This window comes from Euleptes europaea, chromosome 20 (assembly GCF_029931775.1).
Source record: "Euleptes europaea isolate rEulEur1 chromosome 20, rEulEur1.hap1, whole genome shotgun sequence".
NCBI lineage: Eukaryota > Metazoa > Chordata > Lepidosauria > Squamata > Sphaerodactylidae > Euleptes > Euleptes europaea.
In genome coordinates, this window is record NC_079331.1 from 13,212,332 (window position 1) to 13,284,420 (window position 72,089).

Sequence of the window (72,089 nt, forward strand, 5' to 3'; positions counted from 1 at the left end):
CTTCCCTAGGTTGCTAATGAATGGCAGATGTCCGCCTGACTCAGCAACAGCCTTTGCCAGTGGTTCCTCCCCCCCCCACCCAGGAAAAACTATAAAGAAGTGGAGATGTGTGTCCTAGCTGCAGAAAAGGGCATGCTCCTCTCTTCAAAACTTCACAGTGGGGATGTGCACCTTGCGTGCAAGCAATGCACAGAGCACAAGGGCAGTGTAGACTTTTGCACAGAGTCCAAGCTCACTTCCTGAGCTGCATCCCAACTCCAACTGAGGAAGTAAGCTCTGGCTCACAAACGCTTTATGCTGGAATAAATGCTGTCGGTCTTTACAGTGCCGCTGGACTTCTAAGAATAGTTGGTTTTTATTATATGCCAACTTCCTCTACCTTTTAAGGAGAATCAAACCGGCTTACAATCGCCTTCCCTTCCCCTCCTCACAACAAACACCTTGTGAGGTAGGTGGGGCTGAGAGAGTTCGGAGAGAACTGTGACTGGCCCAAGGTCACTTAGCGGTAGGGTTGCCAGCTCCAGGTTGGGAAATACCTGGAGATTTTTGGGGCGGAGGCTGAGGAGGGTGGGGTTTAGGGAAGGGAGGAACTTCAATGCCATAAAGTCCAATTGCCGACAAAGCCATTTTCTCCAGGGGAACTGATTTCCATTGCCTGGAGATCAGTTGCAATATCGGAAGATCGCCAGCTATCCCCTAGAAGTTGGCAACCCTACCCAGCAGGCTGCATGTGGAAGACTGGGGAAACAACCCAGTTCACCAGATTAGAGTCCGCCGCTCATGTGGAGAAGTGGGGAATCAAACCCGGTTCACCAGATTAGAGTCCACCGCTCTTAACCACAACTGCTTTGTTTCACTACAATGGAGTAACACGGCTACACCTCTGGAATTGTTATGAAACCGAGCCTCTCAAGGGGTCTCCCCCCACCCCCATTTTTAAATTTAGTGCTGAACCTGTTACAGACTAGAGATCCTTGGATGCAGACAACTGTGAAGCTGAAGCTCAGTGGTAAGGCACAAACTTCGCATGAATAAGGTCTCAAATTCAATCCCCGGCAAACGGGCCTCTGGTGTTTTCAGGGCTGCCAAGTCTCCTTTGTGGCACCAAGAAATAAAAGGGCCGCACCAGTCACAGGAAAGAAAAACAAGGCCAAGGCTGATGGTGCAAAATCGGTAAAAATATTTTTTTATTATTATTATTCAGAATAAACATTCCCCACGCGTTGTGTCCAAGGGGCTTCTTCAGGGGAATCTGTAGTTTATTGAAGTAGTTGTGGCTACAGAATTTATGCTCATAAGGACTACTGCAATAACTACAGATTCCCCCGAAGAAGCCCCTTGGGTGAAACGCGTAGGGAATTTTTATTCTGAGTAATAAAAAAATCTTTTTACCAGCATGGTGTAGTGATTAAGAGCAGTGGTTTGGAGCGGTGGACTCTGATCTGGAGAACCGGGATTGATTCCCCACTCCTCCACATGAGCGGCGGAGGCTAATCTGGTGAACTGGATTTGTTTCCCTACTCCTACACATGAAGCCAGCTGGGTGACCGTGGGCTAGTCACAGCTCTCTCAGTCCCACCTGCCTCACAGGGTGTCTGTTGTGGGGAGGGGAAGGGAAGGTGATTGTAAGCCGGTTTGAGTCTTCCTTAAGTGGTAGAGAAAGTCGGCATATAAAAACCAACTCTTCTTCTGTTTTGCACCCTTGGCCTTATTTTTATTTTTGGCCAGAAAGATGGAACAAACTGGACCCTGAAAGCCAACACAAGCAAGCAAGGCACGCACAATTGCCTCCGAGTCCTGATTTTTAAAAATTTTATTTAATCAAAGTTAAAGACGTGGATGAACATAAATACAATACAGTTAAAACTTCGGATCATTCTTCATATTGGTGTACATAAAGACCCAATAACATAAACCCCAAGGAAACCTGCATTCAGCAATGAGGTGCAGAAGATCTTCCGAACACATACACACACGCGCAAACACACACACTCAGGAGGAGAAAAACCCCCTTAGAAGTTTACCTTTGAAAAGGAAAGAAACCCCATACAAACTCAAGAATCTCAGCATACTCGCGTGCACACATACACACACACTCTCATTACAATTGATTCATACATAAATAGGTTGTGGGTGCAAACAAGCTACTATGCTAACGTTATGTATAAACCTTTGTTAATGGAAAACAAAACAAAAAAACCCAAGCAGCCTTAATGATTAAAATACATTCAGTTACTGATTGCTAGTTTGTGCTGTATGAGGGAGTTATCAAAAAAAAAAGGGGGGGGGGAAACCGTGCTGCAGAGAAGAAGAAAAAAAGCTATATACAAAGGAAGTTAATGGCCAGGTAAAATGCATGCGTGCCCTGTACTGGGGTGGGGGATGGGGGGGGGGAGCCCTGACCCTTTGCCAATATAGCTCTGTGTCTGCATTGTAAAAGCCCTCTGCACTCAACTAAAGGGGAAAAAACGGTCTTTAAAAGGATAATACTTTTATAGCAACGGTGTTCGCTCAACAGCCCGTAACGGACACACGCAGTGAACAGCACAGGTGTCAACCTCTCCTTAAGTCCTCACCTGCTGGAAAATAAAACTGCAATAAAATAAGTGTTTGGTTCATGTTCTAAAAAGGAGAAAAAAATTATCTATGTATTTTGATGACATGCATGATTCAAGATACACATCCTTAAGTTCCTGATAACTAAGGGGAGCAGGGCGGGGGATGGGGAAAGAAGCTCAAGTCAATTTTGTCTGCAGGTGGTCAGAAATTTTAATATTCCAGCCAGAGTAGCAGTTCAAATCTTCTGAATCTTTTCACCGACAACTACAGGATTCTCTTTTCTGATTTTCTCAGCCGCGTCAGCTTTGTAATTATAAGAGCAACTGTGGACGTCTGAGTAGCGGTGTACGCCGCAGAACACGTTTCCGCACCTGCATTCGAACCCTGCGGAGAGATGGCAAGGTATTAAAGATACGCCATATTACGCAAAGACCAAGGTCATTAAAAAGAAGTTCTTGTACGTTTCCATTCCCACCCTTCTCGATGAATGCAAAACGCCTGCGGGAACGATTCCCCGCGCACGTTCCTAACGACAACATAAGTTGGCCTGATAGGTGAGTGCCGTCTCAAATACTTTGCTGCAAGACCAATCGAAGACAAAACCCTTCAACCCAAATTATTCAACAAAATTCGTCACCCAGTTAGAGAAATCTTAGCCAGGTAACTCTAGGAGTTTTAGTCCAACACCAGGAGGAATGCCTTTTCGAAGACGGCCCTGGCTATCGGCAGAATTTGTACATATCTTTACTTGCTTTTAAATATACCACAAATATAATTTTTTTGCATTCTGAACTTTTTTCACATCTGGAAATGTACTTTTGATATCTTATTAAAATTGATCCAAAGTACTTTAAGAAATGAAACAAACCCATCAAACGCATTTGACGCCTGCACTATATTCCAAACCTTTATGCTTTGAGACGCTGAAATTCTCTGAAGTAATAATCTATATATATAAAATATTTTTTAAAAAAAATCCTGACAATTGTAATCTTTCTCCCATTCAGGAGAGGCAGTAGCTTAGTGCATACTGACGTTCCTGAGTTTAATCCCTGTTTGTTATCTATGCATGAAGATAATCTTGGTAAACTTAGGCAACAGCAGGGTGTATTCCGTAGTTTTATTAGTACTTACAATCCATTCAGATCTTATTTCTACAGTACCAAAATGAGTGTATTTAAGAGGAATCTCAAATTCACATTATTCTTGTCCTAGCCAGTTCCTTTCATACCCACCGACGACCACAATACAATGGAACATGATGGCAAAGCATAATATATAGCAGAACTGGAGAGAAAACCCACCCTCCAGTCACTCAGCATTTTAGTAAAGTCTGTAGGGGCTTCTTGTTCCAAATAAATTTAGGTATTATTTTATTTGGCACAGTGCTAGAATTTTGGGTGCTTTTAAGAATAGGCACACTACAAAAAGAAGAGGTATAAGTTCACACACGCATCAATCCGCAGAGCATGTAAATGGACCCATTCCTGAGGGCCTTTTGATAAAAGGGAATTAAAAGTAAAGGTCCCCTGTACAAGCACCGGGTCATTCCTGACCCATGTGGTGACGTCACATCCCGACGTTTCCTAGGCAGACTTTGTTTACGGGGCGGTTTGCCAGTGCCTTCCCTTTACCCCCAGCAAGCTGGGGACACATTTTACTGACCTCGGAAGAATGGAAGGCTGAGTCAACCTTGAGCCAGCTACCTGAAACCGACTTCCGTTGGGATCGAACTCAGGTCGTGAGCAGAGCTTGGACTGCAGTACTGCAGCTTACCACTCTGCGCCACAGGGCTCTTAAAAGGGAATTAGGGTCAAAGTAAACATCCGTGAAATTTTAGGTCGCTGACTTTCAGTTTTGTAGCACTGTTATATATAAAGGAGAAATAAAAGTGCCGTACCAGTCACAGGAGATGAAAAATAAGGCCAAGGCCGATGGTGCAAAATAATGTAATATATTTTATTAGCTCAGTTAAAATCTCCCAAATTCCCTATGCGTTTCGCCATCAGTAGTACTGATCTTGTACTCGTCTTTGGAAAAACCTCTGCAAGACTAACAGATTCCCCCAAAGAAGCCTCTTGGAGAAATGCGGAGGGAATTTTAACTAATAAAATATATTTTAACCTTATTTTGCGCCATCAGCCTTGGCCTTATTCTGCATGGCGTTGTTATATATACCTTACTGTTTATAGTACCTACTGTACAGTTTCTGGTGCGCCATTCTCTTATTTTGGAACACAGTTTTAATGACTCACTCGTCAGTTGTATTTTATCCCATCGCATTGTTTTTAATTTGTGTCCTCCACCTTGGGTCTCAGTGAGAAAGATAACTATTGACGAGGCAAAATGAATAAATAAATACATAAAACGTACCCTAGGACTACATTCTTCTTTATGATGGCTGGTTTTCCCCCCAGCCAGAAAACATGGCCCCTAGCTGCTGATCTCACAGTCCAGATTCTTCTTGGAAGAAGCTACAGGTAGGCTCAGGGGATGGCTGACGCCGACCCCGCAAAATGCAGTTCTTTCACTGAATTGCAGTCACTGAGAAAACATAATCCACGTTCGAGGGTCTTTCCCCTCAGAAGGAGGGGGGGTCAGTGAAATCACACACGTGCACTTTGTAAAAAAGAAAATACAACCTTTAGGTGGGAAGAGACTTTTAAGCACCAAGCATTGCTTTTGAGCTAGCAGACGCTAACAGTTCCTGTTAGATCTGGCCTCAGTTTCCTTCATTCCGCGATTTTTTTTAGTTTTCATCCACTTACCAGTAAGACCAACCTTCTTCCGGCACATGAAGCAGCGAGATTTTTTCTGTTTTGGTTTGTCGAGTGACTTGTCTTGTTCTTCCGAGGAAGGCTCTGCACTATCTGAGGCGGAAGCTGGGGAGAGAAGAGGACATCCAAGCAAGTTTAAAAAACAAACACAAAAAACAGGCAGAGATCAATGCAGGCCAAGACAAAGCTGAAGTCCATTTTGCAATTTCAGATCCTGTTATGTTTGCAACCAAATTCTCCTTCATGCTCATGGGCTTGGGCCCCCATTTGGAACTTTGGTAAGATTTCTCTTTATCACACAGTGGCATTTTTTTTCTAGGGAAATCATGGTGCTTACTCTTTTTATGCCCCTTCTTACAACCATGAGAATTGTTTTTGAAAAAGTTGAATTGAGGTCCATTTTTTCAGTTCAGAGCCTAGGGTTCATACTGGATCCAGCAAGTTAACACAGATGCAATAAAACACTTTCTTCCAACTCTGTCTAGAAAACTCTGCTGATCTGGCTAACTGGAGCCATGCTGTGGTAACATGCACAGAGGGGCCGTGGCTCAGTGGTAGAGCCTCTGCTTGGCATGCAGAAGGTCCCAGGTTCAATCCCTGGCATCTCCAGTTAAAGGACCAGGCAGGTAGGTGATGTGAAAGACCCCTGCCTGAGACACTAGAGAGCCGCTGCCTGTCTGAATAGACAATACTGACTGATGGACCGAGGGTCTGGTTCAGTATAAGGCAGGTTCATGTGTTTAACATCAAGACTAGACTACTGTTTGCTAGGCAGTGGAACCAGAAAAAACCTCCCCTAAGATACATGATTGGTTGTCAAAAATAAAAGAGGTGTATATTTTAGTGAAGCTAACTGCTTACCCCAAAAATAATGATATTAATAGTGTAGACCTGTTATGGTCCAGAACCATTCAAAGAATGGAAATGTCCATTATATAAGATATGTTGTGGCTCAGTGGTAGAGCTCTTTTCTCCTCCAGGCAACAGAGATCCCTTCACCTGGAGAAAATGGCAGCTTTGGAAGGTGAACTCCATGGCGCCATACCCCATCAAAGTCCCTCCCCTCCCCAAACCCCGCCCTCTTCAGGCTCCACCCCCCATATTCCCCAACCCGGAGCTGGCAACCCAGCCGAGAGCGCTGGCTTCGCCCAGTTTGCCAGCCTTGAAGACTATAGCGGTGGTTATTTCTATAGCGCCATTGATTATGTTCCGTTTCACCAACTGACCTTAAAAAACAAACTGATAAACCAAAAAGGAAAAGACACAAAAGGCCAAGCAAGAGTGTACAATCTAAAGGCCAAGCCGGCCTCATCAAAAAGGGACTGGCACTTGCAGGAGTTAACTGTAATTATTGGGTAATATTAATTTTTGATTGCTCGTATTGCATTAGTCTCCCTTTTTTCTCCCCTCTCCAATTATATGGGCGGAAATCCCAAGGGAGCAAGAATGCACCTGCTCCTGAAAGCAGTCCCACTACAGATGGAAGGGCATGGATGAATCCCACCCTAGCACAAAGCACACCATCTAATGAACTCTGGCGAGAATGGCAAACATGTTCCTGCCATTTATAACACACATCAAGGACGCACTTCTTGGAGTACCCTCAACATATAATGAGGAAGGCTTGGCCAGAAATGGGGTGGAAGGGAAGCAGAGCGATTGTGTGTCCCCAGACAACCACAAAACAACTGACTTGCCCGCATAGCCTGCATTTGGAGAAATATACACTACAGTAATAATAGGTGAAGCATACTTAATGGTGCACAGTGATCTTTGCTAGCTCTGGCAATGCCGATCGGCAGACTGAGCCCGAGCGGCTGCCTTAGTGGTCATGCGCTTCTATCGGCAGGGCTACGGGTTAAGAGCTGGGACGTACCCCCTACAACCACTACCCTTGAAGACTTCACTTCTGGTGACTGGGGGTGGGGTGGTCAATCTGATAAGAATGGGAACTCCACTGCACGCATGCGCATCTGCAACAATTTCTTAGAAGCCCTCCCTCCCACCGATCTCCAAGAAACACAGCGATTTGCCAGCAACAAGGATTAGACAGGCAGGAATTGTCCCTGACAAAGAGGCACCTCAAGCTTGTGAATTCCACCAGCGAGCTTACCAAGAGAAGACAGAAGCCCTTGGGCAAACACCCAAATGGCATTTAGTGAGTTAATGACAGAGACTTGGAAGAGGGCTCACAGCTCCTCGTCCACTGTGCGGCGTTGGCTTATTAAACCAAAGGTTGGGCCCCAAGGGCTTCTGAGAGAACTGTGACTAGCCCAAGGTCACCTAGCAGGCTTCATGTGTGGGGGAAGGGAAATGAACCCGGCTCTCCAGATTAGAGTCCGCTGCTCATGTGGAGGACGTTCTTAACCACTACACTATGATGGATCTGTGATCATAAAATATTGATGCAATTTCTCCTGCAGACCCAAGTAGGGCTTGGACATCAGTTTTTCAAAGAAAAGCCCCCCTCCCGATATCACACTGAAAGCTGCTTATGAAATTGAGGGGTTTCAGAAAGGTTTTGAGATGCGGCAGTGAGATGAGCGTGTATCCTGTTTACTGAAAGAGGTGTCAACCAAACATACACTCCCTTGGAAGCACATAACATAGCTCTTCGAATCCGGGGGCCCAGTTCCCCAAAATGCACAGAAATTTCTCAATTTACTCCAAGGAAGGGAGCCGATGGCAACAGGAAAAAAGTGACAAACACACCTGGCCTGCAAAAAAAAAAGAAAAAGGCAAATACATTTGAAGAAAAGGAAAGTGTAGAGAGCCGGACGTGGAAATTAAATGGTTTACAAAACAACCCTGCGTTAATTTTGCCTGTGACACCTCACTCTTTACGGAACCAGCATGGAGAGAAAAGGAAAGCTTAAGAGAGCAGGACGTGGAAATTAAATGGTTTACAAAACAACCCTGTGTTAATTTTGCCTTTGACACCCTCGCTCTTTACAGAACCAGCATGGAGTTGGAAGATCTGAAGCTGCAAATGAAAGTATGAATAGAAAGATCTGAAGCTGCAAATGGAAGTATGAATAGAAAGACTATCAGCAGAAGAATCATAACAGGAGTTCAGTTAACACAGACATCTAGCAGCATGCAGGAAAGTTAACCGTTGGTCGGGTAACAGAACTACACAGTTACAATGCTAATAGAAATTTGAAAAGCGGCTAAAGGCAAAAGCCTTTTTGTCAATAAATACTGCATAATGCAAAAATAAAGGCAGTGACTGAAGCATGTTAGGAAACATCTGCTAACGGTGGACAACGACTGCACCAAGGACACGCAAAAAAAGGATGGAAGCAAAATGTGGGTTGACTTGCTGCCAAGAAACCACATCGCAAAAAAAAACAAACACAAACTCGTGCTGTAACTACAGGAAGGTAAGCAAACAATCACAGCACCTATGACCAAATGCAATTCTAAGGGACACACTTGAAAAATAATATTTGTATTTCATAGACTATCCTTGCAGATGTGCGTGAAAATGAAATAAAACGATTCCAGGAATCGTCGCCGTTGTGCTCTGTAATTTAATGTCGGCCAAATCTATTGCCGCCCTGACCTGGACGGCCCAGGCTTGCCTGATCTCGTCAGATCTCTGAAGCTAAGCAGGGTCATGCCTGGTTAGTGTTTGGATGGGAGATCACCAGGGAATACCAGGGTTGCTGTGCAGAGGAAGGCACTGGCAAACCACCTCTGTTAGTCTCTTGCCATGAAAACCCCAAAAGGGGTCGCCATAAGTCTGCTGTGACTTGAAGGCACTTTACACACACACACACACACACAATATATTGCCAAACTCCATTAACCTTAACGTCAACTAAAAGCCACAAATATTAAGCTGCCGTAACTTGAAAGAATAATAAACATATGGCGTCAAAGTCCATCTAAAAGGTGGATGTCCGAAGTTACTTCCTGTAAGTCAGTCGACAATAGGCAGGTAAGTGCACAATTTGGCACGGCGTGAACCCAAAGCTTGGACTAAAGACGAACTTATGCAAGGATAGTCTATGAAATACAAATATTATTTTTCAAGTTCCTGTGTTGGGCAGGATCCCATCAGTTTATCATTTTAGAAGCCCCGCTGATTCCAAGGAAAGGACTAAATGCCCACTCAAAACGTCTGCCTTTGCAATCAGTAGGACTGAAAGGAGAGCTACATTATCACCGTCCGTAGAGCGGCCGCCTTCAGGCGTCACGGCAGAGGTTTAGCTGCGATGGGTACGAACACAGCTTGTTGGTATGAACACAGCTTGTTGGTTTATAAGTTCTGGTTTGTGGGGAGGAAACCAAGTCCCAGGCATCGGCAATTTGGACATCGTGGCAAACTGGAGTCTGACTCAAGGCTTCCTGAACTTACAGCCCTCTATTATGCTCTAGGCATCGGGTGGCAGAGGGCACACAAGCGGTGTCCATGCCCGTCACGGACAAACCTTCCTTGTGCCTTCTTAGTGCAGCCACGATTGCAGTTGGATGATTCAGGTCGTTGTGGTGGCGTGGTGGAGAATGCCTTCAAGTCACAGCTGACTTATGGCAACCCTGTAGGGTTTCCAAGGCCAGAGACGTTGGGAGGTGGTTTGCCATCGCCTGACTCCCCGTGGGCTGAGAGAGTTCTGAGAGAACTGTGACTGGCCCAAGGTCGCCAAGCAGGCTTCAGGCGGAGGAGTGGGGTATCGAACCCAGTTCTCCAGGTTGGAGTCCGCCGCTCTTAACCGATACACCACGTCAGCTCTCACTTCAGGTCTTTACTGCCCCTAATGTAGGGCCAAGGGTTTCCCAAACTTTTGACATCTGGAGCACAATCTTTATTTCGCCTGGATTAAAATGGGTGGTATACTTCACTCTTCTTCGGGAAGAGACATTTTCTCAGTCATCTTCTATAGACCAACAGGGAAGGTACATTTGGTAAATGTAGGAAAACCCAGTAGAATATTGCCTCTGGGGCATTCCCTTTACTCGGATCACGCCTTTTTCAGCAACTGTGATTCTTCTGGGATTATTCCATACCAGGCTACAACAGGGAATACAGGATAGCCTTACTCGCTGCCCCAGGGGAGTGGACATGTCCATGGCTACTGGTCAAAACGAATACTAGTCATGATGCATACCTATTCTCCCTAGTATCAGAGGAGCATATCTATTATCTTAGGTGCTGTGGAACACAGGCAGGATGGTGCTGCAGTTGTCTTGTTTGAGGGCTTCCTAGAGGCACCTGGCTGGCCACTATGAGAACAGACCACTGGACTTGATGGGTCTTGGTCTGATCCAGCATGGCCTTTCTTATGGTTTTTATGAGCATGACTGTTATATTACGGTAGGTGCTGTGGAACATAGGCAGGACAATGCTACTGCAGTCGTCTTGCTTGTGGGCTTCCTAGAGGCACCTGGTCGGCCACTGTGTGAACAGACGGCTGGACTTGATGGGCCTTGGTCTGATCCAGCTGGGCTTTCCTTATGTTCTTATGTTCCCCTGCCCTTGAGATCACATCACAACCCATGGAAAGCAGTTAAGAGACCCAGGCCACACGAGGTCCTCCTTGGTGGAGCTGGTGTATCCAACACGGCAGCTCAGATTTTTGAAGTGTCTCTCACAGGACACAGGTGTGTACCAGCATACAATTTAGGAGTCACTGTTATAGCCTACGGTTAACAATGAAACTCACTTACCTACTGTGTTTAGTGTTAAATCCATGTCATGCCGCTTCGTTCTCACTCTCATGCTCTCGTCCGGGAAATCGGGGCCATCTATATTATTTTCTATGCTCGCGTCATAATCGCACTCTGTCTCTGAGCCCCTGGCAGTATCAGGTAAATCTGAGTTATCCATCGACAATTCCTCTCCGGTACTGTCTATTGAAATTGTCTCGGCAAGGTCCTCTGGTGTTGGTTCTATTTGTGTAATGGGACGTGTATTTGGGTATGTAAAAAAAAATAAAAAAATAAAACTTTATGCTGCGTACTCAAGTTTTCAAGGAGTCGTTTGCATTTCGTTACACAGTTTTGCCATTTATTTACATTTTGGCACTGCAACAATGCAGAAGTCTATCAACTCTTGCAAACATGCCCTGGGGGACGGCCGTGTCGCTAGAGAGGAATGAACGTGGAAAGATGTGATTTTTGACCTTTTTTTCTGTTATCGTTGGAAACAGAGGACAGGAAAAGTGTTAGGGGTAGGGAGGAAAGGAAGGGCGTTGTGCAAAGACCGGTGCAGTTTTCCCCGCTGCAGCTTGACAAAGGTTGGTCTCCGGCCCGTCCCCCACCTCTGTTAGATGAATGCTGTAAAACTCTGCCTTGCTAACATGCACAGGGACTTTAAGTGTGAAGATTTTCCCAGCGCAAAGAGAACTGTAAATTGAACAAGAAATGAGAAACGAGGAAAAGATATCAGTTCTTGTATGTTATCCGGGCTGTGTGACCGTGGTCTTGGTATTTTCTTTCCTGAAATACCAAGACCATGGTCACACAGCCCGGATAACCTACCTATTTTGGATAACACTTTTTATAGGATAGGGTAGGGGGGCGCTGGGGGTTGAGTTTGTGGAACCAAGGGGGCGGTGGTCCGAAAGAGTTTGGGAACCACCGAGGTAACACAAACCATTTCCTCTTCCCCCTTCAAAAGCAATCACGTCTAGCGGGGGTCTTCAACCATTTCGAGCCTGTGGGCACGTCTGGAACTCTAACACGGCACGGTGGGCGCAGCAACATAATGGCTGCCGTGGGAGGCGGAGCCAGCCACAAAACAACTGCCACGGCTTCACTTCACCATCACAGTGCAGGTCCTTGTGCGGCGGTGGCGGCAGCTGCTGCCGAAGCAACATTTTAAGAAATCTGCAAAGCCAATCAAATCTCCAATAGTCAACCATAAGCCTCCCTAGGCAAAAGTCCTACCTGGCCCCGCCTGCTTCCTAAAAACACTTGGCGGGCTCCGGAAAAGGTGTTGGTGGGAGCCATGGGCATCACGTTGGCTGCTGACACAGGCCTTTGGCCAAATGTGTGTGGTGCACAGCAAATGCAGTTCTTTCCGTGTTTCACCACCCTGGAAGCAGTATGCTATTTCATATTTAGAAGCACTTGCTGTTTGGGGTTGGGGGGGGAGAGAACTAGGGAGGTATAGTTTTGCCAGTACAATGGACACTGTCACCGAAGATCCATACTCAGGACCTATTAAAGGATTGAGTCACACAACGCAGCTAGAGTGTGAAGAACCAGTAGAGAACAAGCACCCCAAGCGCAGCAATATTGGGGGAGGGGGAAGGGAGGGTAGGGCATAATTCGCAGAATCAAAGAATAGAATTATAGAGTTGGAAGGGACCACCAGGGTCATGCAGCCCAACCCCCTGCACAAGGCAGGAAATTCACAACTACCTCTCTCCCCACACCCCCAGGGACCCCTACTCCAAGCCCAGAAGATGTCCAAGGTGCCTTCTCCCTTTCATAATCAGCTTAAGGTCATAGAATCAGCATTGCTGACAGATGGCCATCTAGCCTCTGCTTAAAAACCTTCAGGGAAGGAGCGCTTACCACCTCCCGAGGAAGCCTGTTCCACTGAGGAACCGCTCTGTTAGCAAATTCTTCCTAATGTCTAGATGGAAACTCTTTTGATTTAATTTCAACCCGCTGGTTCTGGTCCGACCTTCTTGGGACAACAGAAAACAACTCGGCTCCCTCCTCTATATGACAGCCCTTCAAGGACTTGAAGATGGCCAATTGTGCAAGGTCCCAAGATTGTCACCTCCGACTGGTTGCAAAACAGCGGCAGGTGGCTGTTGAGAGGTTGGACAGCCGCTGGTCCTCGCGGGAGACAGTGCCGCGCTACGAGACCAATGGTTAAGAGTCCAAAGCAAGGCGGTGCCTTCTATCGTAAAACCCAACCCCACATGTGTAATGCCATCAAAAGGGTTCAGCAGCGCAACAGGTAGCACTGCAAACTAGACAAGTCACATGTGCTGAATTTTGTGTCAATCCATGCTTGGTACTTTCATCAGTGCACAGGTATACCCAGCACCACATTCACTGGGTGTAAGTTTTAGCAGATGCGGATCCGGTTCGGATAAGAGCCATGTGACTGTTTTCTGCAGAAGCAAGAAGCTATTTTCACCTATTTTCAGACACTGACACTACCAAAGATCCACACTTTGAAAAAACGGTACAAGAAGGCAAACTCTGGGGGACAGGTTATTTAGGAAGTGGTCAAGCGCCGGGCAGTTAGAACAGATTCATTTTCAGTAACGCAAGATTCCAAATAACCTTCTTCAACGAGGACTGGAAGGAAAACTCCCAAGATGACAACCTTCACCCAAAACCTTTTACACAGAGGATTCCTTAACAACTTAAAAGAGCCGGGGGACTCTACGCGGCCGCGTTACATCACGCATGCTTTGAATAAGATCATGATGGGTAGCCATGTTCATCTGTCTGTAGCAGTAGAAAAGAGCAAGAGTCCAGTAGCACCTTAGAGGCTAACAAAATTTCTGGCAGGGTGTGAGCTTTCGTGAGCCACGGCTCACTTCTTCAGATACTGCTAGAATGTGAGTCCATCTATCCTTAAGTAGATTTCCGCTAAAGGATAGATGGACTCATAAGAACATAAGAAAGGCCATGCTGGATCAGACCAAGGTCCATCAAGTCAAGCAGTCTGTTCACACAGTGGCCATCCAGGTGCCTCTGGGAAGCCCACAAGCAAGACGACTGCAGCAGCATTGTCCTGCCTGTGTTCCACAGCACCTAATATAATAGGCATGCTTCTCTGATACTGGAGATAATAGGTATGCATCATGACTAGTATCCATTTTGACTAGCAGCCCTGGCTAGCCCTCTCCTGCATGAACATGTCCACTCCCCTCTTAAAGCCTTCCAAGCTGGCAGCCTTCACAGATTCACGTTCTAGCTGTATCTGAAGAAGCGAGTTGTGACTCACGAAAGTTCACACCCTGTCAGAAATTTTACTAGTCTTTAAGACACTGCTGGACTCTTGCTCTTTTATACTCTGAATAAGTCTGAATACGTTTGGCTAGTCTACCGAGTCTTCAAATACAGCCTGTTAAAAGACCAGGAGCGTGTCAGGCTTGTTGGGGCCCGAGTTGACATGCAAACAAAGAATGCTGCATTGATTCTATTCTTCTTAGGTTTTTCTCCTTTCACACTTCCTGCTGGAATTTATACCCCCACGAACCAAAGCAGCACTTATGACAGAGGCAGTGGTGCAAATCCACGTTCCAGACATGGATAATGTCCCCTTGTGAGCCACGAGATCAGGGCAAGTGTCCAAAAGCACATGGGGCTGGTTGTCGTGGTTCTGCTTCGCTTAGCAGGAAGGGGACCTCCTTAAAGCACCGCAGAGTCCTTCCCTGCCCTCAACAGCCCTTCAGTTAGACATGCGCTGTACCAAGCGCCCTGCGACAATCTTGGCCCTAGGGACAAACAGGAAGCCTTCCTGACCCCTATGCAGTAGGATCCAGTAGCCCTACTCTTTCTCAGGACCTGGGCGCAGAGGAAGCTTGCCCCCTTTTCACCTCCCAAAACTCCACAGCGTCCCTGGCACCCTATAAGCCGAACCTTTCAACAAGAGAATGGCAAAAACCACTGCATGTCATCCTTTCAGTGACTCCTCTTGGGGGGCAGGTCTTAGTCAGTGCGCCTAAAATTTCACACGCCACAGATATCCAACCGCTTCTAAAATGTTCCAAGATCCACAAGGGTTGCAGTTCCCAGTAGGGTAAAGGTAATCCCCTGTGCAAGCAACCAGGTTATTACCGACCCACGGGGCAACGTCACATCACAATGTTTACTAGGCAGTCTATGTTAATGGAGCGGTTATCCATCGCCTTCCCCAGTCGTCGACACTTTGCCCCCAGCAAGCCGGGCCCTCGTTTTACCGGCCTTGGAAGGACGGAAGGCCAAGTCGACCTCGAGCCAGCTACTTGAAACTGACTTCCGTCAGGATCGAACTCAGGTCGCGAGCAAAGCTTTTGACTGCAGGGTTGCAGCTTACCACTCTGCGCCAAGGGAATCTTCCCACAAGTCCAAGAATTAGAAGCTCACAAGTGCTGAGGGTCTCATGTTCACGGGTAATAAGCATAGCGTGTGCTAGCATAAGTGCATATAACTAAGGCTGCTCTCCCCTTCCTCCCACCCAAAGGAGCGCAAGGCTGCATTTCCTGCCACAGTCACTGTGGTAGCCCCCTCCCCAAAATGATTCTGCTTTGAACACGTGGCAATTTTTTTTTTACAAGTCCAGTTTGTAGATAGGACAGGACCGTGTTACCTAGCAAATCTACACAGAACAGACGTATCAGCGTTAGTACCAGTTTTATTTTTATTTTTAAGATGCCTACATGGGAACCAGTAGGAAAGAAACCTTGCTACAATTTACTGAGATGAGGTTAAGAAAACAAGGAAACTTTCACGCCTAGAACATGACGTATGGCGGCTTGGATACTACCTTCTTAAGGACCTGGTTGCTGAAAGCATAACCAAGTTCTAGCTTAATCTGAAAACCATCCCGAACGGTTCCCCTGTGGTGGAAACAAGATTGTGCAGATGGATATTCAACTAAAAAGCACGGGTTTACTCAGTGTGTATTAAGTTGTAACTGTGCATCTTCTGGTAACAAGATCTGTAGTTGTGGAATACCGGGAATCAATGCAGATCTCAAAAACGGAGACTATATTAACAGGATGCTCAAGAAGCCATTGTCCACACTGCCTTTGAAACGGAGCACGTCCCATTTGAAGAAGCTGGTTTTTGCCAGCACCTTTAGCCATTATAATCACGGGAAGCTCAGCTCTATGGCTGCGTTGTCACTGGGCAATGTTGAAAAAGAATTCCCTAGAACTTCAGGACAGTTTGAAAAAAATACACCACACTGGCATAATCCACTTTCTGCCAAGCTACACGAAACATGGAGAGGTTTGGTCCCCCCTGCAGAGAACGCGATGGTTCTGAAACCCGAGTTGATGGCACGAACCAGGGGATGGAAATGTTGAGTTATCACAGAGCAAGATTTTTTTAAAAGCACTCTGGACTTTTTAATCAGAAGCTGCAAGTCAGCAAATGACGGGATTTGCAAGTCTCTTTATTTAGCCTAGCTCTGCAGCTCGTTCGCGTTAAACGTCAGCGACACATAATTCAAATCCTTTCCCCCTCTCTTCCCCCCCCTCTCTCATCAGCAAGCCTAAAAAGCGGGACAAGAAAACAAGTCTTGATGCACTGGGGCTGCCTCCTCCAACAAAACTATAAAGCATTCAAGAGATTCTCTCTTGACTGATGAGAGCAAGATGATTTTCTTTCATTATTGGCAAAATAGAAGACCCCAAGGAACAAACCTTTCTTATAGCCGCAGCCAAGGAATTAGGATGACACCCTTAAATTGCCACCTTTCCCACCAGGTCTCTTTATTCAGCTAAGGTCGCTACAGCTTTTTTTCAAACCGATGGCATCATTCAGTTATTGAAAACCAGCAAAGAACCAAGTGATTTTCCTGCACCATCTCAACCTGTGCAAGCGCCCGTAAAGAAACAAGCTCGTATACTGACCTTGCCCGCCTTCTCTTTCTGGAACTGTTTTGTCCACTAGGCCTGTACTTTCCACTTTGGATGATGCTACTGATTCTGCTAAGAGCGAGGAAGGGCTTGACGCAGAGCTGGAAATGAAAACACCCGCACACATTTGAAGTTCAGAAAGCGGTTTTTGGTCTTAGCCGCAGCAAAACGGTTTAGAGCCCTTTATTAGAGCCAGAGGGAGCCAGCGTGGTGTGTAGTGGTTAAGGTGTCGGACTAGGTCCTGGGAAACCCAGGTTCAAATCCCCGCTCGGTCCATGGAAGCTTGCTGGGTGACCTTGGGCCAGTCACACACTCTCAGCCTCGACCCTGGCTAGTATTAAGAATATAAGAAAAAGCCTTGCTGGATCAGACCAAGGTCCGTCAAGTCCAGCAGTCTGCCCCGCAGTGTCCGACCAGGTGCCTCTAAGAATCCCACAAACAAGATGACTGTGCTTGAGTACTGTGTATTTGAGGACCTCCCCCATTATGCGTTGTATTGTTCTTTGTACCACGGACCCAGATCTAAATTTCTTGTCTCATTTTTATCCAAGGTTAGCTGTTTTAGTGACCAGGAGAAGCTTTCCTTTCTCCTGTCCAATACCGACTCTGCTGCTACTTACAATATGTCTCTTTTTGCCCTGGCAGGCAGGAAAATATGAGCCAGCATTGCCGTTAAACCGGACAATATTTGTATTTGATTTAAATTTATTTTTGTACTTGATTTTAACTGTTTTCTTGTTGAACCTGATTTTGTCTACTTGATCGTAATGGCCTTTGGCTATATACAATAAATCTGTATCTCTGTACCGCAGCTTAGAAGATTGGCAAGTAGTAAATGTTCGCCCTTGTGCTGGGAGCCTTGGCCATATAAACAATCTGTGGTGCAGTATTTCACATGTCTAACTGTACCCCAGCAGCGGAGAGCATATATGCTTGCTAGATTAAATGTATTACCATCTGCATTACTATGGAAGATTTAATAAAGTTCCATATCTGGATCGGGTCTGCCCATGTGGAGAAGGCGACATAGAAACAGTTTCACATATCCTCAAGTGTCCGCTCTACGATAGGGGCCGTTCCAATCTCATAGACCCACTATTTGCTGATAGGGAATAGTTACCTACCAATTCAAAGGTGTCCTACCTTACAACCACGCAGGACCCAACAATTATAGACTCGGTGGCAAGGTTTCTTTTGCTTGTAATCAGAAAACGTGATTGCTACTCTGCACCATATAATAGTTAACTCAGGATTAAATAACCAAGTAACTAACCTAGTGGGATTTGTATATTCCTATAAAAATGATTTTATAGTAAACCTTATCATATGATTCTTGCATATTTTGTAATGATTTTACTGTAAACCCCACTGTACGTTTCCTTTTTAATGCCAATAAAGGCTTTGGTATTCATATCTCTGTACCTCTGAGTACTGCATATATGTATGGAGCGTCCCTTAGTGAAGCTTGGCATCGTTACGGGCTTTTTACCTCTCTGATTCTAGCTTGAGGGTGCAGGGACATCCTTTGAGCGCCGTCTTCTAGTTTGCTTTGTAACCGAGCCTCCTTACTTTGGGGCTACACAGCATCCCATCCTGCCCTCACAAATTGTAAGCGTCTGGCACTGCATGCATGTTATCTCTTTGTTGGCTTTCTCAGCTGACCTCTGGACCCTGACGCAGCAGCCAAGAATGGCTGTCCCTCCCAGTCAAGTCCTGTAGGCTTGGTTACCTTACATACGTGAATATGTGTCGTCAAGTTGCAGCTGACTTTATGACGACCCCAGCAAGGAACTTTCACTTTACTTTAATGATACTGCTCATACAGCCAGTTCAGCTCTGAACAGTGTCATGCTAACATTAAGACTAAAAGAGAAGAATATATTTATATATTTAGAGGGGCTTTCAAAGCAAGTGAGTTATAGAGGTAATTTGCCTTTGTCTTCCTCTGCGGAGCCTTTGTGGATGGTCTCCCCTTCCAAGTACCAACACTTGCTTAGCTTCTGCGATTTGATGAGATCGGGCTACACCATGCAGACAGTGTGGCGTAGTGGTTAAGAACGTTGGTTCGGAGTGGTGGACTCTGATCTGGAGAACCGGGTTTGATTCCCCCACTCCTCCACATGAGAAGCAGAGGCTAATCTGGTGAACTAGATTTGTTTCTCCACTACTACACACAAAGCCAGCAAGGTGACCTTGAACTAGTTAGTCACAGCTCTCTTAGAGCTCTCTCAGTCTCACCTACCTCACAGGGTGTCTGTTGTGGGGAGGGGAAGGGAAGGTGATTGTAAGCCGGTTTGATTCTCCCTTAAGTGGAAGAGTAAGTCGACATATAAAAACTAACTCTTCTTCTTCTTTATATCTATTATCATCATTTGCTGCCCCCCTTCCCAAGTAACTCATCAGAGTTGTGGGTCCAGCGAGCTTACCTGCCTCCGTCTCTCTTGTGGTGATGCAGATTTAATGTAGAAATATTTAGCTTTCTGAATAGCTGTAGTGGAGCAGACACCCTGCCCTTTAATACGCCACTGAAATTACTGCCTCTTTTTTTTTGCCATCAAGTCACAGCTGACTTAAGGCGACCCTACAAGGTTTTCAAGGCAAGAGACCTCTGGAGGTAGTTTGCCATTGCCTGCCTCTGCGTCACACCCCTGGTATTTCTTGGAGGTCTCCCATCCAAATGTTCCAGGATCAGAGAAGCAGGCCTATTATATTAGGTGCTGTGGAATGCAGGCAGGAGAATGCTGCTGCAGTCGTCATGCTTGTGGGCTTCCTAAAGGCACCCGGTTGGCCACTGTGGGAACCGACTGCTGGACTTGATGGGCCTTGGTCTGACCCAGCAGGGCTTTCCTTATGTTCTTATGAGCATGCCTATTATCTTAGGTGCTGTGGAATACAGGCAGGACAATGCAGCTGCAGTCGTCTTGCTGGTGGGCTTCCTAGAGGCACCTGGTTGGCTGCTGTGTGAACAGATGGCTGGACTTGATGGGCCTTGGTCTGATCCAGCAAGGGCTTTTCTTATGTTTTTATTTATTTTATTAGATTTAGATATACTTTAACCATTGCACCACAGTGGCTCCAGCCCTCTAGCTGGTATCCCAGCCCTATACAAAACAGACATTCTGTCCCGTTCCCTCCCCGCTCCGTCACCAGCCCAAATTAATAAACCCACCAGCCAAGATTTCCTTGGAAAAACACCTTAGGAAGGATGGCAGGACTGGTATCTCCTGTTTTATCCAGACTTTACTCACGTTAACAACGCTGAGATCTTGCCGGCAGGATGCAAATAGCAACCCGAGAAGGCTCCCTGCAATTACCACCCTGCTTCAAAACGCAGAATCCCAAGGCCATGACAGAAAGTGAGAGGCGACAGTGGAATGTAGATTTTTTTAAAAAACCTCCGTGGAATCAGCAGCTTTTACCTTGGTTGCATAGGCGGTACGGGCGTAGAGTCTAGTGTTGACGGGGCTTCCTGGACATTGCCTTCAGTGCACTGAAGGGGTAAAGACTCAGGGAGACTATTAACAGAAGAGGCTGAAAAAGAAGAAACACCAGCATTAAGGCAGCATTTGGCTGTGCTAAAGAAGACACTCACAGTAGGCCTGATCCTGCGAAGATTGGAGACCTTCCTCAGGCTCCAAAAACAAACACATGACCCTAGCCCAGCATCGACAACCAATCGAGTCTGTGCTCTTGTGCTAGGAAAAAAGAGAACCTGGGATACGACCTTTTTAACTACCAAGGGGCCTCTTTGATGCAAGTTAAAGAAAAATACAAGAACAACAAAATGTATTTTTTCAAAAAGTATTTTACGTTTCTGTCTGGAGATACGACTCTCCTTCCCAATGTAGTTTGTGTGTGTGTGTAAAGTGCAGTCAAATCGCAGCCGACTTATGGCGACCCCTTTTTGGGGTTTTCATGGCGAGAGACTAACAGAGGTGGTTTGCCAGTGCCTTCCTCTGCACAGCAACCCTGGTATTCCTTGGTGGTCTCCCATCCAAATACTAACCAGGGCTGACCCTGCTTAGCTTGTGAGATCTGACGAGATTAGGCTAGCCTGGGCCATCCAGGTCAGGGCAATGTAGTTTAACTGTCTTTTATTGAAGCTTCTTCACATCTGAAACTTCTTCAAACAGCCTTTCCACATTCTTCCTTCAATGCCAGAAAAAAACAACATTTTATAATGAATGGTGACACAAGGTCACTGTTACAGTCTGGGGAAGATACACAAGGTTGTGGTGAAGGCCGCCAACTTGGAAGGCTTTAAGAGGGGAGTGGACATGTTCATGGAGAGCTATCCATGGCTACTAGTAAAAATGGATACTAGTTATGATGCCTGCCTATTCTCTCCAGGATCAGAGGAGCATGCCTATTACATTAGGTGCTGTAGAACACAGGCAAGATAATGCTGCTGCAATTGTCTTGTTTGTGGGCTTCCTAGAGGCACCTGGTTGGCCACTGTGGGAACAGACTGCTGGACTTGATGGGCCTGGGTCAGAACCAGCATGGCCTTTCTTATGTTCTTATAAGCATGCCGAATATATTAGGTGCTGTGGAACACAGGCAGGATGGTGCTGCTGCAGTCGTCTTCTTTGTGGGCTTCCTAGAGGCACCTGGTTGGCCACTGTGGGAACAGACTGCTAGACTTGATGGGCCTTGGTCTGATCCAGCATGGCTTTTCTTATATTCTTATGTTCATAACCTCACCTCTCCTACGAATTTGCAGGGGGGCATTAGGCACACTGCAAAACCAGCCCAAAGTGTTCCCTCTGCTGGTACAATATAGAAACACTGGGGTGGATCCTATCTCTGTCCTACCTCTTCCCTGACCAAAGTTTAGAAGGAGAAGAGTTGGTTTTTATACACCGCTTTTCTCTACCATAAGGAGTCTCAAAGCGGCTCACAAATCACCTTCCCTTCGTTGTGCAAGGGAGCACATGAACACATGAAGCTGCCTTACACTGAATCAGACCCTTGGTCCATGAAAGTCAGTATTGTCTAATCAGACCGGCAGCGGCTCTCTAGGGTCTCAGGCAGAGGTCTTTCACATCACCTGCTTGCCTGGTTCCATTAACTGGAGATGCCGGGGATTGAACCTGGGACCCTCCGCATGCCAAGCAGATGCTTTACAAACTGAGCCACAGCCCCTCCCCCCTGCAAGCTGCAGTTAGATCAAGCCCCTCAGTTAGATCAAGGTCTAATTCTGCTCGACATCTGAATGACAGCCGCATGGGCGGCGGGAGCTTTCGTCTATAATTGAAGTGACAAAGAGAGTGCACCCCACACCAAAACGGGTCTATGCGCCAAGTTTTATCGCCGCTGCTTGCGGCATCTGAAGACAGCCCTGTAATTTCTCGGGCTGAGGGTGTGTGTGGGGGGGGGGAGCGGCGTGCCCACTTATCACTTAGTTCTACCACACCTGTTTCCAGAGCATCTTTTGTGCCCCCCGCCCCCAATTTATACAGGCTTCCCTATTTCAGCCACTTGTTCAAGCCTCTGCCGACAAACAAATCTCGTATTTATTTTATTTTTTTACCACCAGGAGTGGACAAATACAGCTGATTATACTCGGCCAAAAATAAACACGAGCTGCAAAAATGACACTTGCTATAATTATCCTGATCAAAAAAAAATGTGTTAACACGGTTCTTTTTCTTTTTGCATAGTGTTCCGTTTACAGCTGAATCATAATTCATACGGTGATACTACGGGCCCCACACAATTAGTCATCCTTGCGGCCAAACAAGCACACACACACTCTTTTTCTTTCTTTCTCTCTCTCCAATTAGTAGCTGCGAGAGGAAGGAGGAAAGTCAATTCGCCTGGGACATCTTACACATCAATCAATCAATCAATCAATCAATCAATCAATCTTTATTTTACGGTCATTTGACCAAAAAAAAGAACAGATCTAATCAGGAGTAACATAAATTTGCAATAAAAACAGTGTCAGTCAGTCAAAGAATCCACAAAGTAAAATATATCAATAAAATCCCATATCTAAAGAGGCAAATACGCTAGCTTCTAAAATGTTTAGCTATCAAATTTTATCTATTTATAAACTGCATCCTTTCGGGCCTTATATATAGCAACACAAAATTTGGCCACACATCTCGAAGTCTGTGGGTTACTATCTTCCAGTAGTCGTTGGATGCAAATTTTATCAGATAGTCCTATATTATTTCTTAAAATTTCTTGGATAGTCTTAGCTCTTAACTCATGATGGAGAGACATCTTACACATGTAGAAGAAGAAAGAGGGGAATAGAACCCAACCTAGAAAACAGAAGTTGGGTACCCAAGATTGGGTGGGATGGGAAAAAATATAAATAATGGAAATATATATAATTTATTAGAAACACTATGTCAAGATTAAAATTATTTAAAAAAACATTAAAACCGCACAATGGCATGTCCTAAGGTTGACATCTGTCACCACATGCCAAATGCGTTTCGGCCTATATGGCCTTCCTGAACGGTCTATTTGAAACCCATGTAAAACATGCACACATATTACAAATATTACAAATATATTTACATATAAGGGCAATATAAAACAGACCAGGAATGTAGTAGGTTGTCTATATTACCAATTACACCAACATCAAGAGCCCCGGGGCGCAGAGTGGTAAGCTGCAGTACTGCAGTCCAAGCTCTGCTCACGACCTGAGTTCGATCCCGACCAAAGTTGGTTTCAGGTAGCCGGCTCAAGGTCGACTCAGCCTTCCATCCTTCCGTGGTCGGTCAAATGAGTACCCAGCTTTACACCAACATCTGGTGAGATTGTTTTCGTTTTTATGCTGGGCTGTATATGTCTCCCATATAAGCTGTGTGCAAGTATCAACCTAGTCAATCAATGTTTTATATTGCCCTTATATGTAAATATATTTGTAATATGTGTGCATGTTTTACATGGGTTTCAAATAGACCACTGAAGAAGGCCATATAGGCCAAAACACGTTTGGCATGTGGTGACAGATATCAACCTTAGGAAATGCCATTGTGCAGTTTTAACCTTTTTAAAAATAATTTTAATCTTGACATAGCACTTCTAATAAATTATATATTTCCATTATTTATATTTTTTTCATCCCACCCAACCTTGGGTACCCAACATCTTACGCATGAACATGGGTTGAGAAAAAAAAAATCACAAATGCCTCGGGCTGTCCAAAAAAGCCCTTTGCCGAAGCCAGGGCACCTGGAAAAAGGGAAGCTCTCCTTCCCTGGAGGTTTTTAAGAAGAGACTAGATGGCCATCTGTCAGCAATGCTGATTCCATGACCTTAGGCAGATCATGAGAGGGAGGACACCTTGGCCATCTTCTGGGCATGGAGTAGGGGTCACTGGGGGTGTGGGGGGTAGTCTGACAACCTTTAGGATTTACGCTTACCTGAGGGGCTAATTCTACCATTACTACCGTTCTGCCGTTGAAGATGTTCTTTGTAGCATACCGAACACATGCCGTTTGTACGGGGGTTGCCGTAAAATCCACATCCAGTGGAACAAAGCATAGGCACTTGGCTATGGTTGGTTTCTTGAGCCATTTTCCTTTTCTAGGGACCAGAAAAAGAGAGAAGACAGAGATTCAGTGAATTCAGACCAACTTGTACTCCAATTACTATGCCAATAAAGGTGTCTGAATCTAAACTTGTACTTCAATCACAGCCTATGTACAACCTTTCACCAGTTTCTGAGGGTGGAACTCTTCCCTGGTTTTATTATTTTTAGCAAAATGCATACAGAAAGGGCCTTACATCCCCCCTCCCATTAAGAAGGTTGGTTTTATATGCCGACTTTCTCTACCACTTAAGGGAGACTCAAACCATTTTACACTCACCTTCCCTTCCCCATCCCACAAAAGACACCCTGTGAGGTAGGTGGGGTTGAGAGAGCTCTAAGAGAGCTGTGACTAGCCCAAGGCCACCCAGCTGGCTTCATGGGGAGGAGTGGGGAAACCAACCCAGTTCACCAGATCAGCGCCAGCCGTTCACGTGGAGGAGTGGGGAATCAAACCCGGTTCCCCAGGTTAGAGTCAACCACTCCAAACTCCACCGCTCTTAACCACTAAACCACGCTGGACATAATCACTTGTGTCTTAATAAATAACCCCACCAAAGGACAGTAACTTGTGGCATAGTCTTCTTTTCATAAGCAAAAAGCATAAACCAGCAGTATGAGGCAACTCTTGAGTTTTGCAAAGAACCAATAAGCCGCCCCAATAAACCTACTGCTAAAAAAACTGCATGCCACCCGTCTAGGAAATGCACAGCATGCCCCAAGCAGATATCAGTTATGCAGCAGAAGTGTCGAAAGAGCACATGGGCCCAGATAAATGCGTGAACAACCATGCCTGTAACGGGAAGAACACACCCTGTGGCCTGGATACAAAGAAATGCTCAAATACACCCATTAACTCTTAAATATTCTGAGCAAGATATCCAGCCATCCAGCCGAGGGCACAGAGCACTGCAAATTGAACACTCCGGGTTTTAAGAAAGAGCAGTGAATTTCATCACAGTAGCAATACAGAGCACAATTCTATACATCATTTTCAGGAAGTCCCACTGCAATAACTGGAACTCGTTCCTGAGTAAGCATGGAAACTTCTGTATTTCTTGCTGTTGTCGCGGCAGGAAGGAGAAGAATGGACTAAATGCAGTGGTATTTCAAGGAACTCCATGTTCCTCAATGAACACATAGAATCACAGAGTTGGAAGGGACCACCAGGGTCATCTAGGCAACCCCTGCACAATGCAGGAAATTCCAAACTACCTCCCCTCCCCCCACACCCCCAGTGACCCCTACTCCATGCCCAGAAGATGGCCAAGGTGCCCTCCCTCTCTAGATCTGCCTACGGTCATAGAATCAGCATTGCTGGCAGATGGCCATCTAGCCTCTGCTTAAAAAACCTCCAGGGAAGGAGAGCCCACCACCTCCCGAGGAAGCCTGTTCCACCGAGGAACCGCTCTGTTAGAAAATTCTTCCTAATGTCTAGACCATTAATGGCAGACTAGCTCCCTTCATAGACAGCTTGCCAGTCACTGGTTAACCTTCCCCCGGCACAGTATGGTGTAGCAAAGACCACCGTTTAATGGTTTAACACACACACACACAAAAAAAGGCTACACAAATCCATGGAAGAAAGGGTAATCAATGGCCGATAGCCACAATGGGTAAATGGCGCTTTCACGAACGTCTTACGCTTGGCGGTCCCAGGAGGCTACAGCAGATCTAATGACCTTAAGTTACAAGTGGGAACATTTCATTTGCACATTAAGAGAAAATTCCCGGTGGTGATGTCAAGTGGGTAGCAGCGTTGCTGTGTAGCAGAAGAGCAAGATTCGAGTCTAGCAGCACTTGAAAGAACAAAATTTCCAGGGTATAAGCTTTCGAGAGTCAGAGCTCCCTTTGTCAGATGCCTTTGCAGATGGCTGGCAAAGGGAGTTGACTCTCAAAAGATTATACCCTGGAAGTTTATTTTGTCGCTCTTCAAGGCGCTACGGGATTCAGATCTAGCTTTCCTAATGGCAAGAGCAGTTCAGCAATGGGAACGAGTTACTTAGGGGGGAGGTGTAGGTCTTCAAGCAGAGGCTGGAGGGCCACCAGTTCAGAACACCCTACCGTTGATTTCCAGTACAGAGCAGGAGGTTGGACTAGTTTGCCTCTAAGGCCGTTTCCAATTCTACGATTCTGTAACAGAGGCAGAATACCTCTCAGTGCCACTGCTGGGTAGGGGTTACGGGAGAAAGTTGTTACCTTCGTGCCATGATTATGGGCTTCTCACCTGGCACCTGGTTAGCTTACTGTGGGGGAAAAGCATGCATGCTGGATCAAATAGACCGTCCGTCTAATCCAGCAGGGAAGTTCTTATCTTGCTAAAGGAACATTATGCATGTTCTTGAATGTTCATCCTGTTCACACAGGACAACAATGAAACGGACCAGCCATGACCAGTAAGCTACCCAAACAGAATGTACGTCCATAGCTGACCTAGAACATGTTCCAGAGTATTCTCCAAGGCAAAAGCTTCCACGGAACTCCCGCAAGGGACTTCCTACAGGTCTAGAACGTGTTCCAGAGTATTCTCCAAGGCAAAAGCTTCCACGGAACTCCCGTAAGGGCCTTCCTACAGGTCTAGAACGTGTTCCAGAGTATTATCCAAGGCAAAAGCTTCCACGGAACTCCCGTAAGGGCCTTCCTACAGGTTTAGAACGTGTTCCAGAGTATTCTCCAAGGCAAAAGCTTCCCTTGAACTCCCACAGGTGAGGGCACATGCAGGTGAAGGTAGCAATTGCAGTAACCACTGAGTCAAAGCAGAGCTCAATAGTGAATAATGCACCTTGAATGGATTTTGATCACAACAATGACATAATGGGGGGGGGGGAACAAGAACACAAAACAGGAAAAAAGAGCACAGGGTTGAAAAATACCGCACAAAGGGAAAACCAGAAAAACCGGACCGGGGACCAGCTCAGCTGGTTACCAGTTTCTCCTCGGAGAGAAAAACAGGACACAGCTAGGATACTGCTGAATATTCTGCGCACTTTCAGAAAAGGTGTTAGAGCGGGGTGTGTGTATGTCTTTTGAAAAAAATTAAGCTGTAATTAGAAGCTCATCAAGTAGCCAAATTAACTTCATTGTATCGCTCAGGCCAAAGTAAACGCCATGCCGCAGACTCAGGCAGAAGACACCAAAAGTTGGCTGGGGTTTTAAATGAAAAGCCGCTGCGGAGCAACAGGGTGGGAGCTGTACCCCACAACCTGCGAGTGTGGGAAAGCTCACAGAGTGTGAGAAAGCTCACCTTTTTGCCTCAGCACACTGGACCGTCTCCCAATTCCGTTCCTGGGGAAAAGGGGCCTCTCGCTCACCCTAACCCTTCAACCTCCCTTTATGACATTTGATTTAGAGGTATCATTCCAACCGCCAATCTTGCAGCTTTCCTAGACTGCAGAAGCCGCCAGCGATGCTTGCATTTAGGAGGATTAGTCCTAAATCTCAGGGTTTATAATATCGGCGGAGGGTGGGGGATCAGGCTCTCTGCATACAGACGGACCTAGAATCATAGAATATAATCACAGAGTTGGAAGGGACCACCAGGGTCATCTAGTCCAACCCCCTGCACAATGCAGGAAATTCACAACTACCTCCCCCCCACATACCCCCAGTGACCCCTAGTCCATGCCCAGAAGATGACCAAGATGCCCTCCCTCTCATAATCTGCCAAAGGTAATAGAATCAGTATTGCTAACAGATGGCCATCTAGCCTCTTCTTAATAACCTCCAGGGAAGGAGCACTTACCACCTCCCGAGGAAGCCTGTTCCACTGAGGAACCGCTCTGTTAGAAAATTCTTCCTAATGTCTAGATGGAAACTCTTTTGATTTAATTTCAATCCGTTGGTTCTGGTCCGGCCTTCTGGGGCAACAGAAAACAACTCAGCACCCTCCTCCATATGACAGCCCTTCAAGTACTTGAAGATGGTTCTCATATCACCTCTCAGTCTTTTCCTCTTCAGGCTAAACTTGCTTGTAGCAGTACCTTAGCACAGACATGCTGTACCACAACCCAGGAAGAACCATTTCCCATGTTGCTCATGTAGAGTGTGGAAAGACATGACAAAAGACAACTCAGGGCAGTATCAGGCTGTAGGTTTCTCTGCCCCTGCAGTCAACAGCCAGCAATCCAGGGCCATCAAACATATGGCGCGACGTCATCACCATGTCATGAAGAAAGCAGATTTTTGCTAGGAGAGAGGGGAGAGGCACCAGCTCTGCATTTCTTGCAATACCAAGCGACATCTAAAGACAGCTAGAGATCTGTTCCTGTAGATTGCAGCTGAATCTCACTACAATGCAGAAGAAGAAGAGTTGGTTTTTGTATGCAGACTTTCTCTACCCCTTAAGGAAGAATCAAACTGGCTTACAATCGCCTTCCCCTCCCCACAACAAACACCCTGTGAGGTAGATGGGGCTGAGAGAGCTGTGACTAGCTCAAGGTCACCCAGCTGGCTTCGTGTGTAGGAGCGGGGAAACAAACCCAGTTCAACAGATTAGCCTCCGCCGCTCATGTGGAAGAGTGGGGGAATCAAACCTGGTTCTCCAGATCAGAGTCCATCGCTCCAAACACCGCTCTTAACCACTATGCCACGCTGCAGAGAGAGTTACAAATATTTACCACCATGTTTGCAGGAACAGCAGTTTTTCCTTTTTGCCGTCAAGTCGCAGCTGACTTAGGGCGACCCCGTAGGGTTTTCAAGGCAAGAGACATTCGGAGGCGGTTTTGCAATTGCCGGCCTCCGCGTCACACCCCTGGTATTCCTTGGAGGTCTCCCATCCAAATACTAGTCAGGGTCGAGTCTGAGAGCGTGGGTCTGACCCAAGGCCACCCAGCAAGTTCCCATGGCAGGGTGGGGATTCGAACCCGGGTTTCCGAGATCCTAGTCCGACAACCTTAACCACTACACCACGCTGCCTCTCTGAGTAGCACTTTAGCTCACAGAAATTTTCTTTCAGACAGGTAGGTATTATTTGCATATTACATTTCTCTCTCTCTTTTTTTTTAAACTAGCGGAGAAATTCAATGGGAACATTTCCTAGCACCACATTACCTGGAAAAACCACAACTTGGCCAATCCTACGTGACTTACAAAAAAGGATGCTGGTCTCAAGTCTATAAGAGGAAGAAAAAAGAGGGGAATAAAACCCAACCTGAAAACAGAAGCTGGCTACCCAGCTCTACTGGGTTGATACCTGCACACATAGTATATGAGAGACATATACTAACCAGTATTACAACTAGAACCAATCTGACCAGATGTTTGAGTAACTGGTAATAGATTTTACAACCTATACACATGCCTGGTTGGGTTTGAACTGTTTGTATATGTATGTATTTATCTCTGTAAACGTGTGCAGGCTTAACATGGGTTTTAATTAACCACTGATGAAGGCCCAATAGGGCGAAAAGCGTTTGGTATGTGGTTACAGAGATCAACCTTTACTTAGCGCTTCTAATAAATTATATTTTTAGTATTTATATATATATATATATATATAAAATTTATATATAAATTCCCCCTTTCTACCCAACCTTGGGTACCCAGCTCAAGTCTATAAGAGCCAGCGTGGTGTAGAGGTTAAGAGCGGTGGTTTGGAGCGGTGGACTCTGATCTGGAGGACCGTGTTTGATTCCCCACTCCTCCATATGAGCGGCGGATGCTAATCTGGTGAACTGGGTTGGTTTCCCCACTCCTACACGAGGCCAGATGGGTGACCTTGGGCTAGTCACAGCTCTCTCAGCCCCACCCACCTTGCAGGGTGTCTGTTGTGGGGAGGGGAAGGTGATTGTAAGCCGGTTTGATTCTCCCTTAGGTGGTAGAGAAAGTCGGCATCTAAAAACCAACTCTTCTTCTTATTCTTCCTCGCGACATGGAATTCGAGGCATACCAAAGGTGACGATGCAACTCTGCATGAACAGGAAGTGGATTCTGAAAGGTGATAGTTACCCAAGGCAGAGCTGGAGACCTAAAAAGGCAATAGGATGGAAATGAGAGTAGCACCACCAACTTAAGTTCTCTTGACGGGGGGGGGGGCTCTGCTTTGCCTGCACTGAGGAGGCCAACTCAAAAGACATTCGGGATCCCTGGGTCTCCATCTAATTTTAGGAAGGTTTGTCTTCAGACTTCAGCGAACGCCCCCGAGGATAGTAGATCACGAACAACCCGGGTACGCTGAAGCGGTAATTAATGCTTGTGCTAAAGGTTGAGTGCCGCGGCAAATGCAGATTAGTGATACACCAGCTTGAGGATCAAAGATTATAATGACGGTGAAGCACAACATGCCAGTAAACCTCTGGTTAATCTCGGAGAGAAGAGACAAGCAGCAAAGGAAAACAGCTTTTTATATGAAACGTTCCCGACAAGCTGCGAGAGCCGGAGAAGTCGCTTCTCCACAAAGGAGTATTCACAACACCCTGCTGCGCACCAAGTGATATTATTAATAAATGAGACAATTCACGACTCTTAACGCATCACATCTAACACATTGCGAATGCCACCTTAAGAAGAATTTACAGGAAAAATGCATTCTGACATTGGCTGTTTTTTTTAAAGTACCCTTTCAACACATTTAAAGAGGAGCTGTGAACAAGATGCAAGCTAACTCAGGGCCCCCCAACATGGTGCCCATGGGTGACATGGCTCCCGCTGACACATTTTCCAGGACCTGTTAAGTGTCTTTAGGAAGTGGGTGGGGCCAGGTAGAGCTTTTGCCCAGCAAGGCTTCCAACTGGCTGTGCAATTTTATTTTGAACACATGAAGCTGCCTTATACGGAATCAGACCCTTGGCCCATCAAAGTCAGTATTGTGTACCGAGACTGGCAGCGGCTCTCTAGGGTCTCAGGCGGAGGTCTTTCCCATCACCTACCTGCCTAGTCCCTTTAACTGGAGATGCCGGGGACTGAACCTGGGACCTTCTGCATGCCAAGCAGATGCTCTACCACTGAGCCACGGCCCCCTCCCCATTAATGCACACATGAAACTGCCTTATGCTGAATCAGACCCTTGGTCCATCAAAGTCAGTACTGTCTACTCAGACCGGCAGTAGCTCTTCAGGGTCTCAGGTGGAGGTCTTTTGCATCACCTCCTTGCCTTGTCCCTTTAACTGGAGATGCCGGGGACTGAACTTGGGACCTTCTGCATGCCAAGCAGATGCTCTACCACTGAGCCACGGCCCCCTCCCCATTAATGCACACATGAAACTGCCTTATACTGAATCAGACCCTTGGTCCATCAAAGCCAGTACTGTCTACTCAGACTGGCAGCAGCTCTTCAGGGTCTCAGGTGGAGGTCTTTTGCATCACCTCCTTGCCTAGTCCCTTTAACTGGAGATGCCGGGGATTGAACCTGGGACCTTCTGCATGCCAAGCAGATCCTCTACCACTGAGCTTTGGCAGCAGCGGCCACCGCAACACAAGGATCTCCGCTGTGTTCCAGAAGTTAAGGGGTGGGAATCATTCTACAGCTGACTCCGCCTCCTGCAGCAGCCATTTTGTTGCTGCGCCCACTGTGCCGCGTCAGAATTCCCAACGAGCCCAAAGGCTCAAGAAGGTCGGGGAACCCTGATAACTGATTGTGCGCTGAAACAGTTTTATACAAGTCTCCGCTTCAGAAGCAAAAGCATTTCATGAGCAAACTGCTGACTGGTTTTTGAATTGTTCCAGGTATATTCCTTCACGCTGAATCCTTCGACATACCTGCCACAGTCCAGATGGCAAAATGTAACAGCCCTAATTAAACGTACAAGCATGCACACTATCTCTAAAAGAACCAGTCCACGTTGCAGTATTTGTTCAGATGAGCAGGGAAGCGGCAAATTTTCTGTTGAGAGCCAGTGTGGTGTAGTGGTTAAGAGCGGTGGTTTGGAGCGGTGGACTCTGATCTGGAGAACCAGGTTTGATTCCCCGCTCCTCCACATGAACGGAGGCCGCTAATCTGGTGAACTGGACTTGTTTCCCCACTCCTGCAAATGAAGCCAGCTGGGTGACCTTGGGCAAGTCACTCTCTCTCAGCCTCACCTACCTCCCAGGGTGTCTGTTGTGGGGAGGGGAAGGGAAGGTGATTGTAAGCCGGTTTGATCCTGCCTTAAGTGGTAGAGAAAGTCGGCATATAAAAACCAACTCTTCTTCTGTTGGGTTAGACCAATTAGCGGATCATTGAAAAGTTACACAAATCATGCAAGATATAAATTTACAGGGTAAAGTAAAATGGGATGAGTTACTGCATGGTTATGGCTTTTTTAATTCTTCTGATTATATCTGGAGCATAAAAAATGCCTTTGATCAGCTGCAAAAATTCCACTACATTCTCTGAACAAGGCACTTTTGAGAAAAATTAGTCGCAAATTATGCTTAAGTCACACTTTACACACCACATCAGTCGAGTGGAGAACATGCAGCTCCCCTGGCAAGTCAGCACATGAAGGTATGAAAAATATGCACAGGGTCAGATAATTTTGCTCACTGCCAGTATGGATGAATTGCCAAAGCAAACAGATTAAATATTTTGTACAACGGCCAGTTAACAGAAGTAGCTTCCACACCAAATTCCTATATTGCCTAGGAAATAGGCAGTCATCTAGCGTATATCACACACATCAACCGACCAATGTATATATAACAATAACTGAATTGTGTATAATATCAATTGGACCTAATGAAGCTACCTTATACGTCATCAGAGAATCCATCTATCGAAGCCAGTATTTTCTACCTAGACTCGCAGTTGCTCTCTGGGGTCTCAGGCAGAGACCTTTTCCATCACCTCTTAATGGATTCCTTTGACCAGAGATGCCGGGGATTGAACTTGGGACCTTCTGAATGCCACAGCCTTTATTCTGCATCACTTGGGAGTTGCCCATGTCACTGTTCATGCGCCTTGCATCTCCATGTGAATGTGCAGTCACCAGTGACATTTACATTCAGATCACCTTATTCTGTGCTTACTTTAATAAAATATTTATACCCTGCTTTTCCTCGTGGCACAAGGCAGCGGACACCAACAGAATCAAGCCCCCCCCCCCCACACACCCCAAAGATACCAGCAGTTTATATCCCATTAAAAGCCCTGGCGAATAAAATGCCTTTGCAGGACTCCATGGCAGAAACAGGAAAAGGAGAGCTTCGAACACAAGTCCAAAGGCCCTACACAAGGATCCAACTCCTGCCGGCAACCCATGATACAACTGGCGCATAACAGGCAGTAAACCAAAACAAGCAAAATCAGTGTTGTTCAAACTGTAACTACAGCCAAAAAATACAACACTAGGCTATTGTAATGTTATATACTATGTTCACTACGAATTTCTATCAGACATGACAGTAACGTATAGAAACTTAAGTATTCATACAGTGTTTTATAAGCAGTTGCACAGAGCCCGCAGAGTACGGCTACGCCAGGAGCGATGCAGTACAGTAGAAACGGACTCTTGAGGAGTAAGAAATAACACATTGTATATATTGTGACTTTTTGGATCAAGTAACTGAAGGAGATGGAAGCGCAAAGGGAGCCTACTTATTATCCGGAAAGCCCGTCTTCTTGATCTACTTCGAGCCGTGGGTCTCTGGAGATTCTTGGATTATTATACTGACCTGGCCCACTTGGCACCTAAGGAGGAAGATACTGTCACCCCAAATTAAGAAAAAATAAGGATTGTCTTATACATGGGGGCGTCTTGTAAGGCGAAAGAGTCCTGTCGCCCTGGCCGGCCAGCGTCCGGCTTTCAAACCGGTCACCGCCCACCCGGCTTCCGTGTATAAGATGACCCCCTAATTTTGGGGCTAAATTTTACAGAAAAAAGGGTCGGCTTATACATGGAAAAATACGGTATATCACTTGGTTCTTTAAAGATACAGACTTTTCGATTTACCTGTTGAAACTTGTTGACTTACCTGTTGAACTCTCAGGCATACCAGGCAGAGCGGTCCACCAAATGGACTCAGCTGCGCTTTAAGTTGGGACTCTGCCGTCCTCACTTTTTCTTTTTTAAAGTTCTGTACCCACAAGCTCAACAGGAGCCGCTGAGAACAGTCACAAAACCTGGGCAGAAAAACAAGGGTTCTCCCACAATGGCTTCTTCCCTGCCGCTTTTCTGCCAGAGGCAAGCAAAGACAATTGAGGAGCCGCCCACGCCGAGGCAGTGGTGCTAAGGGGAAGGGAGGAGAAGCCACACTGGATATCCTGCCCAAGGGTCCCCCCACCTCGAGATGGCTTTGGCCCAAATTAAAGCTCCCCCCGCCGTCCCATTCCTTGGAAAGATGTTTCACTTCTGAGTGACTGGATGGAGTTTTGAAAAAGAAACGGCATACGACCAGGAGCGAAGCTTTCCCTGGTATTTTAAAGAGCACTGATAAATGGGGTGTGTGTGTGTTTGACACTGTGTGCACAGGTATGTGTTCATTCTTCTCCGTGGCTCAGTGGCAGAGCATCTGCTTGGCATGCAGAAGGCCCCAGCTTCAATCCCCGGCGTCTCCAGTTAAAGGGACCAGGCAAGTAGGTATTGTGAAAGACCTTTGCCTGAGACCCTGGCGAACCATGGAGAAGGGCTGTGGCTCAGTGGTAGAGCCTCTGCTTGGCATGCAGAAGGTCCCAGGTTCAATCCCCGGCATCTCCAGTTAAAGGGACCAGGCAAGGAGGTGATGTGGAAGACCCCTGCCTGAGACCCTGGAGAGCCGCTGCTGGTCAGAGTAGACAATACTGACTTTCATGGACCAAGGGTCTGATTCAGTATAAAGCAGCTTCATGTGTTAAGCAGTGGCGGGGCAAACACTTGTCTGGGATGCTCTAGGCTGATCCTGCGTTGAGCAGGGGGTTGGACTAGATGGCCTGCATGGCCCCTTCCAATTCAATGGTTCTATGAACTCAAGGGCCTGTATCATGTGGTGCGGCTTGATTTCTTCATGAGACATAATGGATCTCAAATTTGTCTAGAAGTTACAGGCATTCCCTTTTCCATGGAAGACATTCCCATTTACCAGAATGGAACATGTACCAGGGTAAGGGGAGAAGAAAGGAAGAAGATATGCACTGAATTGTAACAGCGGCATGAACTGTCACTAGCTCCTGTCATGTTCATTATGCCAGATTCAAGTTACAAGCATACCTCAGAGTTACTGCGGGTTCCGTTCCAGACCACTGCAATAAAGCGAGCCACACAATTTTTTGGGGTTCCCCGTGCATATAAAGTTATGTTTACACTATACCGTAGTCTATTAAGTGTGCAATAACATCATGTCTAAAAAACAATACACAGTAATAACAACGAAAATATTTGAAATACTGTGAGAATTACCATAATGTGACATAGAGACATGAAGTGAGCACATGCTGTTGGGGAAATGGCGCGGATAGACTTGCTCGAAGATACAATATCTGTGAGGCGCAATAAAGCGAAGCGCAAGGAAACGCAGCGTGCCTGTATTGGGTGCACACAACTTGTTTTTGACATTTGCAGTCTAGAGTCAGAGCGCTAACCATCCAAGAATAATCCCTGGGTCCTTCAAGCAATGCCAGTGGATTCAACTTCAATGGAAGCTGCCTAATACAAGTGAGACCACAAATCCATCTGGAACAGGACATTCTACTTCAACTGGTAAAAACTCCCTGGAGTCCCAGCTTTCTACCCAAAACCCTTCAATCTGCTGGGACCCAAACTGAACTGAACTGAACCATGCGCATGCAAAGCACATATGCCTCTCTCCCTCCTCCCCAATATAAGGCTTTGTCTGAAGGTGAGATGGCACTCTTTCTGATTTTTAAACACACTGCATTGAGCCTTCAGAACTAAAAACTACATTTCTGCCTGGTGGACATTGGAAGTGTCCAACTTTGAGATCAGTGAATATTGCCACATTTGCTGAGGTTACCGTTTTCAAGAGGAACTTTACGATTTTCAGATTTCGTACAGAAGAATTTACATGCAGGAAGAGACGGAAACACCACCCGACACCCACTTACCATGTAATTAAGAAAAGATAAAATGATTTACCGGTACATGTAGTTTGGCAAATAGCCTGTTTCCTACTGTTGCTGTGTTTGCCACACAAGTCAAGCTTCGTGGATACAGACATGTTGGCAAAGAAGATGGATACCCCAACAATAAACCACCAAACACTATGGGTGCCTGCAACGATGATCCTATATAATAACCCTTGGGAAATATTGCAGCTGCTTCCCACTTGACCAAAACTGTCCTGGTCAGACTCTCTGAATTTAATCCAGACTCTATGAATAGGAAGGGAGAAAGAAGGGTACTATTTTTAGATGCAAAAGCTGGCTTTGAGACAAGAGGGAAAGGAAATTTGGTACATTTCCACACAACTCTTTATCTTGAAGAACGGAGACTTGGGTTCTGTTGAGACACGCTGGCCAGAAAAGAACGACCCTGCAACCAGTTCAGCATGGCCAACACAACTTTGGCTAAGCACTTCTAGACAGCAGCTCCCACTCCCCCCCACCAAAGAACAATATGACAAGTTGCTGCAGAAGCAGAAAGACAATTGCCAAAGCAATCTGCAGCATGGAAAAGAATTCTACCTGGCATGTCTCAAGGGGCCATCCCATCTAATGCTATGTGGATGATGGTTTTGCCAAGGAGTTTGTATTTCCTAACCCTGAACAGAGAAGGAACCTCACATTTGACGCTGGCTCCTAAGAGTTTGCAATTTATTTTTTCCAACCATGCCTTTTCTTGGGCTATTCCCATTGTCTGCTAACAGCGTACATTGTTAACAGGATTATATAGGCTGCAAAAACCCTCTTCAAATGCAATGAGGATCCTCTGGCGCCCTTTAAACATTGAAAGCATTACATAAATGCTGCACGCTGCCAATATTACTTGAAACAGTTTTCTGCAATTCATCTGTTTCAAGAAATAACACACTGCATTTCTATAGTGCTTTCAATGTTCCAAGGACTTCACGTTCATTATATTGTCAGTACCTTATGCCAGTATTGTTATCCCCATATTACAACAAATGGGGAGGGGGAAAAGGCTTGTCTAAATGGGGAGGGAAGAGCCCCGTGGCGCAGAGTGGTAAGCTGCAGTACTGCAGTCCAAGCTCTGCTCACAACCTGAGTTCGATCCCAACGGAAGTTGGTTTCAGGTAGCCGGCTCAAGGTTGACTCAGCCTTCCATTCTTCCGAGGTCGGTAAAATGAGTACCCATCTTGCTGGGGGTAAAGGGAAGATGACTGGGGAAGGAACTAGCAAACCACCCCGTAAACAAAAGTCTGCCTAGTAAACGTTGGGATGTGACGTTACCCCATGGGTCAGGAATGACCCGGTGCTTGTACAGGAGACCTTTACCTTTTTCATTGGGGAGGGGGGGAAAGGCTTGTCTAAATGGGGGGAGAAGGCTTGTCTAAAGCCAGCTAGTGAGTTATTGGCAGAGAAGAGATCTAAACCTGCAAACTTTCTAGAATACAGCATATTCTCTTAGCCACCTTTTTATGATGTCCCCAAAATACTTTTGTGCCACCTTTCAAACGCATGAGTCGCCCCAAGGCTACTGATGCTAAGTAAAAACAATGAACACAAAAAAGATTACAAGAAAAATAAGAAGCATCGAAGGCCCTGGGAAGGGAATAAAGCAAACAGTCCTCTCTCCCAGCCCTTAGACACTACGGCAACTTCTCCAAATGCGCTTGGTTAGAATATTATCCTAAACATGGCTACCCCTTGAACTCATTTCAGACTCCCACATTGACATACTCAAGAAGCAAATCAGATGTTCAGATCACCCGAGCTTTCTGACAACTCTTAGTACAGCCATGGATTCTCAATACTTTTTCATTTTAGGGTAAAGAGCCGACCCACAAGGTGTGTACGTGTCAAGTGCCATCAAGTCGCTGCCAACTTATGCCCAACCCCGTAGGGTTTTCAAGGCAAGGGACCAACAGAGGTGGTTTGCTGTTGCCTTGCTCTGCACAACAACAACCCTGGCATTCCTCAGTGGATTCCCATCCAATTACTAACCAGGGCTGACCCAGCTTAGCTTCGGAGATCTGATCAGGCTAGCTTGGGCCATATCCAGGTCAAGGCAATCCACATGGTAGGGTCCACAGTATGAAGGAGAGACGCTTTGCCAAACACACAGTGGATGCTCACTGCCCAAATGTTGGTTTATCTGTGGTTTCCTTGTCTTGTTCATACAGATAGGAATGTTTTCAAAGAGGGGGAAATCTGAGATCGCAACCACAGATTCTGACTGTACAAACCACCCTACAAGATGGCAGCTTTATGGGGTGGAGAACGGGCTTGTAGGAGGAAATCTCTTTAAAAAAATGGAATTGCATACAAAACACACCCGCAATCTTGGGCTTACTAAAATACTTCAGGCTTGTGCCTTAAATCCTTAGGAATGAATAGTTTGTGCTCAAGCCTGTTGTCATAAGAGCAGAGAATAAAAGAATGAAGACTAGCCCACAACATTTTGGCCCACATATACATTAATCATATATTGCACATACATTGCTGAAAGAAAAACAAAACAAAAACCCAAATCTAACCAACCAGTACTCTTCCAGTTCGTGAAAGCTCTTCTGCCTATCCCATCTGGGGAGAATTCTTGCCACAGGTAATCAGGCAAGTAGGTTATCCACAAGCCTGAGCTATAGAGAAGTCATTGCCATGGCTCAGTGGTAGAGAATCTGCTTGGTACCCAGAAGGTCCCAGGTTCAATCTCTGGCATCTCCAGTTAAAGGGACTAGGCAGGTAGGTGATGTGAAAGACCCCTGCCTGAGACCCTCTAGAGCCGCTGCTGGTCTGAGTAGACAATACAGATTTTGATGGACCAAGGGTCTGATTCAGTAGAAGGCAGCTTCACGTGTTGGGCCATGGCTTAGTGGTGGAGCATCTGCTTGGCATGCAGAAGGACCCAGGTTCAACCCTGGCTTCTCCGGTTAAAAGGACTAGGCAGGTAGGTGATGTGAAAGACCCCTGTCTGAGACCCTAGAGAGCCGCTGCCAGTCTGAGTAGACAATACTGACTTTAATGGACCAAGGGTCTGATTCAGTAGAAGGCAGCTTCATGTGTTCATGTGTACTAGAGCACACAATATCAAGATTGTCAATCATGCTTTCCAGAGCCTGCCTGATAAAAGAAATGCTTAAAAAGCAGACTGCCTTTGAGGCGCGAAGAGGGTATCATGATTCAAGCAACCAAGTAAAGGTATCACCAAGTATCCAAACCCAACAGCATCTCAACGTGACCCTTGCTGGCCGTCTTTATCGACTGAGAAATCCTTCAGCCTGAGCTATAAACATCCATTAAATGGATCTGCGGCCTGACAGCTACTATGCCCTGGACAACGAGGCTGAGGAATAATGCATCATTGTAATACCTCAACCCAGTGCCAGAAACTGTCCATATTTCATGTTCCGTTTTACTGAAAGTGGCAGTATGCAACTACTCCATATCTGCCATAACTTACAGCTCAGCCTCTAAGAGGGAGAGATTTCACTGGGTTCGGTACGATTTCTATATGGAAGCACACCAGAAAGATCTATGTAGTTAAATCTTTTTTTAAAGAACTTCATAGAAGATGGAATTTCGTTTTTTTTTATATTTTTGCGAGCTGCTATAGCACAGCGGTTAAGACAGGGGTGGGGGACGTCAGGCTCGGGGGCCATTTAAGGCCCGCCAAATCATTTGGTCTGGCCCTTTGTGGGTCCTGGCAGATCTCTAGCTCAGAAGGATCTAACACTGGCGATCTGCCCCCTCCTGCGGACAGGAGTAGCCTCTGTTCAAGGCGGATGTGAGTTTGTTTGGCCGAGAAAAGGAACCTTTTTTCCACCTTGCAGAAGAGTCATTAGCTATGGAGCTGCTAGGACCGCCCAAGAAACTGTGTTAACACATTGTCGAAGGCTTTCACGGTCAGAGTTCATTGGTTCTTGTAGGTTATCCGGGTTGTGTAACCGTGGTCTTGGTATTTTCTTTCCTGACGTTTTGCCAGCAGCTGTGGCAGGCATCTTCAGAGGAGTAACACTGAAGGACAGTGTCTCTCAGTGTCAAGTGTGTAGGAAGAGTTATATATAGTCAGAAAGGGGTTGGGTTTGAGCTGAATCATTGTCCTGCAAAAAGTATGAAAGATAATGTGCTAACCAATGTCCTGTAAGTATCAAGATAATGTGCTGATGAGGGTGTGGTATGTTAATATGGAACCATTGTATCCTGAAGTGATCTGTTAATGTGTGAAATCCAAAGCTAATCTGCATGGCTATTGTTGACTGTAGTCTTTGTTAGTCTGGAGGTTTTCAAGACAGGAAGCCAAGCCTTATTCATTCTTAAACTCTCTTCTTTTCTGTTAAAGTTGTGCTGATGTTTATGAATTTCAATGGCTTCTCTGTGCAATCTGACAAAATAGTTGGTAGAACTGTCCAGTCTTTCAGTGTCTTGGAATAATCTTGACACTGAGAGACACTGTCCTTCAGTGTTACTCCTCTGAAGATGCCTGCCACAGCTGCTGGCGAAATGTCAGGAAAGAAAATACCAAGACCACCGTTACACAACCCGGATAACCTACAAGAACCAAACTGTGTTAACCTTTTCCCACCCGGGCCGTGGAGAAACATATTCCCTCTGTACTAAAAGAGGGCTGGGGGCGGAAGTGGCGACAATGGAGGGGTTAAAGGGGGCAGGACCAGAATCCATGGAGGGGGGGTGCAAGTTCTTAGCCAGTGTGTCCTCATTTCATCCCTGCAGGCGGAGGTAGCAGGAGCCGGCTGTAGAATCCGGCCCTGACCATGCAGAGTAGGAGCAACTCTGGCGTGTGGCTGGACGGCTACGTCCGACTGGTGCAACAGACCATCCTGTGCCACAAGGTGGGTGAGTGCGCCACTGGTTGGATGCCTGCCTGCTGCACGTGGGGGGGTGGTCATCTGGGGCAGCTGCCTGCTTGGGGCTTGGTCAGCTAATTTTTAAGCTGATAATTTTGTATGGCCCGCGAATGATGTTATAAATATCCAAATGGCCCTTGGCGGGAAAAGGGTTCCCCACCCCTGGGTTAAGAGTATGAGCCAGAAGGCCGCAGTTCAACTCTCAAACAGGCCCCACCCCACAATTTGCAACAGGAGGGATAGTAGTGACCTACCTGGCAAGGCCGTTGTGGAGTGCTTTGAACACTTCACATCGTCAACATTGTTTTACTATGAGCCAAACCATCTGATTAACTGGGTTCAGCCGATACTTAACTGCAAGAGGAACGACCGGCAATTCTACGGAGCTGAGAGACAGACAAAAATACTCCTCAATGATAGGTAAGGGTGGTGCACGGGGGGGGGGGGAGACTGAATTAGGTAATCAGCAGATCTAGAGTAAGAACCTGTTGACACAGAATCTATGATGAGGCATACAGAGGTCACGTTACACAAAATTCTGTGTCACGTCAAATTAGTCATGATCTGAAGGGTGAGGGAAGCCACGTCAGCAAAGAGGCAGAGAGAATCCACTCCTACGGAGAACAGGATACAAAAGTTAGCTTTCCTAAATTAAAAAAAAAGCTAAATTTTGTATCCTGTTGTCCGTAGGAGTGGATTAGCGGGAATGGTCAAACTGACCGCTCTGATTAGAGGAAATAAGTTATCTAAGTTTGTAGAAATTTGGAAAGCCTTTATTGACTTTTTTTGCGTAATACGGACAAAAATGAATCGACGGTTTCTGGGTTTGAAGGTTAGAGAAATAAGAACGTAGGAATGAGAGAGAAAAGTTTGATTTTTAGTTGTAAGAGTAATTTGAAAAATAATTTTGTATATGTAGCTAGAGAACAGGCCCCACCTACCTCACAGGGTGTCTGTTGTGGGAAGGGGAAGGGAAGGGGATTGTAAACCGGATTGAGTCTCCTTTACATGGTAGAGAAAGTCGGCATATAAAAACCAACTCTTCTTCTTCACTAGATTTATATTCGAAACAAACGAAAACGGAAGTATTTTTTTCTCTGTGTTTGCATTTTTATTTTTTCCTTTCTTTCCTTTTCCTTTTGTTTATCTCCTGGATGTAATTTTGTTAACAATAATTTTAATTAAAAAATTTTAACGGATACAAAATTTAGCTTTCCAATGCACCTGAGATTCTGAAGCGTGGCAAAACGTGCAAAGTGAGCTGCTGTTTAAGAGGTCACTCATGAGCCGGCTCAACACGACTCCTTCAGATCGAGAGGAGCAATTTGTTAAGGGAGATGCCTATGTTGGTTGACCTCAGAGGTGGTGAGGTCCTTGAGCCACCCACAAAGCACCCCAGTTTCACACGGGGGAGGCGATTGTGTCTCGTGTCAGTCCCGAGCTGAAACCGCCAACTTGGGGTTTCCAGCTGGGAGGAAAAGAGGTTTCCAGAGGGTGGCAAGAGGTTCAAGCGGGGAGCATCACCACTTCAGAATGACTCTGCTCGAGTAAACTTGAGAATCCGCTGCCGTCTTCTGCCCCAAAGCCTTTGAGAGTGCCAAAATAAGGGTGAAGCTTACCAATATTTGTGAGATGTCAGTTTCACACAGGACCCAAATTTTGAGCCTAATTAGAATAGAATCATAGAGTTGGAAGGGACCACCAGGGTCATCTAGTCCAACCCCCTGCACAATGCAGGAAACTCCGAACCACCTCCGCCCCCTCACACCCCCACACTTCATGCCCAGAAGATGGACAAGGTGCCTTCTCCCTCTCATGATCTGCCTGAGGTCATAGAATCAGCATTGCTGACAGATGGCCATCTAGCCTCTTCTTAAAAACCTCCAGGGAAGGAGAGCTCACCACCTCCCGAGGAAGCCTGTTCCACTGAGGAACCGCTCTAACTGTTAGAAAATTCTTCTTCAGATTAGAAAATTCTTCTTCAAAAATAATCTGAAGGCCACAGAAGTCCATCTACGCAAATTTAGCATTTCCATCACCTCCCATTTCCTGTTGCAAAATTATTAACTCGATGCGGATTAAAGGGTAGCCAGCTGGCCTTCAATTCAGTTAGTAGCTTTAGCTTACAGGCCGAACTGTAAGTTATGGCAGATATGGAGTAGTTGCCAACACAACATCTCTGTGTCATGGTCTTGATGCACACTCTGTAGGGATGCTGGTCTTGATTTCCAATGCATGCCCTCTGTAATAACTTGGATCCTGTGGTAAATCTCCGCTAACTGAAGGCATTTCCCTCAGTGGAATGGGACACCCTTACTTCCCTTCCCATCTCAAATGCTCCCTGAAACCCTGATCCTGGAGACAGAGAACCCCTAGAAATTTCTTACGTGTCCAGGGAAATGCCCATCACCACTTTGGGGTCAGGAAGCAATTTTCCTCCAGGCCAGATTGGCCAAGGATTCTGGAGGGTTTTTGTTGCCATCTTTTGGGCATGGAGTAGTGGTCAATAGGGGTGTGGGGGGGGGGGCGAGGTAGTTGTGAATTTCCTGCATTGTGCAGGGGGTTGGAGTAGGAGTCACTGGGGGTGAGGGGGGAAGTAGTTGTGAATTTCCTGCACTGAGCAGGGGGTTGGACTAGATGACCCTGGTGGTCCCTTCCAACTCTATGAATCTACAAAATTGCACTCCAGGGAGCAGAGAAATTGGAAACAAAACCCCACTTCCCTCTCCTCAGTTAAAGCTGACCCCAGGATCTAAGCCAGTGCCTAATTTGGCCCTCGGTTAAACTTTGAATATAGGATGTGAGAACCTCAAATCACTTCTTCAAAGACAGATCTCCAGCATTGAGCGTTAAATGATAAGCCAGTTACCAACCCAGCCTTACAATTGTACTTGTCCAAGAGCAACCTAAAAGAGCCATAGTAATAAACAAAACAAAGTACCTTTTCTACAAGTAGCAGCGTATAAAGGGGCCTACATTATTTGACAGAGAAGCTAGTCAAGATAAAGCCTTAACATCTCATTCTACCGCTAGCTGACACTGACTTATACAAAAGCTTGCATTAATCACATGTGTCTTTCCTTTATATACCTTCTGGTCGTGGACTGTAATAATAAAGAACTGATCACATGTGTCTGTGTGTTTTCCTTTCTGTCCTTGTAAGCGGCTGAACAGGCTCATGGATAGCATTAAAGGGAGTTATCAACTACTGTATGTATTGTGTACATTTACCCCATTCTTTTTTCTGTTCTAAATATGAATAAAAAGAATGAAAAAAAAAAGGGAGTTGGAGGCTTGCAGCAGGAGCAGCTAAACTGGCCAAAACCGCTCCCCTTTCCTTAGTGAAAACCGACCCCAGGATCCCAGCCAGTATTTTGTACTGTTAGAAAGATAATAGGCAACGCGTTTCCTTTGTTCGAAAAAAGTCGGATCCAAAACACACACCCTTCCCCTCATGCCCTGCCCACGCAGGCAATCCGATTATCGACTTGTGATGTACTCTGGACAATTTTTTCAGGCCTTACTGAGTTCTGAATAAAAAATGACTTGATGCTATAGGTTTTAATTGAAGTGTTTATAGTTGTATATTTTTTTGTTGGAAGCCGCCCTGAGCCCGCACTGGCCGGGGAGGGCTGGGCATAAATTCAATCAATAATAAATTCAATAAATACATTCAATGAAACCTGGCTCTGAATGCCAACGTGACTATTCAGGTATCACAATCCCAGCACTTTGTCAAGCCCTATGCCTCCGTTTCCAACCGCTATGGAACTGATCATTATTAGCCAAGTAATAAGTCACCTGTTGTAACAAAAATAATTGTCACAGGGTGGTGGTTCCCACGCTGGTTACCTGACCCTATTTAATCAGGCCTCAAAATATCCCTGATTCACACTGAGTGGGAAGAGCTTAACATGTGATACAATTCCTCCTGAGCTACCTTAAAATTCTCTTCTAACATCTTACCGCAAACCAGGATTTTTTTTTAAGACACAAAAACTGGGGGGGGGACATACAATAACTTAAGCCCCATCTAGAAGAAGAAGGTAAAATGACCCTAGAAGCTAAAATGACTAAACTGAGGCTATCGTATTTTGGTCACATCATGAGAAGACAAGAGTCACTGGAAAAGACAGTCATGCTAGGAAAAGTTGAGGGCAGCAGGAAAAGAGGAAGACCCAACAAGAGATGGATGGCCTCAATAAAGGAAGCCACAGCCCTCAATTTGCAAGATCTGAGCAAGGCTGTCAAAGATAGGACATTTTGGAGGACTTTCATTCATAGGGTCGCCATGAGTCGGAAGCGACTTGACGGCACTTAACACACACATTCACACAGAAGAAGAAGGTTGATTTTTATATGCTGACTTTCTCTACCGCTTAAGGGAGACTCAAACTGGCTTACAATCACCTTCTCTTCCCCTCCCACAACAGACACCCTGTGAGGTGGGTGGGGCTGAGAGAGCTCTAAAAGAGCTGTAACTTGCCCAAGGTCACCCAGCTGGCTTCATGTGTACGATGTGGGGAAACAAATCCAGTTCCCCAGGTTAGCCTCCACTGCTCATGTGGAGGAGCGGGGAATCAAACCCGGTTCTCCAGATCAGACTCCACTGCTCCAAACCACCACTCTTAACCACTACACCACACTGGCTATACAGCCTAACACTGTATAGTCTAGAAAGGACTGTACCATATGTAATAATGTTCAGGTGCGTGGAAATACCCAGTTGTAAGCTAAAACATCAGAAAGGACCCAGAACTAATTTTAAAACCAGTAGGTCCTGACCTGAATAGCCCCAGGCTAGCCTGATCTTGTCAGATCTCAGAAGCTAAGCCAGGATGGCCCTGGTTAGTATTTGGATGGGAGACCTCCAAGGAATACTAGGGTTGTGATGCAGAGGCAGGCAATGGCTAACCACCTCTGAATGTCTCTTGCCTTGAAAACCCTACTGGGTTGCCATAAGTCAGCTGCCACTTGACGGCACGCACACACAGGTCCTAAGGGGTTTTTTTTTATACCCAAGATATCAGCATGTTGTGTGGTGTTGTTTTTTTAATTAACATTGGAAGCATGCATCCGAACAATGGCCATACATCCATCTTCCTCCTACAGGACAGCCCAGTTAATATTACATCTCAGCGTGCTGTAGTGCTTAACAGTGGTGGTTTGGAGGAGTGGACTCTGATCTGGAGAACCGGGTTTGATTCCCCAGTCCTCCACAGGAGCAGCGGACGCTAATCTGGTGAACTGGATTTGTTTCCCCACTCCTCCACACTAAGCCAGCTGGGTGACCTTGGGCTAGTCACAGCTCTCGTAGAGCTCTCTCAGCCCCACCTAGCTCACAGGGTGTCTGTTGTGGGGAGGGGAAGGGGATAGTAAGCCGGTTTGAGTCTCCCTTAAGTGGTAAAGTTGGCATATAAAAACCAACTCTTCTCCTTCTTCATGTCAGCACCCCACTTGCTTCTTTGCAGAATCACTCCAGATCCAGATCCATAACTTCATTTTCTGGCCACTGGGTATTTTCTAGGTTTCTCTGCAGAATAGTTGCCCATTAGAGAATACTAGTGTATGCTACCTCCCCTTGGGATGACTTCACTGCCCACTAATACATCAATAATCTCTTTGGGGGTGGGGGAGACTTCCCAACTTCCAAAAGGTTCAGTGGATATATCCACTAAGTCAGCTCTGTTTTTTGAGGCAAGCTCAACTCATCACGACCCCAATGTAGAGCTTGACAACCACTCAACGTAGAGCTTGACAATCACTCTTTTAAACTGTCCAAACACAGCCTTGCAGGAGCAAGCAAACTCTTTTTTGTTTGGCTTGACTACTCTAAGAGAATCGGCACACTCCAAGAAGCGGCCGTCCCTTCTCCTAGCCACACTGAAGGTTCCAGTTTCTACACTTTGACTAGAAAGCAAAGTTCAGGACTCCAATGGTTCGTGGACACGGAGCCTGAACAAAGTGCCCTGAAGGAGAAACTAAAGGGAGTGTCAGAGGAAGGCGTACGAGTTTGCTTCTGTGCAATACATTAAGTCATAAAGACCTTTGTGTCTGCATTTTTAAACTTTTAGAAATTCAGGAATAACTCGGCAAGCAAGGTCTGAAACCCTGCAGATCACTATAGAAGGAGAAGAGTCGGTTTTTACATGCCGACTTTCCCTACCACTTAAGGGAGACTCAAACCGGCTTTCAATCACCTTCCCCTCCCCACAACAGACTCCCTTCTGAGGTAGGTGGGACTGAGAGAGCTGTGACTAGCCCAAGGTCACCCAGCTGGCTTCGTGTGTAGGAGCAGGGAAACAAACCCAATTCACCAGATTAGCCCCCCCAGCTCATGTGGAGGAATGGGGAATCAAACCCGGTTCTCCAGAGCTCTTAACCACTACACCACGCTGGCTCTCTGTAGAACAAGCAGCAAGTAAACCTGTTCATATAGAAAAGAGACCTTTTTTGGGCAATAGCAATCTTAGATGCATGCTTTTCAACAGGTCTGGAATAGGCATACCTTTAACCTGTTTTTAAAAAATAATTTGACACTACTGAAAACAACCTTATCACAGTAAAAATCTGAGCACAGTTATGGTTATTTTCCTTACTGGTCCTGCATGGAACAATTTATTTTTCCTGTTAAAGATCCAGGCCAAAACCATTGCTGCCTTAATTAGGGATGTGTGTGTGTGTGTGTGCGCGCGTGCATGTGCCGTCAAATAACAGCTGACTTATGGTGCCCCCCTGTACAGCTTTCAAGGCAAGAGACGGTTTGCCATGGCCTTCCTCTGCGTCACGACCCTGGTATTCCTTGGAGGTCACCCATCCAAATACTAACCAGGGCCGACCCTGCCTAGCTTCTGAGATCTGATGAGATCAGGCTAGCCTGGGGATATCCAAGGCAGGGCAGGGATACATGATCCCACCCCCCAATAAAAAAAAAATGTTGCTATCCAAATGCAGCAATCGCAAGGTGAGATTTTCCTTAAACGTTTCTAGCCCTCATGGATCCAGCAGGGCAATATGAGAACAGCACATGGCAGAGGCATAGAAGCCAGACGCATCTTGGCACTGTTTACAAAAGATAAAAAGATGAGACACCACAGTATGGCGTTATGCCATGTCCCTTGCTCACGAGAAGTTTTCCCAACCTCCATACATAGGCAAAATTCCTTCTGATCATTATTCCAAGTTATTTGAAACTTTAACAAAAGTCAGCACACTCAGTTTACTTACTGGCCACATCCACACTCCCATGTGCTCCCCTCCTGCCTGCCTTCAAGACAGAGCTCAAATGAAGACCTCCTGGTTCGGGAAGTCTCAAATCCAACTCCAAAATCAGGCAAGCTGGGCAAATTGTTTCCTTACCCCAGGAGGGATTTTGAACTGCCAACTAGCTTCGTAGTGGTCAAAAAATAATATCCAGCATTCGGATCTCACGGAAAATGGGAGCTGGGTTTGAGTCCTCCCAATCCAGGAAGCATTCTTACATGCCCAGGGAAATGTCGATCCCCACTTTGGGGTCAGGAAGCAATTTCCCTCCAGGCCAGTTTGGCCAGGGATCCTGGAAGGTTTTTGTTGCCATCTTCCGGGCATGGATGGGGGTGTTGGGGGGCAGGTAGTTGTGAATTTCCTGCATTGTGCAGGGGGTTGGACTAGATGCCCCTGGAGGTCCCTTCCAACTCTACGATTCTATGAAAATCATTACAAGTTACATTTGTGCCTGTCTCAGGCAAAGAGAGAACTGAATGCAGCCTTAGTATACAGATTATTCCACAATCCTTCTCTCATGTATTCTGATGTCCCAGAAAGTTGATTATGATTATCTTAATTTCACAGCCAGGACCTGAAGCTTAAATCTGGCAGCCCAGATAACTAACAAAGCCACTGCAATCTACAGTCCTACCCACCATTTCAGAACTCGGCAAAATACATGCGAGTTTCCTTACTTTTATACATTTGACATATACAGCTAGGGTGTCCTTGGGCAGAATGTATATGTTTTTGGGCAGGCACCTAACTCCCAGACAGGGCCAAAATCGTTTCTTGCAGTATGCAAGTTATCCAGGCAATCGTGACTTTGAGCACATGCCTGGCTTTAGGGAGGGAAGCGGGCACCTTTCATAGAATCACAGAGTTGGGACCACCAGGGTCATCTAGTCCAACCCCCTGCACAATGCAGGAAATTCACAACTACCTCCCCCCAACACCCCCAGTGACCCATGCCCAGAAGATGGCCAAGGTGCCTTCTCCCTCTCATCATCTGCCTAAGGTCATAGAATCAGCATTGCTGACAGATGGCCATCTAGCCTCTTCTTAGAAACCTCCAGGGAAGGAGCGCTCACCACCTCCCGAGGAAGCCTGTTCCACTGAGGAACCGCTCTCACTGTTAGAAAATTCTTCCTAATGTCTAGACGGAAACTCTTTTGATTTAATTTCAACCTGTTGGTTCTGGTCCGACCTTCTGGAGCAACAGAAAACAACTTGGCACCATCCTCTATATGACACCCCTTCAAGTACTTGAAGATGGTTATTATATCCCCTCTCAGTCTTCTCCTCTTCAGGCTCAACACCCCCAGCTCCCCCAACCTTTCCTCATAGGACTTGGTCTCCAGACCCCTCACCATCTTTGTTGCCCTCCTCTGGACCCGTTTCCAGAATTTCTGCACAGAACTTTGCCCCAGTACTGAACTTGAGGTTGCCACGTTATGACACTCATACTTCTTTCTTTAGGGACTGTGAGCTGAGTATTCAAGGTGCTGGTGTTCACATTTAAAGCCCTATATAGCTTGGGACCAGCGCACCTGATGGACCAGCTACTGCCATACACACACAACTGCTACAGTCATCTCCCGAAGCCGTGAGTGCCCCCCTGCCTTCTGAGATTAAGCGGGTGGCAACCGAAAACAGGGCCTCGTCGATCCTGGCACCAAAACTATGAAATTCTCTCCTCGGAGATATCTATCCATCCCCCTTCTGTCACTGTCTCCCACCAGCAGTTAAGACTTTTTGTTTGTTTCATCTGATCTTTCCACCCCCATGTTTTACTTATGGTTTTCCTGTGTTTTAAGAATATGTATTTCAGGTTGGGTTTCAATCGGGGGTTTTTGACGATGTTTTGATAACACGTGTTTTAACTGTGGTGGTTCTCATGCGGAAGAAAGGTAGAGGACAAATTTGATAAATAAATACTTTCCCACAAGACTTGAAGGCACTTTACACACACGCACAATACTGAATGCAAAAAGTAACTTCTGCAGTAGTACCAATAATTTTATGTAGGGGTGGGAATACAAAACCTTAGCTGGCCAAGAAACCAAAAATTCTACCAACTCCTTACGTTATTAACCAACCAGGTTTTACATAGAATTAGCAAAATTCATCTCAATTTTTTTAAAGGAAAGGGGCTCCAATAATGAAGGGGAAGAGACCTGTCCACAGTTATCATTGAGGGCAATTACTTTTTATAAGGTATTAACTTTTACCTCTAGAAAACAGGAAGTGGAATGAGGAGCATGATAGACAACAGGATTGAAGTATAGCTTCCGCCAGCCCTTTGTACTACTTTCAGTGGCAGATCACATAAAAGAAATGAGCAGGTGCTGGCCAACTCCGAATATATTGAGTTATTTAGAATATTTACACAGCCTCTTTTGCAAACAGACCTTGAAAAAGAAAGTACGACGGAATGGTATTGTTGGGCAGAAGACTGATCACAGGAAAACTCTCTTTGCGCTCACCAACCCATTCTGCACCCTCTTCCTTGTTCGTTCACATTTGTCAGGATGAAACCTCTTTCCTGGACGTCTCATTTTTTAAAGGGCGGGAATGCTAAATTGTGTGACAGCCTTTACCGGCTGATTGGGATGTACAGCCTAAGGATAAACCCGTCACCTCGTCTACTGTTCATGAGAACTATATGACCACGTTATTGCCCTGTCCTTCTTCCAAATTCAAGGTGAAACACACAGCATCCTACTTATCTTCGCAATAACCCTGCGAGGTAGATTAGGCCCAGACGCTGTTACTTAATCCAAGATCATCTAACAAGCGTGGAGAATGGAGTTGAACCTGAGTCTCCCTGAGTATCTAACTGCTGAGAAAAACAGCACTGTGCAAACCCTTCGCCCCCAATCAGGACTTAAGATTCACAACTTTTACATGAGCCGGAGTAAAATCCGCCCCTCAGAAGCAGTGCACGCAAAGATCAAAACAGAAGTGCTCTCCTGAGATCTGAAGGAAGATTACGTGAGAAGCCAAGGGTTTTTGCAGCACCAACCTCTGGGGCTGTCAATTGGTATGAAGCAGTGGTTCCCAACCTTTTTTTGACCAGGGACCACTAGGACTTTTTTGTTCAGTGCAGGGACCCCAAGGTTCAAAATAAAAATTCTGAGAATTTGAAAATAAACTTTAATCATAACTGTTAGTTAAACATTAAACTTAGAATAATATTTGAATATATATATTTTATAATAGAGAACTTTTAATTGAAAATATTAATTTATTATGGGTTTATAACTTTGTTTCGCGGACCTTAATTTAGTTCTCGTGGACCCCTGGGGGTCCATGGACCCCTGGTTGGGAACCAGAAGGAATGGCAGAGTTCTGCCAGCTTTTCTAGAGCTTCGAATCAAGACAAGAATGCTCGCCATCTCTCCAAGTGACGTCCTCCAGTCCATGCCAGGAAACCAGTGTTGTTTATTTTTTTAGGGCAGAGTTGCTTTTCCAGATAGGATGCCCTGAAATAGGATCCCTGTACAGTGATATCTCAGCAGTTGTGAGAAGTGGCAAGGAAAAAACCCATCTGACTTTTGTGAGGTTTTTTTGTTTGAAGGATGAAGGTGTTATCAGTCTAACGAAATAAATTCCTCGAGTCAACAGCGTTACACAAGGGCCGCTCTGAGAGTAGGGAACGCTAGGCCAGAATGCTATTGTATCCCCCACCCAAGTGGTCTGCAATAATTACTACTCCCTTACAGTCTCCTTCCCTTGGGACTGCCAGTGAAGGGCCAAAAATGTGTTTCCCCAGATGCTGATCCCCAGATTAGCAGATCTGCCCCAAACAGTCTATGAGAATGGCTTTCGGCTCTCCGAAGACATGGGGGGATCGCTTTGGATACAAGCTTTAAACTAATTAACAATTTCATGTGCACTTTTTTCATTAATCGAGAGTCTCACATGTGGCTAATCTTTGCCCGACTGACAGCAGCTCACCCAAGTAGGCACAAATACCTTGTTGTCTCCGGAATACCAAACACGCAGCATTAATCCACGTCCAGAGAGCCAGTCATCTCTGAGTGACCTAGACACAGGTATAAACCTCCACTTCCTAGTCAGAACCAACCGATGAAGCAAAAACATAATTGAGATGCAGAAAATACACACACCCTACAGACTGTTTTTGCGATTTGTTTGGAGGCAGTATCTACCAACTCCCGCAGGAAATTCCATTTGTATGTCAGGGAGTTGCTGAAACTATCCTATCTTTTTTCTGGTACAAATCTCGTTCGGATAAATCCGAATTAAGGGGAAAGAACACACTCTGAATGTCTGCATTTTCCTAGCCCCCACCACAAATGCAAAAGATTTACACAGGATTCCCCAATGACTTAGAAACAGACATACTTTTCTGGGTTCGACATCTGTACAAATACAATCCTGAAAACACAATTTAAATCCAAACCAAAGAGATAACAGCAGATGCTATCGCTATACAACCTAGCAATTGCCTCCCCCACCCCATCAGAAGCAGTGAAGTTAAGAGGTTAAAGGGAGATCAAGGAGATTTAGGAGACAGCAGCGTCATACAAAAACAAAAAAGACCTACGAGCAGAGAATCCACTTTTCAGAATTAAAAAAAAAAAAAGGAAACTTTAACTGGAGGCTCATGAAAAAACAAACCATAAACTCAAGTCAAGTTTTGTCTCTCGACACCTTATTTCCTGTCCAAAGATCCCTTTTGTTCTGCTTCCCTGCATAAATTTTAATATCCTGCCAAGCGCCACCAAGAAAAAAAAAAAAAAACCCAACAATGGCCAAAGCTACAAGAGACACAGCTGCCTTAAGAGTCAAAAGTGCAAAACACACAAACACAAGAAGAGCGACGACAACAACAACAAAAAAATCCTACCAACAAAATCTGCACAATTTTTCTGTTTGCTTCACCCCAGATTAACTTCACTGGGAGCTGTACTTTAGCGCAACCTACCCTGAACATTAGGCCCCGCCCCCTGAGCGGCGACTGGCCGAGCCGGGGAAACTCCACCCTGTTTGCGCAGCTTGTCATCCTAATTGGCAAAGGCTAATATCCATTATTTAAAGAACTTTTTCCTGGCTAGCAGGTTCGGTTGAGCAGGTTAAAGACACCCTGAGCAGGCTGGTTCCTTAAAGGGACAGCGCACAGGTCTTTAGCAGGGGGCCCCGAGAGGAGGAAATCTGGTGTCGAAAGGCACAGGCAGAGAGACAAGAGATCAGACACCTTTTTGCAGGAGAGCTAGACAAAGGGAGCTGCGGTTTGGGACCTTGGATGCAGTAATTATACGCTCATCGAGAAGCGCCTGACGACACTTAGCCAAGAAAGGTGAAGCAACCTTCCAAAACATATGTGTGAAGAATGAGGTCAGCCTATTATTAGAGAGCTAGATGCTATCTGACACTTCACAGGAGCTGCTATAAGCGTACACTGGCTCTTGTTTGTTTATTTTTTTTGCAAAATGCAGCCTCGATTATATTTAGAAGTCTTCAGGAAACACGTAAGGGCAGGGGCTACGGCTGAAATGGACTCTTCCGGCCTGTGCACGGTGAACGGCTGAATGGCTGTCATAGGAACATAAGGAAAGCCCTGCTGGATCAGACCAAGGTCCATCAAGTCCAGCAGTCTGTTCACGCAGTGGCCAACCAGGTGCCTCTAGGAAGCCCACATACAAGACTGCAGCAGCAACATTATCCTGCCCGCGTCCCACGGCACCTAATAGAATAGGCATGCTCATAAGAACATAAGAAAAGCCCTGCTGGATCAGACCAAGGCCCATCAAGTCTAGCAGTCTGTTCACACAGTGGCCAACTTGGAAGCCCACAAGCAAGACGACAGCAGCAACATTATCCTGCCTGCGTCCCACGGCACCTAATAGAATAGGCCTGCTCCTCTGATTCTGGAGAGAATAGGTATGCATCATGACTAGTATCCATTTTGACTGGTAGCCATGGATAGCCCTCTCCTCCATGTCCACTCCCCTCTGAAAGCCTTCCAAGCTGGCAGCCTTCACCCCATCCTGGGGCAGGGAGTTCCAAAGCACTACTTTAAATTGCTCACTTTCACATGGTCGGGAACACAGTTCTGCCGGTACACACACACAAGTGTCCACATTTCACACTTTCCATACTGCGAAGACCAGGACCTTTTATACGACCAAACAAGCATTGTGATGCGCGCAAGATTATTTTGGGATGATAAGGATTAAACTTCCAGAAACCGCTGTCCCAGCTTCGTAAGGTAACACAACTTTCCCATCAGGTGCACTGGAAGATTGTCCGAGACGCAAGTTCTCTTTCTCTTTCAACCGTATGTTATGGGATACTTCTAAGATTAGATGACTGTCAACATTGAGAATTGACAGGATTGACAGTCAACATGCCCCTTCGCTTCATGGCAAAACTATGTTACTTAGATTGACATCTCCCCCCCACACACACACACACTCACCATCTATGCCTACCCAATCTGGCTATTAAGAGAATGGTGTAGTGGTTAAGAGCGGTGGAGAACTGCGTTTGATTCCCCTCTCCTCCACATGAGCGGCGGACGCTAATCTGGGGAACTGGGTTGGTTTCTCCACTCCTACACATGAAACCAGCTGGGTGACCCTGGGCTAGTCACAGCTCTCTCAGCCCCACCTACCTCACAGGGTGTCTGTTGTGGGGAAGGGAAGGTGATTGTAAGCCGGTTTGATTCTGCCTTAAGTGGTAGAGAAAGTCAGCATATAAAAACCAACTCTTCTTCTTAAGCCAGCCCCTGACCTGGAGGACAACGTTTGACCTTTTCTGCCTCGTCTGCTATTGCAAATGTTGCCAGCTCTGGGTTGGGAAATACCTGGAGATTTTGGGGGCGGAGCATGGGGGAAGGGAGGGGCCTTAGCAGGGTATAATGGCGTAGACTCTGCCCTCCAAAGTAGTCATTCTCTCCAGAGGAATTGACCTCAGCTGTCTGGAAAGCCACTGAAATAACAGGAGATTGCCAGGTGGCACCTGGAGGTTGGCAACCCTAGCTGTTGGCTGTATCAGTTGGGACCCCCTCTTCCCCAGTATGCCAGGGTCCCTGCACCTTGACTTATGCAGCTAGCTGCTGTCTTTTGTACACAAGGCAATAATGTCGCTACTGCTCAAACCCAGAGCAGTAACTAACCCAGATCTCACTGGGTTAGTCTGTCGGTACCAGTGGAAAAGAGCAAGAGTCCAGTAGCACCTTAAAGACTAACAAAATTTCTGGCAGGGTGTGAGTTTTCGTGAATCACAGCTCACTTCTTCAGAGATTTCTACTGCTCAAATGTCACTGATGGGGAAGAAAGCAGTGGGAAGGGAGAGAAAAGGCACTTAGGATCAAGATGCAGATTAAGCCCCCACCCCGTTGACTATCCCTACCCTTGAGAGCCCAACAGTTTGCCTAGGTACGCCTTAAACTGTACTCTGTTACCCTGGTTAAGTCATGCTCTGCAAAACCCTCCATTGCAAGCGCCGCTACAGGAGTGTAGCGGCTTCCCCCAAACAAACAACATTATCATTTATTATCTTCATGAAGCTGCCTTATACTGAATCAGACCCCTGGTCCATCAAAGTCAGTATTGTCTACTCAAACGGGCAGAGGCTCTCCAGGGTCTCAGGCAGGGGTCTTTCACATCACCTACCTGCCTGGTCCCTTTAACTGGAGGTGCCAGGGACTGAACCTGGGACCTTCTGCATGCCAAGCAGATGCTCTACCGCAGAGCCACGGCTCCTCTTTCTCCCTGGGACTGAAGGTCAATTACAAACATTAACTGATCTAGAGAACAAGGACCCTACATGAGAGAAATGGGAATTAGATTACAATCCAGTTTGCAGCCATGCCTTATCACACTAAGGGTAAAGCATACACTTGATCTCAATGCTGAGATCAGATTTTTCTTTTTTCTTTTTAAGAACTGTACTATCTTGCCTTTCTTGCTAAGCCTCTGAGACCGGATAACCGACAATCATTTCACATCATATCCATTCACAGTGAGGTCCTGCGTCACCTCTGATTTTAAGAGAACTTGCCAGCCATTAAGCTCCGAGTCAAAAGCTGACTCAGCCGCTTTCGAAATTCTTGCACAACCACCGAGGGAAACTAAAAATGATCAAATGAGGTGAAATGAGCAGCTACTGGGTCTGAAGGGCCAAGACTTGGACAAAGTACTTAGGGGAGACCAAAAAACCAAAACCAAAAAGAAAAACACCCCTTGTTCTTTACTATTGCTGCCAACATGGCTGGTCACAGAGGAGAGAAACGTCGTCTTTCGCTTGATCGTTTTATGGAAGCCCAAAACCTCGCCGAGGCAAGAACAAATCTGCCTTCTCGAGGGCACCTGAGGCAACGCTGAACAGAGTTGGCAGCGTACGTTTAAGCAGAAATGGAACGGAGCACAGCCACAGGGACCTATGGTAATCAAGGCAAGAGACCCTTCTCAAACATAGGCAATAAGAGACTGCAAAAAACAAACAACCCCCAAAAGCAAAGCAGTAACACTCCACCGCCCAAACACAAACACAAGTTGCTCCATTATTTCCAAGCACTGAAATCAACAACAGGATGGCGTTTGGCACACTGCACCCTGACCCACACCGAAACAAAAGGTAACCCGGCTTGGAGCAAACAGTTACGGCTCTCACTTAGCAACTATCGGCGCCCACTTCGCAAGCTTCGTGTCATGTTGGAGAATTCCAGATGTGCGCTCAGAGGTAGACCCACATGAGAACAGCCAGAAGCGCCAACGCACAATACTGTGGCAGCCAAGAATCTATACCTGAGCTCAGAAAAATTACATGATTGTTTTGCTGTCTTAACACCACATGGACTGGCTACACAAGAAGCCGGGGGGGGGGGGTCAAAAATACGCAGCTACCATTCCAATTTTAAGCTAACTGGAGGAACTGCCTCACTCTGCAGTCTAGCCACAATTCCCAACATAGATTCAGCCTTGTTTCTAGCATGCCGAATATATTAGGTGCTGTGAAACACAGGCAGGATGGTGCTGCTGCAGTTGTCTTGTTTGTGGGCTTCCCAGAGGAACAGACTGCTGGACTTGATGGGCCTTGGTCTGATCCGGCACGGCTTTCCTTGTGTTCTTATTCTTTTGTAATGAACAAAGTTCACACCTTAACAGAACGAGGCTCCATATTCCCAGGAGCAGAGCCACCAAGGCCCTGCACGGTTAAGCATTCTGGCGATCAAAATATGGGTTGAGCCTCCATCGCTGTTCAACAGGATGTAGATCCAGCAAATGAAATACCAGGCAAGAGGTTTTTGTTTCCCGGTATTGTTTCTCTTGCTCGGCTTGGAAGTGTTTAGTCGCTAGTTTGCCATCGAACTGGGCGACCTGAAGAAGGCCAGATGTGTAGAATGATGCCTGTTACAAGAAACAGCAGTGACTGCTCTGCTACTATAGCATCGGCTAGTTCACAGCCATCCTAATTGTAATTAGGGGAGGGGCCGTGGCTCAGTGGTAGAGCATCTGCTTGGCATGCAGAAGGTCCCAGGTTCAGTCCCCGGCATTTCCAGTTAAAGGGACCAGGCAAGTAGGAGATGTGAAAGGCCTCTGCCTGAGATCCTGGTCTGAGTAGACAATACTGCTGCTGGTATGAGCAGACAATACTGACTTTGATGGACCAAGGGTCTGATTCAGTATAAGGAAGCTGAATGGGGATAGGCCATGGCTCAATGGTAGAGCATCTGCTTGGCATGCAGAAGGTCCCAGGTTCAATCCCCAGCATCTCCAGTTAAAGGGACTAGGCAAGTAGGTGATGTGAAAGGCCTCTGCCTGAGACCCTGGAGAGCTGCTGCCAATCTGAGTAGACAATACTGACTTTGATGGACCAAGAGTCTGATTCAGTATAAAAACAGCTTCATGTGTTCAAGGTAGCTCAGCAATTGCTGACGCCAAAATCAGAGCCTTTATTGTCTCAGGAAGAGAAAATTAGCTGTGATACTTTTGCCAAGTTTTTTGCTGATAAAATATCAAGAATACGCCTTGATCTTGATGTCAGTTGTAACGCAGGCACCCCAAAAGAAAGGCCCAATACACGGCCTGGTCTATTTATGGATCATTTTGACCCAGTTTCCTTGATGGATATCAACAAGATCCTGGACCTTGATGGACCCATGGTCTGATCCAGTATAAGACAGCTTCACTTGTGTTCATTTCTATAAGTCAAGTGCCTGAGATTGCGTGGCTGGACATTGGGGAGGGGCTGTAGCTCAGTGGTAGAGCATCTGCTTGGCATGCAGAAGGTCCCAGGTTCAACCCCCGGCATCTCCAGTTAAAGGGACCAGGAAGGTAGGTGATGTGAAAGACCTCTGCCTGAGACCCTGGAGAGTCACTGCCAGCCTGAGTAAACAATACTGACTTTGATGGACCAAGAGTATAAGGCAGCTTCATGTGTTCATGTGACATACACCCTCAGCCAGCATTTGCTTACTCATCTCCCAAGTTTGCCCCAAATTAGAAGAGTTACATAAGAGGCTGATAAATCAATGCTTTGCAAATGCAATAGTCAAAGAATTCAAACCAGTTCAAAACATCTCTCGGTCCCTGTGATCCTTAACAGATGGGAAATACCCAGTTGGGTAGGTAAAGGTAGTCCCCCTGTGCAAACACGGGGTCATCGCTGACCCATGGAGTGGCATCACATCACGACATTTACTAAGCAGACTATGTTTTACGGGGTGGTTTGCCATTGCCTTTCCCAGTCGTCTACACTTTACCCCCAGCAATTTGGGCACCCTGCTGTGTAGGTGCACCTATAAATCAGCAGGAACTTCAAGGAGAGGTGCAGGTCTTGCTCTAGTGACTAAAATCAAAAGGAGCACGTTTCTGAAATCCTTCCATTCCACGCCAAAACAAATACATCATCCCAGTTTAACGTGCCACGGAAATCTAGGTTTATAATTTAACACACAGACACCTGCTAAAGAGATTCAAGCCCTACCTTTTTAAATAAAGGTTTGGCATTACGAAGGAGAAAACACTTGTTACGGAAACAAAGGCTTCTTCCAGCCAGTTCCAGTATGACTAAGGCTGCTAGCTTTAATCGTAGTTTGTGAGGCAGACCGACGAAAACTCTGGGCCGCACAGATGGGCTGACCCAAACGTGACAAAACAGCAACTTGGAAATGGCCTTTCCTTCCTGTCATATCCCAAAATGGCAGATAATTCACACACATATGATGAAGAATTGTTTTTTATACACCGACTTTGGGGGTTACCACATTATGTATTCCCAGAGATGTATTAAGAGTTTGAAAAAATTATAAAAAATACTGTTCACACTTTGTTTGGCCCCTTTAGCTGTGAAGACGTCTTCCAACCATTTTTTAGCCATGGTATCCAAAAACCCTTTTAAAGCGATGTTTTTAATAACATTTTCAAACTCTTCATACATTGCTGGGAATACATAATGCGGTAACCCCTTATCTCTACCACTTAAGGAAAAATCAAACCGGCTTACAATCGCCTTCCCCTCCCCACAACAGACACCCTGTGAGGTAGGCAGGGCTGAGGGAGCTCTAAGAGAACTGTGATTTGCCCAAGGTCACCCAGCTGGCTTCATGTGGAGGAGTGGGGAAACCAACCGGGTTCACCAGATTCGTCTCCGCCGCTTGTGTGGAGGAGTGGGGAATCAAACCCGGTTCTCCAGATCAGAGTCCACCGCTCCAAACCACTACACCGCTCTTAACCACTACACCACACTGGCTCACCACTACACATACCATTTCATCCTTCAGAAACTTCAAAAAAAGTCAATTCCACTGATGTTCAGCAATATGTAAGTGTAATCAATAACTGAACGACTTTCTAATTCATTCTTTATAGAGTAACTGTTTGCTGGAAGCAATCCTCTGTTCTTTGACAGTGTTAACATCACTGTTCTGTTGATAACCAGCCCTGGCCCTTTCAAACCTGTTTCTACGGGGATGCGACAAGTGTTTTATAACAGATGAGCCTCGCTTAACAAACATTTCCAACTGGAGAGCTTTTCCCCCCTAGTTGTTCAGGAATGCACACATGTAAAAAAAGAGAGTAAAAAGAGACTGAGGGGAAGCCATCATCTTGCTTGTTCAAGTTCTGCCCTGCGAGCAAAGATCTAGGATGTATGTCACACCCAGCCCAAATCATTCTTGTACATGCTAAATGAACACATGAACTGCCTTATACTGAATCAGACCATGGTCCATCAGAGTCAGTATTGTCTACTCAGACCGGCAGCGGCTCTCCAGGGTCTCAGGCAGGAATCTTTCACATCACCTACCTGCCTAATCCCTTTAACTAGAGATGCTGGGGATTGAACCTGGGACCTTCTGAATGCCAAGCAGATACTCTACCCCTGAGTCACAGCCCCTCCCCAATTTCAACAGTATTTTGCAAGTATTGCTAAAAATTTGTGTCCCACTTTCTGACTGGAGTCCTCAAAGCAGCTTATAACATCAATAAAGTGCAATAACATTTATACGTGACGTCCACTGTAACCGCTCCAGAAAAGCCATTCTGTGGTCACAAAATGTTACGGTAAGCATGGCCTTAACAGAAACCAACAGCGCCTCATTTTCAAATACTGAATACTCTACATGTTACCAGAAATAAAGGTCCCCTGTGCAAGCACCGGGTCATTCCTGACCCATGGGGTGATGTCACATCCAGACGTTTACAAGGCAGACTTTGTTTGTGGGGTGATTTACCAGTGCCTTCCCCAGTCTTCTTCCCTTTACCCCCAGCAAGCTAGGTACTCATTTTACCAACCTCGGAAGGATGGAAGGCTGAGTCGACCTTGAGCCGGCTACCTGAAACCGACTTCTGTTGGGATCGAACTCAGGTCATGAGCAGAGCTTGGACTGCAGTACTGCAGCTTACCACTCTGCGCCACGGGGCTCCTCGCTACCAGAAGTACCACAATACAAAAATTTTCGCACACCAGCACATTTTTAGGAAATATTCTTTCTCGTGTAAGGTTCAATTCGTGGAGTGCTATGCAAAATGTCGTTTTTACCACTGTCAACTAGCGAAGCAAACCACTAAAAAAAAACACATATTTGGGGTTGAAATGGGAACATACACAGGACAGAGAAACAAATGACTCGCGGGCACCAGGAAACAAATGACTGGCACATGTAGTCCACAAAAGCTTTCTCCACATTGAGCCTGCAAAAGGCTACCAGACTGTTGTTTTTGCTGTAACAGACAAACAAGATTATCCCTCTGGAAATCTGCATGAACAAAGCTTCACAGACAGACAGGGATCAGGCCAAAACAGGCTCCCTTCTATGTCCCTTTCGTATTTTGCATCCTAGAAATAGCTTCAGATTTCTGGGAGCGACAGAGCCTGAAAGCGACAGATGAGAAACAGTTCAAAAAGGGACAACTGAAGTTATCAATGAGTAGAAAGAATGATCACAAGGACTAGTTACCACACCTCACATAAAAATAGAATTTAATACAAGTCTGGAATTTTCACAAAAGCAAATGTTCTTAACAGTAGTTTCCACAGGGATGGGGCTGTAGCTCAGTGGTATAGCATCTGCTTGGCATGCAGAAGGTCCCAGGTTCAATCCCTGGCATCTCCAGTTAAAGGGACTACGCAAGGAGGTGATGTGAAAGACCTTTCTCTGCCTGAGACCCTGGAGAAGCCGCTGCCAGTCTGAGTAGACAATACTTTGATGGACGAGGGTCTGATTCAGTATAAGGCAGCTTTATGTGTTCAGGGATGGCACAAGGAGTTAAGCAAACTAGGGGAGTTTTACTGTTCCAATTTTCAATTAAGGCTCCAGAGCAAAAGTGGCAGAGTTTGGTTATCTACTGTCCTTAAGCCCTGGCAACCCAACCCAGTACCAAATATATCCTTCGCAGGAAGCAAACGCGAACACACATGAACACATGAAGCTGCCTTATACTGAATCAAACCCTTGGTCCATCAAAAGCAGTATTGTCTACTCAGACTGACATCGGCTCTCCAGGGTCTCAGGCGGAGGTCTTTTACATCACCTACCTGCCTAGTTCCTTTAACTGGCGATGCCAGGAATTGAATCTGGGTCCTTCTGCATGCCAAGCAGATGCTCTACCACTGAGCCATGGCCCCTCCCCTATGCACAGTCTTCTCTGCTCTGCCATGGAGCAAGGCCGCAGCCCAAAACAAGCCCGGGCACAGATCTAAGTAAAAGGTCTACGAGGCACATTTGCAAGTTTGAGGTAGTTGCCAACCATCATGTACTTTTGACAGACAATGCTATTCAGAGCTTTTTTTAAAAAAGTATTTCATAACCCAATCTCTGAAGAAATGTCCCTCGTTGTTTATAATGGGCATTACTCAACAGCCCTACTTCATGAAGGAGTAAAAAGAAGGAAACACTATCTGCTTAACTTTTCCCTCTACGGGAATTTCGAAGGACGAAGTAAGTCATATCTGACCGGTTCTTAGGCACACAAATGACACCACCCCCTTCAAACGACCCTGGTCTTTGAACTCTTGATTTCACAATCCAGCCACATGAAAAGAGGGCACCCTACACATCAAAGGGCCTGTCACTGATCAGAGATAGCATTTGGGGTGAAAACAAACTCCCCAGCAGAATGTCAGGGTACATTTGTCCTTGCAGTTTACCGTGAGATGCATTATCACCACTATAGGATTTCCGCCTGGCAAGGGGTAGCTCATTGATAAATGCCAGAGGAAGATTCAGTAGCACTTTCCTGCTGTTTTCCCTTGAAAGAGACAGTATGAACAGGCCAGGAAAATAAGGCAGTTAAGCTTTTTCCCTTCTGGGCAGAAACAGTTAAGCAGAATGTCCTTTTAAAGGGAGGAATTCTCCACCCTCACTTATTTAAAACATCTATTATTTTTCTTTTCAGCCTGGAGACAAAGCAGAAAGGAACAACTGAAGTTTACTACCCACTTAAAGAGGCAGCACTAAACAGCGCAGAAATGAAGTATTTTGCTGCCAGAGCAAGGTGCTACATTTTTTTTAAAGAGCAGGTGTAAACTGATTCTCCCTAGACCCATTTTTTTCGATGCTCTGGGTTTGTTCACCTTTTACCTTACTTTGTACAGGACCTCGTATTTTGATCATTTCTGGTTATCTGGTTAACATTAACATAATTCATCTGATTGTCTACCCTTGTCAGGTGTCAAATAGCACATTGCTGGATAATAAAGGGAACACAAAGTCACAAATAAAGAGCCCCATGGCACAGAGTGGTAAGCTGTAGTACTGCAGTCCAAGCTCTGCTGACAACCTGAGTTCGATCCCAATTGAAGTTGGTATCAGGTAGCCGGCTCAAGGTCGACTCAGCCTTCCATCCTTCCGAGGTCGGTCAAATGAGTGCTTGCTGGGGGTAAAGGGAAGATGACTGGGGAAGGCACTGGCAAACCACCCCGTAAACAAAGTCTGCCTTGGAAATGTCAGGATGTGACGTCACCCCATGGGTCAGGAATGACCCGGTGCTTGCACAGGGGACCTTTACCTTTTTAAAGCCACAAAGCCCCCAATTCGAACATGATCATCATTAAAATTAAATCAAAGTACACTATACCGTAGAAGAAAAACGTGTGCCGCATATTTAAGATGCAAATGTTCCCAAATATTATTCTTCTCCGCCCCACCCACCCACCCACCCCTGATCACAGAGACAAACAAACAAACTGTGTATGCAATAACATGTGACCAAAACAGGACCCTTGGCAGGCAGGGCAGTTTCTCAAGTTGCATCCGAGCTCCACCATATTCACTGCTAGCTGGCATGCAATTTGTTTTCCAGGATATTTAGTCACCTGCCTGACTCATTCCCCCTCCAGGGCAGAGCAACAGAGGACAACAGCAGCTGTTTGAGGTTCAACTCACTTCCGCCTTCAGTGGTTGTTTATTTGTTGGAGGGGGGGCAAGAATGCAAATCAGCTTTGATCAACCAGGTTCTCAACTGGGCTGCTAAGGCTCCATTTCCCTTTTCACATTACACCTTTCCACATAATTCCTGCCTTTGGGAATTATACCCCCCCCCAAAAAAAAAACATCCTCCCCAAACAACAGCATAAGCTGTCTTTTCCTGCATCCCCTATGACCCTAAGAAGCTCCTCACACCCCCTAGGATCACTTGGCTAGTTGGTCCCTCTATGATGGGGCAAAATGCCCATTTTCTCAAGTTGTCCAACCTGTTAAATCTTCACAAAACCACACCGAGGCGACACCATTTAAATTGCTGGTAGGCCAAAACAAAAAAAAGGTGGTCCCTTCTTTTCTGAAGACCCCAACACTCTACAGCCTGACTCCTTTTCCTTCCCACAGTCCTTATTGATACCCCACTCCAAAGTGTTGGAGCAATGTCTCTGTCCTCTTGACCACGAGAAACTAAGTAAAGGATGGGCAACAATACGCTCTCTTCCCATTTCAAAGCCTCTCTGGGAACTGATGAACCACAGAACAGAGTTATGAGGACTTCATTCTTTCTTTATTTTTGTTTTGCTTATTTACTTCAATTATGCCCTGCCTTTCTCCCCAAGGTGGCATACATCAGTCTCCTCCATTTTGTCCTCAAGACAACCCTAAGGGGCAGGTTGGGCTGAGAATGTGTGACTGGCTCGAGTTCACTCTGCACCCTTATGTGGCAGTGGGGATTTGAACCCTGACCCTAGTCTAACGCTCCAACCACATTACCACACTATTCTCTTGCCAACATCCCTTCAAAACAGGAGTCCAGCAGCACCTTAAAAGACCAACAAAATTGCCCAGGGCATAAGCCTTCGGGAGTCAAAACTCGCCTCGCATCATTGTGTTCTAAGGTTAACATGACAAAGGCACACACACAGATCTCTTCATAGTTGAGTCACAACTAAAAAGCGAACGCACACTCTCATTTTTAAGAGCACAGGCCACATTTTATCAAAGCCCACTTAGCCCAGAATTGTGTATAAGAATCCAAGAACCAGAATTGTGTATAAGAATCCCAGAACTGGGCTAGTGGTCCACCTGCATATTTCTGATTTCCTCCTGCCCACTGCCACCTTTCAACGGACTGTCCATATTATCTCTCCCAACCTTTCCTTATGTGATGTGTGTGTGTGTGTGTGTGTGTGTGTGTGAGCTATCTAGATGAGGGAAGTTAGTCATGTTTATTTTCCCAAGCCATCCCCTTCCCGAAAGCTACAGCTGAGAGGAGGAAAGGCACACACATAATTTGTGTCCCTCTTTCTCTGGTGTGAGTGGGATTCCTTAGACAGAGAGAGGAGCGATATAACCCTTTCCAACGTGTGTGTGTGTGTGGGGGGGCAGGCTCCCTGGGCTTGTGTGTAGACACCCCTCATGTCTCTTCCCTCCCACAAATCAGATCTTGAGAAATGGTTGGGCTAAACCTCTCCCCCCCACAGCCTTCCCCTGAAGACCCTCTGCATAACCCCTTTCCCTGCAATCTATGGGGGGGGGACTTCCTGGTGGGTGTGAGGTTGGGGGGGCCTTTCTAATACCCCTTTTTCTCAAGTATCCTCACACCAGAAATATGTCCCTTCCCCCCCAACCCCCCCCAAATCAGTTCTTGAGAAGTGGTTGGGCTACATGCCCCCTAAGCCTTCCTCAGAAGACCCTCCACATAACCCGTTTAGTTGCTATGCATGGGGGAGGGGGGGTTCCTGGTGGGTATGAGGTTGGGGGGGTGGCATTTCCCAGACCCCTTTTTCTCAAGTATCCCCCCCCCCCAGAAATCAGCAGTGGGACACACACTCTCCCCATGTTCCTTCCCCCCCCCAAATCAGGCCCTGAGGAATATGGGTGGGGGAGAATTATGGCCCCCTCGGTTGGGGGGGGGCATTTCCCAGACCCCTTTTTCTCAAGTACCCCCCCTCAGTAAGCAGCAGTGGGACACACACTCTCCCCATGTCCCCCCCCCCCAAATCAGGCCCTGGGGAATATGGGTGGGGGAGAATTATGCCCCCCTCGGTTGGGGGGGGCATTTCCCAGACCCCTTTTTCTCAAGTATCCCCACCCAGAAAGCAGCAGTGGGGGACACACACTCTCCCCATGTCCCCCCCCCCCCCCAATGAGGCCCTGAGAAATATGGGTGGGGGAGAATTATGGCTCCCCCCCTCGGAGTTTTTAAGCACAGGGGGGAGGAAATACAGAAGCAGAAAAAAACCCACCCCGCTTTCCCACCCCCCTTCCCGTCCTTTTGGCCGGGCTCCCTTCGTGGGGTGGGGGTCGCCCAAAAAGCAGGCGCTCACCTGGGCGCCACCCGGGGGGTCCTTCCGCGGCCGCGTCGCTCCCCTTTGCCCCTCAGTCCTGACCAAACTTTTTTTTCCCTCCTCCTTTCCCAGCCCCGCCCGAAAGGGTCGACGCCGGCGGGCCCTGATTGGTCGGGGCGGGGAGGCGGGGGCGGGGCCAGGGGGAGGGAGAGGCGGCGCCGTCTCCTCTTCCTTCCTCCTCCCGGCCAGGGGTGGGAGGGATTCCGAGGAGGGCGGGGGACGCGAAGCAAAGGAATTATTTAAAGGGGCCGTCGCTGCTGTGGGTTGGGGGTTTGTTAAAAGGAGGAGGGGGACACACACACAAACACACATGAAGCGGCCTTGTACTGATATGTCTGTCTTATTGCATCAATACCCAATGACAATAAAACAGTAGGAGGCTGAAGATTCAAAGCAGTACTGAATCAGACCCCTGGTCCATCAAAGTCAGTATTGCCTACTCAGACTGGCAGCGGCTCTCCAGGGTCTCAGGCAAGGGTCTTTTGCATCGCCTACTTGCCTGGTCCCTTTAACTGGAGATGCCGGGGATTGAACCTGGGACCTTCTGCGTTCCAAGCAGAGGCTCTACCACTGAGCCATCCCCATCAAGCTGCCTTATATTGAATCAGACTCTTGGTCCATCAAAGTCAGTATTGTCTACTCAGACCGGCAGCGGCTCTCCAGGGTCTCAGGCAGAGGTCTTTCACATCACCTACTTGCCTAGTCCCTTTAACTGGAGATGCCAGGGATTGAACCTGGGACCTTCTGCATGCCAAGCAGATGCTCTCCCAACTGAGCCATAGTCTATCCCCATGAAGCTGCCTTATACAGAATCAGATCCTTGGTCCATTGAAGTCAGTATTGTCTGCCCAGACCAGCAGTCGCTCTCCAAGGTCTCAGGCAGGGGTCTTCCACATCACCTCCTTGCCTGGTCCCTTTAACTGGAGATGCCGGGGATTGAACCGGGGACCTTCTGCATGCCAAGCAGATGCTTGGCAGCGTGGTGTAGTGGTTGAGGTGTCAGACTAGGAAGGTCCAGATCCCCACTATGCCATGGAAACTTGCTGGGTGGCCTTGGGACACACTCTCAGAGTCCTGACCCTGGCAAGTCCTGTAGACCACCAGGGAAGTTCAGCGTTGCTACTAGGGTTGCCAAAATCCAGGTGGTACCCCCCCCCAAAAAAAGTATAACAAATGCCACAAGTATATTGGTGTGTGACAATCACCACAAAGTCGTAATGAACAAATAGGGTTGCCAACCTCCAGGTACTAGCTGGAGATCTCCTGCTATTACAATCTCCAGCAAATAGACTCAGTTCACCTGGAGAAAATGGCTGCTTTGGAAATTGGACTCTATGGCATTGAAGTCCCTCCCTTCCCCAAACCCCTCCCTCCTCAGGCTCCGCCCCAAAAACCTCCTGCTGATGGCAAAGAGGGATCTGGACCCTACGGGAGGATTATTCAGAGCACAGCACCCAAACAACATATATGTAACAAGCCAAAGGATCCATTACATGAAATTGACATAAATAAGTCCATAGTGGGGGGAAAAAATCACTGAGCTTATTATAGAGGAACAAAGATGTAAATGACATATGGAGGCCTTGCACCATCTCCAGGTGGTGGCTGGAGATCTCCCACTATTAGAACTGGTCTCCAGGCGACAGATATCAGTTCCCCTGGAGAAAATGGCCGCTTTGGCAATTGGGCTCTATGGCACTGAAGTCCTTCCCCTCTCCAAACCCCGCCCTCCTCAAGTTCCAGCCCCAAAATCTTCAGGTATTTTCCCAACCCAGAGCTGGCAACCCTAGTTGCTACACAAAAGCAGGCAATGCCAAACCACCTCTGAACATCTCTTGTCTTGAAAACGCCACCAGGAGTCATAGGGTTGCCAGGTCCTTCTTCGCCACCAGTGGGAGGTGGTTATAGCAAGAGATCTCCAGCTACTACCTGGAGGTTGGCAAGCCTAAGGAGTCACCATAATTGACATGTCTCCTGACGGCAAAAAAACATATTTACATGTTTATTTTAAGAACTCAAGATAATGGCTACATTCAGACATTTTGACAGAGATGTGCTTGTAATGAACATGAAGATGGTTGTTGTGGCGTTCATGCATTTCCTCCCCACTCCCAAGAGTGGTTTTTGGGAGTCACATACTCTCAGACCTGACCCTGGCAAGTATTTGGATAGGAGACTACATAGGAAGTCCAGGTAACTACACAGAGGCAGGCAATAGCAAACCTTCTCTGAACATCTCTTGACTTGAAAACCTAACTGGGTTGCCAAAAGTCAGATGTAACTTGACAGCAAAAATAAAAACGCAGTTAACAGAAGTAAAACTTTTTGGTTTCCTTTGTATCAATCAGATTATTTTATAATCCTGCTGTTCCGGCAAGGAGCGCATGGTGGCATACGTTTTCCTGTCTCCCATTTTATCCTCTCAACAACCCTGCGAGGTAGGCTGAGAGAGGTATCTTAGAAGAGGCATTCCCTCCTGTGTGCCAGAGAAGGAGGGATACCTCTTCTAAGATGGGGCTTGGCACCTGCAGTTCAAACCTACATGCAAAAAAAAGTTGATTAAAAAGAAATCTACTTCCCCAGTCACCAGGGAAGACTTTACATCGGTTAAGTTATGCAGTTATGTTACGCAGCCCTAACACTACATGCAAAAATGCTGATTAAAAAGAAATCTACTTCCCCAGTCATAAGGGAAGACTTTACACCAGTTTAGTTATGCAGTAAAGTTATGCAGCCCTAACAGGAAAGAATATATTTGATTGGCCTACCCAGTCATTTATAAAAATACAAACACATTTTCCCAGCTGTCTGGACTGATGAGTACCTCGCTGAATTTACTGCTCATTACAAAGGTGATTAGAGAGGAACAAATTAATTTCCCCCCACAACCTATTTAATAGCAGGCATATGATGTTATTTAGGCTGGACCATAGGACCAGTTAGTTCATAACATAACACAAAAATAGCAGAAATTTCTTCAACAGCAACAAGACGACACCTCTAGTTTGGTGATCGTTTCGCATGAACAAAGCTTCTTCAGTTATTCTTCTGCACATAAGTATAGGGCAAAAAGCCTCACTGCCATGTACAAAAACCACAATGGGTTTCTTCCTCTAGTAACCAGTATTTCATAGGGCACATAGCCTCACTATCAAGAACACAATAGACCACCACGGGTTCTTCTGCCCTCAAAAGAGGTTTACATCTAAATAAAGGTATTACGGCTAGGATTGCCAACCTCCAGGTACTAGCTGGACAGCTCCTGCTATTACAACTGATCTCCAGCTGATAGAGATCAGTTCCCCTGGAGAAAATGCCCGCTTTGGCCATTGGATTCTATGGCTTTGAAGTCCCTCCCCTCCCCAAACCCCACCCTCCTCAGGCTCCACCCCCAAAACCTCCCACCAGTGGCAAAGAGGGACCTGGCAACCCTACTGGCAACCCTAATTCCGGCACTGCTGATCCTTCTGGATCTATCAGTGGCCTTCTATACAGTTGACCATTTGGTCCTGATGCTTGCAGTTCAAATCACAGAATGCCAGGATCCCATGTAGTTTGGTTTCCAGTAAATGGTTTTTATTTTTTATTTTTTTGCATGGCTTTGAAAACTGCAGGACATGTTTCCCACGGGAAGCCAACCCTCCTTTAAAGCATACCACCTTCCCACTTTCCCAAAGCCTCCGACTCTGCTAAAACTATCCCTGATTGAAGAATGATTCAAACCAGGGTCAAATCTCTCTTCCCCCCCCCCCCGACTATTTCAAGACAAATAAGTAGGATGAACTACAGTTTGTCAAACCGATTGCAAAAGGGCCCTGAATTTTAAAAGGAACTCAGGGTCTACAAAATAAATAGATTTCTCCTCCCCCCCACCCCTAAAAAGAACAGAGCCACTATCATCTAAATTTATTGAACACTCATCATTTTGGGTTTAAAAAAACCCCTGAAACCCAGCTACATTCTGTGAACAGAAGCTCGCTCTGCCTTCCTAGGCAGTGGATGACTCACTCTACCTTTCCAGTCAATGATGTGAGAAATATTTTACGATCCTTTCAGCAATAGTTTTGACAACGCTGATTTTGGAAGGGAGGGAGGTTTTTCTAAGCAAAGGACGGCTCAATTTATGAACTGTCTTGACAACCGAGTTGAAAACAACACATAAGCGGTTTTGTGAGAATGCGGGAGGCTGGCGAGCTGTAGAGAAAGACCGAGAAGAACCAAGCCAGGCCAGGATACTTAAAGCCGTGAAATTGAGGCATTGCTGTCCTGTTGAACGACAACCTCTTTGAGCAGTCCCTGTCAGACAATAAAAATGGAAGTTGCCAACTTCCAGGTATTAGCTGGAGATCTCCTGCTATTCCAACTGATCTCCAGCCGATAGAGATCAGTTCACCTGGAGAAAAGGGCCGCTTTGGCAATTGGACTCTACGGCATTGAAGCCCCTCCCCTCCCCAGACCCCACCCTCCTCAGACTCTGCACCAAAAACCTCCCTCCGGAGATGCAGAGGGACCTGGCAACCCTATCCCCCCCACACACAGTGAGTGCCACTAGGGTTGCCAACCTCCAAATGGTGGCTGGAGATCTCCCACTATTACAACTGATCTCCAGGCGATAGAGACCAGTTCACCTAGAGAAAATGGCTGCTTTGACAATTGGACTCTATGGCACTGAAGTCCCTCCCTCTCCAAACCCCGCCCTTCTCAGACCTCCACCCCCAAAATCTCTAGGTATTTCCCAACCCAAAGCTGGCAATGCTAGAAAAGGTCCTCCAACCAAAGAGAAAAAAAGAAACAAATAAGGACCTCTAAACAGAATGCAAGCAAACACAACATGAAAAATTATATACATCAATTATATATAATGATGCCATAACATAAATACCACAAAACAATGAACATATGCAAAACAAAACTATCCAATATAATTACAGCATAAATTAATTATAGATTAATGCCAAATAAACAAGAAAAATATATATCAGCATTTATAACATATAAAGAACAACAACATAAATATTCAATATTGTAGAAACAAAGTCCCAGGTATGACCCGTTTCAATACCGATTGTAGTACAGTCTTCATTTTGCACAACAGAATGTCTTCATGTCTTCAAATTGCAAAAAGAGGGGGGAAATAACCAATGTGCTGGCACAGTTGTACCATGTCCTGTTATAGGTCTTGCAACCGTTCAAAATCAAATATTAAACAGTTATGGCAGAATTGTGATATGAATTATTCCATCCAACAATAATAATATGGGATCTAATATATAGCTAGGGTTGCCAGGTCCCTCTTCCCTACCAGCAGGAGTTTTGGGGGGGCGGAGC

At 46.2% G+C, this 72,089-nt stretch overlaps 1 protein-coding gene across 1 annotated transcript; it reads right to left on the minus strand.

Moving 5' to 3' along the window:
* Positions 1-2,723: 2,723 nt before the first annotated feature.
* On the minus strand, positions 2,724-53,444 carry ZFAND6 (zinc finger AN1-type containing 6). Its single transcript, XM_056865844.1, has 7 exons — positions 53,389-53,444; positions 24,268-24,430; positions 20,299-20,410; positions 16,874-16,980; positions 11,007-11,228; positions 5,328-5,441; positions 2,724-2,943 (listed from the first exon to the last, which is right to left on the minus strand). Exons 2-7 carry the CDS (start codon positions 24,419-24,421, stop codon positions 2,795-2,797), a joined length of 858 nt encoding a protein of 285 aa, XP_056721822.1. The 5' UTR covers positions 24,422-24,430; positions 53,389-53,444; the 3' UTR covers positions 2,724-2,794.
* Between the last annotated feature and the right edge of the window lie 18,645 nt (positions 53,445-72,089).

Bases quoted from the DNA above. Each gene is read 5' to 3' on its own strand.
- ZFAND6 (XM_056865844.1), bottom strand. From the start codon at position 24,421: ATGGCTCAAGAAACCAACCATAGCCAAGTGCCTATGCTTTGTTCCACT. The intron at 11,229-16,873 runs GTCAGTATACGA...TTACACAAATAG, and splicing joins AGAAAGAGAAGGCGGGCAAG to AACCAACACCAGAGGACCTT. The intron at 5,442-11,006 runs GTAAGTGAGTTT...TTCTCTCCCCAG, and splicing joins TTTAACACTAAACACAGTAG to CTTCCGCCTCAGATAGTGCA.